Source organism: Vigna unguiculata, chromosome 11, assembly GCF_004118075.2.
Source record: "Vigna unguiculata cultivar IT97K-499-35 chromosome 11, ASM411807v1, whole genome shotgun sequence".
NCBI lineage: Eukaryota > Viridiplantae > Streptophyta > Magnoliopsida > Fabales > Fabaceae > Vigna > Vigna unguiculata.
In genome coordinates this window covers 2,184,139-2,245,086 of record NC_040289.1, presented here as the reverse complement: position 1 = coordinate 2,245,086, position 60,948 = coordinate 2,184,139, and the positions used below count along the sequence as shown (strand labels likewise).

The 60,948-nt window shown below is 32.4% G+C and overlaps 4 protein-coding genes, 1 long non-coding RNA gene and 1 pseudogene across 8 annotated transcripts; 3 read left to right on the top strand and 3 right to left on the bottom strand.

Moving 5' to 3' along the window:
* Positions 1 to 1,106: 1,106 nt before the first annotated feature.
* LOC114169533 lies at positions 1,107 to 5,326 on the top strand (annotated as a pseudogene).
* A 634-nt stretch (positions 5,327 to 5,960) lies between these two features.
* Positions 5,961 to 8,946, bottom strand: LOC114169534. 4 transcript variants are annotated; one of them, XR_003600949.1, is made up of 6 exons: positions 8,550 to 8,946; positions 7,305 to 8,340; positions 7,016 to 7,170; positions 6,739 to 6,815; positions 6,546 to 6,629; positions 5,961 to 6,094 (listed from the first exon to the last, which is right to left on the bottom strand). It is a non-coding gene; the product is annotated as an uncharacterized LOC114169534 (long non-coding RNA). The 4 variants fall into 4 exon arrangements; XR_003600950.1 differs by having other exon boundaries at positions 7,016 to 7,145; positions 8,507 to 8,944; XR_003600947.1 differs by having other exon boundaries at positions 7,016 to 7,145; positions 8,550 to 8,944.
* Positions 8,947 to 23,130: 14,184 nt separating this feature from the next.
* LOC114168546 (putative disease resistance protein At3g14460) lies at positions 23,131 to 26,961 on the top strand. The gene has a single exon (XM_028053419.1). It carries the CDS (start codon positions 23,218 to 23,220, stop codon positions 26,767 to 26,769), a length of 3,552 nt encoding a protein of 1,183 aa, XP_027909220.1. The 5' UTR covers positions 23,131 to 23,217; the 3' UTR covers positions 26,770 to 26,961.
* Positions 26,962 to 37,737: 10,776 nt separating this feature from the next.
* On the top strand, positions 37,738 to 38,181 carry LOC114169410 (early nodulin-75-like). The gene has a single exon (XM_028054552.1). The coding sequence runs from the start codon at positions 37,738 to 37,740 to the stop codon at positions 38,179 to 38,181; it is 444 nt and encodes a 147-aa protein (XP_027910353.1).
* A 4,759-nt stretch (positions 38,182 to 42,940) lies between these two features.
* On the bottom strand, positions 42,941 to 44,223 carry LOC114169168 (cytosolic sulfotransferase 15-like). The gene has a single exon (XM_028054209.1). It carries the CDS (start codon positions 44,159 to 44,161, stop codon positions 43,184 to 43,186), a length of 978 nt encoding a protein of 325 aa, XP_027910010.1. The 5' UTR covers positions 44,162 to 44,223; the 3' UTR covers positions 42,941 to 43,183.
* An 11,921-nt stretch (positions 44,224 to 56,144) lies between these two features.
* LOC114168976 (cytosolic sulfotransferase 15-like) lies at positions 56,145 to 57,496 on the bottom strand. Its single transcript, XM_028053981.1, has one exon. It carries the CDS (start codon positions 57,383 to 57,385, stop codon positions 56,408 to 56,410), a length of 978 nt encoding a protein of 325 aa, XP_027909782.1. The 5' UTR covers positions 57,386 to 57,496; the 3' UTR covers positions 56,145 to 56,407.
* Positions 57,497 to 60,948: the final 3,452 nt, after the last annotated feature.

Below are 60,948 nucleotides of genomic sequence, written 5' to 3'. Positions count from 1 at the left end.
GCATCTTTGTTTATTAAATCTCTTATATTCATAAAATTTTTGGGAAATCTTAAGCATCTTCGTTTATTAAATCTCTCTTATACTCACATAAAAAAGATAAAAAAGAGCTTCCCTCATATTTATATGAACTCCACAGATTATAGATTGTGTTGTTTAAAACTATTAAATATTGAAGTGAAAAATGTATATAGTTTGGAAAAGCCGAAGAATCTTCGACTATTAATAAATTTGTTTTTTTTATCAGCAACAAAAAATTAATATATTAGTGGAAGAAAACATGTTCCCTTCAAAAGGTTTGTTTGTACACACAAGAGTAGCTATAAAAAGCACAACAAAAACCTCAAATCGTTAAAAATTATCAAAACAAAAACAACATAAAAAAAACAATAACATGATTTTACAAATAAGTTTTTTTTTGCCAAACTTACTTATGCGAAAGTCCAAAACTCTCACAAAATGCATAATGAGGAAAGAAATATGTGCAAAACCAGAAATTAAGGAAGTTTTGGAAAAACCCTCCTAGAATCATTTTATTAATAGAGAAGTAAAATAAACACAAAAACACACAGATAATTCTCCCATTTGACTCTAAAACAATAATTTAACCTAATTCTCATAATGCTCTTATTACAAGAGTATAAGAAATAAAAATAAGAAGAGTCAAATATAAGTTTGAAGTGTCTTTGACTTAGGACAACGAATATCATCAACTTAGAACCCATTATATAGTCACTAATATCTACCCCTTGATTATTTTAGACGATATGAGACTTTTCAAGACATGTTATTTTCATCGATGCAACGGTAAGAAACTAACTATTGAGCAATTAACTTCCTACGAGGTTAATAATTGGTTAGGTAGAGAATATTGAGAATCATTCTTATACACTGTGAATTCATGAAGTTATAAATAAAATTAGAAACTAATTATAACTAGAAAAGAATTATTTATTTTTTATTTTTTCTTCTAGAATACAGAGAATTATGTCTAAACAAACCACTAAAGAAACAATTGTCAAAATTCGACACGCTTTGGAAAAATTACGTTTTTTTAGAAATTAGCAATAAATGAAGTTAACATATAGAAGTAGTCACACATTACATCATTACATCCAAGTTTAATAAAAATAAGAAAAAAGAACAGAGAGATTAGTATGACGTTAAACTATTTCATACCAACTTTATTTGTATATGCTTAACTTTTTCTCATTACATTCCTTATCACGACTTATATCACTGGCTTGTTATTTTTCACTAATTTACAACTATTTCCTCTATTATATCTTTTCTGTCTCGTTTCTTAGCATTCTTTATTATTTTATTATTATTATTATTATTATTATTATTATTATATCAGTATTCACTATAATCATCAATTATATTGTCTTTTTATTTATCCTTATCTTCTTCCTACCCAATAGACCCGCGACGGCGTGGAGGATGGTATGTCCTTCATTCTGCTACTGCTGTACGTAATAATTGACCAGTCTTGGAAAATATAAGAAAGTTTGTACCTTTGATTATATCTTAACCACTCATTCATTCATGGTGGTTGAGTTCAGCTTGTGAATGACGGAGCTGTCGGGAAGACTCAACACTTATTGGTTGTCGAGGACGAACCATCAAGAAAAATATGTCCTGCACCCAATCAAAGGCATAACTTTCTTCGAAATACTCAGTTTCATTCATCCACTCCTTTTCTATTCTTACCATGGAAACAGAAATGGTTACTGGTGCTCTTGTTTCTACCTTACTCGAGAGGACAATCGACACTTTGGCTTCACGTTTTGTGGACATATTCCGTGCAACAAAACCCAATAAGAAGCAACTCAGCGACTTGAGGATGAAGCTCCTAGCCATTGATGTTGTGGCTTTTGATGCAGAACAAAAGCAGTTCACAGATCCACGTGTCAGAGATTGGCTTCTCAGGGCCAAAGATGCTGTGTTTGTTGCAGAGGATCTGTTGGATGAAATAGATTATCAACTCCTCAAAACCCAAGTGGAAGCTGAGTCTCAGAGTGCTACTAACAAGGTTTGGAATTCCTTCAAATCTTCTTTTGTCAATTTCTTTAAAAATGAAATTGAATCCAGGATGGAACAAGTCATTGAGGACCTAGAACATCTCGCAACCCAAGGCGATTTACTAGGTTTGAAAAAGGGTAGTGGTGTTGGGGTTGGATCGGGATCCGCTAGTAGTAAATTAATATATACATCTTTGCCAAATGAAAGTGTTATCTATGGCAGAGATGATGACAAAGAATCCATCTTTAACTGGCTCACATCTGACACTCACAACCGCCTATCTATACTATCTATTGTGGGCATGGGTGGGTTGGGAAAAACTTCACTTGCACAACATGTATTCAGTGACCCAAGGATTGAAGGAAAATTTGATATTAAAGCTTGGGTCAGTGTTCCACAGGAATTTGATCTTCTCAATGTATCAAAAGCAATTCTTGAGGGAGTTACAAGATTAACTAATGATAGTACAAATCTGGAGATGGTTCACATAAGATTGAAAGAAAAATTGATGGGAAAGAAATTTCTTCTTGTTTTGGATGACAATTGGAACGAAAATCAATCCAAATGGGAGCAAGTGCAGAAAGCTCTTGGTTCTGGGGCTCAAGGAAGTAGGCTTCTTGTCACTACACGGAGTGAGAAGGTTGCTGTTACCATGCGATCAGAAAAGCACCTCCTGCAAGTATTAAAAAAAGATGATTGCTGGGAATTGTTCGCAAAACATGCATTCCAAAGTGTTCATTTTCAACCAGATCCAGATTTTATGGAGATTGGTAAGAAGATAGTTGAAAAATGCAATGGGCTTCCTTTAGCCTTGAAAACAATGGGAAGTCTATTACACAATAAATCATCCCTTTGGGAATGGGAAAGCATTATGAAAAGTGAGATATGGGACTTTTCAGAAAATGAAAGTGATATACTCCCAGCATTAAGACTCAGTTATCTCCACCTTCCTTCACATTTGAAGACATGTTTTGCATTTTGTGCCTTGTTTCCCAAAGGTTATGTGTTTGACAAGAAGTGTTTAATTCAACTATGGATGGCGGAAAATTTTCTAGAAAGCCCTCTACAGAAAAAGAGTCCTAAAGAAGTTGGTGAGCAATATTTTAATGATCTATTATCTTGGTCCTTCTTTCAACAATCAAACAAGGAAGAGAAAAATCGTTTTGTCATGCATGACCTTCTTATTGATTTGGCAAAATATGTTTGTGGAGACATTTGCATCAGGTTAGGAGTCGATGAACCACAAGGACTACCCAAAAGAACTCGTCATTTTTCATTTGCAACTGATCGTGTTCAAACTTTTGATGGGTTTGAAAATTTGATTGATACTCAAAAGTTGCATACATTTGTACAAACAAGTTGGAGAAAGTATCCTCGTTATTCGATGTCCTTAGATGACTTGTTTTCCAAATTTAAGTACATACGTGTCTTATCTTTGTATCACTTTCGTATCCTTAAGGTGCCTAAATCTATAGGAAATCTTAAGCATCTTCGTTCAATAGATCTCTCATATACTAATATAGAAAAACTACCGGACTCCATAGGTTTACTTTACAAGTTGCAAATACTGAAACTAAACAATTGTCAAACATTAAAGGAGCTTCCCTCATGTTTGCTTCTACTCCACAAATTGTGTTGCCTGGAACTTATAAATACTGAAGTAAAAAATGTGCATATTTTGGGAAAGTTGAAGAATCTCCAAGTATTGATGAATTCGTTTTGTGTTGACATACATAAGAAAACCAGTATTCAGCAATTGGGACAAATCAATCTTCATGGAAGTTTGAGAATTGGTGAACTGCAGAATATTGAGAATCCCTCTTATGCATTAGAAGCCGATTTGAAGAACAAACCACACCTTGTGGAGTTAATGTTAGAATGGAATATCATGGGCAGCTCCCCAGTTGATTCAACAAAAGCTAGGGATGTAATTGAGAATCTACAACCTTCAAAACACTTGAAGAAGTTGTCGATATGTGACTATGTTGGTAAACAATTTCCAATGGATACTCGATAATTCATTACCGAATCTGGTGTCCTTAGAGTTGGAAGGGTGTGAATCTTGCGAACGTTTACCTCCCCTTGGACTTTTGCCATCTCTCAAGGACTTGAGTATTGAAAGACTTGATGGGATAGTGAGTATTGATGCTGATTTTCATGGGAACAACTCTTCTTCATTTAAATCCCTTCAAACAAACGTTCTCCCACATGATGCAATGGGAAAAATGGGAATGTGAAGCTGTGACAGGTGCTTTTCCACGTCTACAACATCTTTATATATTTTTGTCCCAAGCTGAAAGGACAACTGCCAGAGCGACTTGTTCCTTTGGAAACACTACACATAACAAATTGCAAACAACTTGAAGGTGGTCGAAATGTGTTGTTTGATTGGGCTACAATGAAAAGCCTCACGTTGGTTGGAGACAACATGGAAGCATCATTCTTGGAAATGGTTAGGGATATCGTACCTGACAATTCTATTCAGTACTTAAAGATTGATTCAGACAATTATAGTGATTGTCCAAATATTGGTGACTCTGTCCCTCTGTGGACCTTTCCACTACATTTCTTCCCGAAACTCAGGGAGCTTGTTCTCATAGGGTTTGGTAATTTACAGATGATTTCAAATTTTCACGCCGATAATCATCTGGAGTGTCTAGAAATCATAAAGTGCCCTAAAATTGAATCATTGCCTGGAAACATGCATATGCTAAAGAGACTGTACTTAGAAGCCTGTCCAAGACTTGAGTCGTTCACTGGGAGAGGTTTGATATATAATCTAATCTAAAAGAGATGACACTCTATGATAACTCTAGACTTGTTGGCTCACTGAAAGGAGCTTTGGGATACAGTCCTTCTTTAGAAGTGTTATGTACTGGAGTAGAGACAGAATGTTTTCCTGATAAAGGTTTGCTTCCACATTCTCTCACTTCTCTAGACATTTGTTATGGTCCAAATCTAAAAGAACTGGACCACAAGGGTCTTAGTCAACTCTCATCTCTTCAAAAGTTGACTCTTTGGAACTGTCCGAAGCTCCAACGCTTACCAGAGGAGGGTCTTCCCAAATCAATTTCATATCTTTGTATAGAGAATTGTCCTTTGCTGAAACAACGTTGTGAGAAAGAAAGAGGCGAAGATTGGAAAAAGATTGCTCACATTGAAAAATTGTATGTAGGATGTGTGTGTTTTGAATGAATACTCATGCATTTGCTTGGGTACTCCATTTTTTTTATTTAGAATGTGTATCAACTCCTTTCCTCTGCTGGTCCTACAATTGCTTATAACAATTCACCCCTTCCATGAATTTTTTATTAACCCTAATAAACCTTAAAGATCACTTTTATTTTAATTACTCGACCAGGGAATATAAAATGCACTACTTATAAAGCTCAATTAAGTTTTAAATGCAACTAGATAGGATACCATCACTACAAAAATATATGATACTTGTAATGGTTAAAATTAGAAATTCTTAAAATTAGAAATTCTAACTGTTAAACACGGCTACAAATGAAATTTTTGACAATTAAAATAATCACCAAATCTACACATGTCAAAAATGGGTTGTTACAAAAATATTCTAAATGCTGGTAAATTTGCTAGAAAAGAAACAAAAATTATTAGCAGTTAAAAATCACCACAAATATATTTCTAATCTCATTTTCATTTAGTATTTTCATACTGTTTAAAATTGTAACAAAATTTACTTTCATTTTTGACAATCAGATGAAATACAAAATCATCCAAAACGAAGAAAAAAATGGCGAAAAAATTTAGATAAGAAAGCTAGTAAGTAGAAAAGTGTGGTCTGATTTGTAGATAACAAGAAAAGTGTAAAGAAAAACCAAAAAAAAAAAATTATTTTGTTGTTTCTAATGAGGAGAGTTTATAATCAATATTGAAGGACCTACTCTTAGAACTGCAATAAATGACTCTCCTTCAGACAAAGTCATGCTATCAAATTATAACTTCAGTAGTTTTTACATTGAGCAACTACCTGGACATTAAAATCTCTTGCAACCAAGGGAATGACCTTAGATCCGAAATCATTTGCATTAGGATAACAGCCCCTCTGCAAATTTGTCATAAAACAAGAATGAAAACCACAATAATAATAAATTACAAGTAATTGCAGGTACCACAGTACTAGCCTTTATATAATACTTTTGAAAGTTCTTTTTTTCTTTTTTATTTGCCCCTAGTTGCAAATTTATGTTTTCGAATCAACCAAGCGTATAATAAAGAAAGCCCCATTCATTGTCATACCAAAAGACAAGATTCACAAAGATGTTTTTAAATGAAATTCCAGCTTTTGCATAAAAAACTATTGACCTGCCATGTATATGGTGGATCACTTAATAAGCTTCATTATACAACACTAAAGCCTTCTTCATGAAAAAATGGCATACTATAGCTATATGAACTAGTAATTGTCAACCTTAATTATTGAATTCTACAGCTAAATCTAAAATCAAACATGGTTATCTTTGGCATACTAATTTATTAACTTGTGGAATCATCACCTATTGTCACCAACAAAATCAGTAGACACAACATCATCTTTTGCATATACAAGGATTCCCTTCATACTTCCCTTAGATGCTTCCCTGTGAAGAAAAATGGATACATGTGATGAGGATTCATTGAATGTGTTGCATCTCAAAATATAAACAAAAATTCAGGTTTTCCAATCTAGAAAATTTGGTTTATTCTCACTTCACAGCAGCTTTTATCTCATCACAACTAGCTCCTTTCTTACGTCTAACAATGAGGTCAACCAAATCAACTTTCTCCTGTTAAAATGCGCAATAACTAGAATCAAATAACGTGGTTATCATGTGCATTAATGACATTGTCGGTTTTACATTTACTCTTAATCTAACATGCTCATGCAAATCATGTTCTTAATCGTAATCATGGACTTGGAGCAATGTTGATAAACAAATATTATCGCTTGAAACAAACACTTGGACATCCTGATCTAGGCACTAACCTTGCTAATTTTGAGAACACTCAGAAGCTGATTTTTGTATTCCAGCCACCACTGTGTTCAATCTGGTTTATAACATGCAGCATTGTTGCAGTGGCCAAAATAGAAGGAAGGCGCCCAACAAATCCCGAATCTACCCATAAGAAAACATAGAAGACCTAATGATGAGAAAATCAATACAATAACATCTTCAGTCATTCTTTGCACTGATGGAAAAGTTAAAAGTCTTAAGTAAACTCAATAATGGTATCTGAAATAGTGAGGGTCATAGTCATTATTCTTAAATGCTTACCCAAAAGCACAGACAAAAGAAGATGCTCTCAGCGCCTGAGAAACTTCCAGTGAAGATGAGTTTTCAATCCGAGCCTTCTTATGATGTGATCTAGAAATGAGGGTGGACAGCACCAGCAGCTCCATTCTCTGAATAGTCTTTGCCTCAAACACATACTTAGTCTCCTGCACCTAACTATGTGAATCATAAGTCGTTTCCCCTCAAAACCATCTTGTGAAAGAAACCACAAAGCACATTGTTGGTTACTAAAAAAGCTTCCAAAATCATAATATCAATCAAGAAAGAGGGGAAACCATTTCGGTATCTTTCCCTGCAATCCAGTTCTACGCAATAACAGCACACCAAATTTGTTGTTAGACTAAAACCAAGATTTAAGAAATTTAACCAACCTTTAAAATACACTTGAATTACATAACAACCAAAAATGAAAATAAAAAAGTCGTATAACATTTCAAACAAATCTAAAAGAAAAAGAAAATTCCCCAATCACTGAGATGCAAGTATATTGTTTGGTTCCCAAAGTTTCCTTCTTCAAAAAGGCAATGCACATCTCTTATCAGAAATTTGGAGTTGGGTTAGTTACATTGTGAAAGACCAACTCCTTCTCCTAAACCCAATCCCTGTTGGGTTTAACACAATCACAAGGAAGCATAATTCCATGAATCTAAAATCCCACCACTTTAAAAACAAACTCAATTTAAACATCTACACTAATTAAGCAACAAAATCAATTCAATAAGCTAGAAATGCAGCAACCCAGATTCCAAAAAAACAAAAATTTCATGCGGAATCAATCAATGACATCCAAAGGTTCAATGTCCTCTAACCCCTTAAAAGCTCCTGAAACTTCAAAAATCCTATCAACAATAATGATTCAACCAAACCGCAGTTTTGGAGGCAAAGAGCAAACTAGCCCCGAGAACCTTCACGGTTGTTTTCTGCCACTCACTGTACTCTTGCCGATTAGTAAAATCCGAAGCCTTGGGTTGCTGCAGAACCCAAGCGGAACCACCACAAACTCATTCCTTCTTGCAACCTACAACGAACATACACTCAATTAAACTTCAATGAATATTGATTCATCTATCGAGCAATTCAACACACGCAACATTTAAGAACAAGTTAACTAGCCCTTCACGAATATGTTCAATCGAGCACGTGTTAGTTATACTTGGATTGAAGTAACAATCACACGAAAAAACCTGAGAGAATCCAATAGCAGATAAAAGGATTTTGAACTCTGACCAACCGCAATTACAGTCGCATCCCTCTGCAATTTCTCGCAACATCAAGCAGCGTGGCGAGTCTCCCACCTTGCGGCAATGTCTCTCCTTGTAGCAATTCATCTCCCTGCTCAACTGGCTGTCCAGCCTCGGCTCCTCGTAGAACATGTAGTCCGCCGTATGGACGGGGCACGTGTTCACGCCGCGCACAGCTGTGTCGACCGCCTCCGCTAGCTAGCGGCGATGTTGGGAGTTGGCACCGGAAAAGAGCAGCATTTGGCGATTGGAGGCAGTGAGCAAGTGGTCGAGTAGGGTGAAGAACATGACGACGAAGATCAACACAAGAAAGAGGAACACGCCATATTGAACCTGACTTGGGGCAATTTTGATTTTGAAGAAAGTCATGCATATACATACAGAAGACAATGGCAAAAAATATTTTGACAGTTAAAATAAAGGTTAAATCATTCCATAGGTCCCCATTTTTGTAGCGAAATCTCAAGTAGGTCCCCCATTTTTATTTGACTCAATTGAGTCTCTATTTTTGAAAATTCGTTGCAATTGGTTCCTTTCCGCCGTTACTGGTGCTAATTATGTGCCACGTGTCAGCACGTGGTTTTTTTGACTTTTTTTTAATTTTTTTTAATTTTTTTTTAATTTTTTTTTAATTTTTATTTTTTTTTTTAATTTTTTTAAAAAAAAAATAAAATTGCCACGTGTCAATCTGACATTGTGCCACGTGGCAGAGACAGTGTGATGTGGCAGTGGCAGTGCCACGTGTCAATATTGAATATGAAAAGTCTCAATATAGTCCCTGTATTTATTATTTTGTCTCAATTTGGTCCCAACTTTTTTAAAACTGAATCAATTTTATTCCTATATCAGATTTAATTTTTATATAAATTTACAATGGTATTTTTATTATAATTGATATTTTTAACAAAATTAAATTTATTTAAATGTGTATTTTGTACTAATATTTATTTAAATTTTATTTTAAATATTTATATATCCATAATTTATAGATAAATGTTAGAGTTGCTTTAAAAATAAAAACTTTATAAATTCAAATATAAAATTTAAAAAAAAAATTATAACAATTCTAACATTTGTCTATAAATTATGGATATATAAATATTTGAAACAATATTTAAATAAAGTTCAATACAAAATATACATTTAAATAAACTTAATTTTGTTAAAAATATCAATTATAATAAAAAGACCATTGTAAATTTATATAAAAATTAAATCTGATATAGGTATAAAATTGATTCAGTTTTTAAAAAATTGGGACCAAATTGAGACAAAATAATAAATACAGGGACTATATTGAGACTTTTCACATCCAATATTGACACGTGGCACTGCCACTGCCACATCACACTGTCTCTGCCACGTGGCACAATGTCAGATTGACACGTGGCAATTTTAAATTTTTTTAAAAAAATTATAAAAAAAAATTAAAAATTAAAAAAAAAATTAAAAAAAAAATTAAAAAAAGTCAAAAAAACCACGTGCTGACACGTGGCACATAAATTAACACCGTTACTGGTCAACTAACGAAAAGGAACCAATTGCATCGAATTTTCAAAAATAGGGACTCAATTGAGTCAAATAAAAATGGAGGGACCTACTTGAGATTTCGCTACAAAAATGGGGACCTATGGAATGATTTAACCTAAAATAAATTAACAGAAATAAAAAAAAATCAGCAATTTATTTAACAGCTACAAAATAATGGATACCTTTTTCTAGTTCATTCCTGTGATGCACGGGAAATAATTTTATCGAGTGGGTAAATCAATTTTGTTGAGTATTTATATTTTTAAATTAAAAGTGTAATGTGATAGGATTAGTTAAAAAAAAATTATTTAATTTCATGGGTTTAGTCAATACTTTTACGGAAAAAATTAAATACACTTATAAAGTTTAAACTAGATATGTTTTTTTAAGACCCAATATTTTCTGTCCTAAATTAAAAGGGTTGTCCCATGTAAGTTGGGCCTAAGGGTTGGCCCAAAGGGAAACTAATCCTAGTCTGCCCTAATGTGTACGCTTTCACTCTTTCAGAAATCAGCCGTCATCCCCCTTGATCTCACAGCATGCTCTGTTAGGGTTTCGTCCTAAGCCTTCTGAACTAGCTCTGAACCAGTTCCTACTTCACGTAAGTGCCCCTTTCTAGATCGTATGAGTTCCATTGCTTTTCCTTTGTATTTCACAGTTAGGGTTTCGTATTAATCCGCCCCTTTGTTCCGTGTACCTTCTATTTTCAGCTCATTAGTTTGTTCCTAGACCTGCAGTGCTTGCGGTCGTGTTGTTGAGGTTTTGTTAACCCTTTCTAGGTACGGGAAGTTAGGGATTTCGAGTGTATGTTGCTTGTAGCTTGTTCTTGAGTTTGCTTTATGTTTGTATGGATTGACCACTATTTGGTTGTGCGTGGGATGCTTGGTGTGAATGGTTGGTTTGGAAAACGCATCTGCTGCAGGTGAGACCAGGGCGAGAACTGGTAATCTCGCCCAGGCGATTCGGACTCTCCTAAGCGAGTCTGGCAGAGGCTCGCCCAAACCTTTTTTCGCCAAAGGACGCCCAGGCGGCCAACTCATGGTTTTGAGCGAGCGAACAACTCGCCCAGGCGAGCTCTCGCCTCAGCGAGATCCCGCGATGTTTCCTGTTCTGTTTTTTAGCCCTCGCCTAGGTGAAGGGGGACTCGCCTGAGCGAGATTTTCTCGCCTGAGCGAGACCCTCCAGCCTGAGCGAGGGGCTGGGCGAGGCAGTGCGTGGTTTGGTTGATTGGTTGCTCTTGGATGATTGGTATTGTTTGGGTATGATTGATATGATGAGAAATATATATAATGGATTGTTGTGTATGTGAGACATAATTCATGAACGGTGAACGATGGATATTGTGGGAACTTGGCATGCGAAATAAATGAGTGGGTTGGGATTAAATGGACATGGTATTGATATGAGATTAGGCCCTATATTCATGGGGTGGAAATGACCAGTGGTATGGATTCAACATGGGATATGAATGAGGAATTATGTTCAGAGGATTGGTATGAAATTGTAAGCATGATTAGTGTTCTCCCATTTCATGATTTATGATTTTTGGTCCGTGTCAGTGTGTAATTCCTTGGAGTCTCTAGGTGAGACCTCCGGGGTTGCGCTTCAGTGGTCTGGACGTAATTCCATGGCCCCTGTTAGTGGGTGCCTATGGTGGTGCTCCATCTGTATAATTAGGTAAGGATTCAAGGTAAGGTTGTATCCTGACGCTCTAAGGGGTCGGTTAGTCTCACCTAGAGCGGACTGACTCCTGTGGTGAGGGTAGCAGATGGCTTAAAATTCATTAAGGGCTAACCTTGTGGTGAGGGAAAACTGATTCATTGTAACATAGCTTGGGGGTGAGCAGAGGTATCCACCACAAGTGCAAGCATCCGCTGAATCCGACCAAGTTATACGTATCCAGATGAGTCGAGTTGTGTCGTAGTGTATTGCCTGAGGAGTCATAACATGCTTGTCTGAGGCGAATGTATGATTGTGTAAATATAATTGAATGTATGGATGAATTCTTTTGTGCTCTAGCTTACCCTACTTTTATTTGTTGTGTGTTCTGCTGTGTGGTACTCTCTTTTGCGATGATCATCAACTTGTTGGTGTGAGCAGAGGCGAGGAACACTCATGGACAACAGGGAGGTGATAATTCCGCTGCATAGTCCGCGTGGATTGGACTTTAGTTTCTTTTGGGCTTTTCTTTAGGGTTATGGCCCATGTATCTGTTGTTCTTGGATTTATATACATTTAGTAAAACTGTTATCCTGTTTATGTTGGCATCGTGGTGTTCCTAATTTTTTAGGGGTGGCGTTAAGGACCCCAGGACTGCGTTGTTATACTATTTATGTGTGGCGTTTCTTTTAATTATGCATATTAATTAAATGGGACGTTACATTTATGGTATCAGAGCAGTTCGTCCTGAGGATGACCTGAGGTTGTGGGTTTGTCATGCCTCGCAGGCGTAAGTTGTCAAGTCTAGTCGGGTTTGTCAGTGAAACCAAAAGTTGTAAGAACAGAAAACACCTTGATAGAGTAATGAGGGTGCACACTCATGACTATATTAAAGGTTGTTTTCCTTTCTTAATTCTAATGGTTTGGGGAAAGGAGGGTGACAGACAAAAAGGGTTCGTTGTCTGTAAGTGATAGACTGTTGCTTTGAATGATCTAGTTGTCTTGCCGGGCCTCTGTGCTTTGTGTCTAGTGTCTACGAAGATAAGGGAATCCAAATTCAATGTCAACTTGGTCTGCTCACCTTTACAAGTGTTAGATGGGGCCTTTGAGACAATGTCTTACCTCAGAGATAGGAAGTTGATGTATGATATATCTAATTGGACAAGGAAAGCTAAGTCTTGGATTAATAAACTGGAGAAGATGCTAGAGTTACAAACATAACGATTGGTCAGAGGGAGCTTTAGAGATAGACTCTTGGAAACAGATACTACAAGTTTTCTAAAAGGAGTTGAATCCAAAGGTTAAGAATACTAAGGGGTATTAGTGCATGCAAGTGCCACATCGGTTGAAGAAATCAAGCTGATTCTACATTCCGACAAGGTTGAAGTTCAGAGTCATGCAAATGCATACAGTGTTTGGAGAAATGTCATTGAATATAGTCATATGGCCACACCTAGTGCTTCTTGGAGTAGTGGAAGAGGGAAATCGGCAAATTCTAGGCTGCAGAAAGTGGAGAGATTGCTTAGCAACGAGCAAGCTAAGAAAAGAAGAGATCGTGAAGTGCAAAGAGATGACGAACCTCTAGTGAGAGGCTGAAATGGATAAGAGATTCATACTAGAATTAACAGTCAGCAGGTGGAGAGAGGTCTTTTCCACTTCGTTAGTGGGATGTTTCAAGGAAAAGTAGTTCCTATGAACAAGTCATTCGACCTTGGGTATAAAGTGGAAGGTTTCACGCACCAGAAGGAAGGGCACACCTTTAAAGGTTATTCTCGTATGGAAGGACAACCCAACTGAGGTCAGAGCACAATGATGGAGGGAATGAAAAGAAAAGTTTTAAGTAGTTGACATGGTGCCTGCGATGGTTGATGCTAAAGTTGTTAGCACGAATAAATCTCATCCAGAGATGCACCTTACGAAGAGATGCTTGGACTAAGGGCCGGTTTTCTTGGGATCGTGTACTCCTTGATGTCGCCAGTATGGTAAATGAGTCATGGTTGTCTTTAAGAAGGAACTGAGGTTGAGACGATGGTTTTTGCTACAATTACGACCAAGTGGAGACCCACTCGGGGGTGTGATGATCAAAGTATTTAAATTCAAAGCCAATTTGAATTATTTCCTTTACAAGGTTGGGACATGATCTCAAGAGTGAATTAGTTGTTTTCTTAATCTCATTCTTAGGAGATATGATCTCCAACGAAGTAGTATCCTTTGATTCGAAGAGATATGTTAGTGGTGGTGTAATAAGTGTGGATCATGTTGGAAGGTGGGGGCAGGGTGTCATGTGAATTAGAGTTATACGACAAAGGCAAGCGAAAAATAGACGCAAGGTATCTCAGTGGTAGAAGAGTTATAGAATCGTCCTGAAGTAAACATTAGAATTTTCGCTTTGGAGTGGTGAAACTCCCTTTTGCATTTGGGTCTGAAGTCGAACTTGTGCTGATAGTTTCTAATTGGAGGCTTTATGCTAAGATTGTGAAATAAGAGAAACAAGTGAAAGAGTTGTTGGAGACATAATGGTATAAACTTAGTATGATCACCAGGATGACTGCGAGTTTAGTGAAGTGGTGGTGTCAAACCGTTCAAGAAGAGTATTGACTAAGATTGGGGTGACTAATGAGGAATATGGTTTTAAAAGGGTAGATACGTTGTTGAGAAAATGGAGCGGTAAGGCTATCGAAAGAGGAGTTTAAGGGGTTCTGCAAGTTTGATAGGGGTCTCGAGGAAGATTTCTCAACAATGATTGCTTCCTTGTCATGACAGACATGAAAGGATCATTATTTGGAGTAAACAAGCAAGTGAGCTTGGGTATGGATCAAAGTAGCGCAGTGGGATGGTGACAGATGATGCTTATAAATGGTAAGAGGTGCGCGAGAAAAACTATCTTATTCAAGACCTAGAGACCACTACGAAGACCCGTTCTTTAAAACCATTAAACGTTTCGTCCTAGTGAGTATCGGGTAAAAGTGTGCAATGATCATTCAGAGTTGGAAGTGTAGGGTTGCACCGAGGGAGTTGGACCAAAGAAATGAGAGGTGGTTGAATTATGTTTTCAAGTTAGTGTACCAACCTTGAAGTAAGGAAGTAAGGGTAGGTGTTTATTTCTAGAAGAGAATTCAAGATATAGGCTCGATAGGGTAAGGGTTGGCGGAGAAGTAAGTGTCTACGCCGGGAGGAGGAGATGTGAAGAGATTTCCTTGGTCTAGTTATTCGACTAGGACAAGTAAGTTTCTTAAAGAGGTGAGGAAAAAGCCAAATCGGACAATCTTAATTCGAGGTGTATCGTAGGGTTGCTTGGTGCAAACCAGACTTGGGATTTGGAGTCAATGGAAGTTATGATACTGTGGGTTGGTGGAATGATGGTTACGAGTTGAGGGATAAAAAATGAGGATAGGAGACCAAAACAATATGGCGATGGAATCAGTTGAGAGTTTTAAATTGGAAATGGAATAACTCGGTAGGGGACTTTGTTGCCTTGGTTGAAGCCAACAAAGGAAGTAAGATGTTATGAGTATCGTTATGCGTAAAAGGGGTCAAGAGTGTTGATGGTGAAGCAGTAGGCTAGAACTAAAAAATGATCAAGTCAGTGGAGTGAGGCATAAAGGAGTAACCAAGGTGATGGGAAGTGATAACGAACATGCTTTAGTTTGAGACTTTGATAAAACCTACAAGAGGTAGTGGAGAGCATATGGTAGACGAGTCGGTCTATCAAATACAAGTTGGTTGGGTAGGTAAGGAGGAGCATCCCAGTTCTAAGGTTGCAGGTTGGAAGTTACTTCGAGAGTAATGACTAAACCAATCAACACGGTTGAACACATATCGCTTAGCATAGAGGCAAAGTTTCTAGTGACTATAGGTGTTGGAGTCGTTTCTTTCATCATGTCTAAGCGGTGGTTGTCAAACGAAATGGGGGAAAAACATAGTTTCCTTCCCATCTCATCGATGAATTTTCGAGGTCGAAAATTTTTGTTGTTGGGGAGAATGTAAGACCCAATATTTTCTGTCCTAAATTAAAAGGGCTGCCCCATGTGAGTTGGGCCTAAGGATTGGCCCAAAGGGAAACTGATCCTAGTCTGCCCTAATGTGTACGCTTTCACTCTTTCAGAAATCAGCCGTCATCCCCCTTGCTCTCACAGGACGCTCTGCTAGTGTTTCGTCCTAAGCCTTCACGAACTAGCTCTGAACCAGTTCCTACTCCACGTAAGTGCCCCTTTCTAGATCGTATGAGTTCCATTGCTTTTCCTTTGTATTTCACAGTTAGGGTTTCATATTAATCCGCCCCTTTGTTCCGTGTACATTTTGTTTTCAACTCATTAGTCCGTTCCTAGAGCTGCAGTGCTCGTGGTCGTGCTATCGAGGTTCTGTTAACCCTTTCCAGGTACGGGAAGTTAGGAATTTCGAGTGTATGTTGCTTGTAGCTTGTTCTTGAGTTTGCTTTATGTTTGTATGGATTGACCACTATTTGGTTGTGCGTGGGATGCTTAGTGTGAATGGTTGGTTTGGAAAACGCATCTGCTGCAGGTGAGACCAGGGCGAGAACTGGTAATCTCGCCCAGGCGAGTCGGACTCGTCTAAGCGAGTCTGGCAGAGGCTCGCCCAAACCTTTTTTCACCAAAGGTCGCCCAGGCGGCCAGCTCATGGTTTTGAGCGAGCGAACAACTCACCCAAGCGAGAGGGGTTTCGCCTAAGCGAGATCCCGCGATGTTTCCTGTTCTGTTTTTTAGCCCTCGCCTAGGCGAAGGGGGACTTGCCTGAGCGAGACCCTCAAGCCTGAGCGAGGGGCTGGGCGAGGCAGTGCGTGGTTTGGTTGATTGGTTGCTCTTGGATGATTGGTATTGTTTGGGTATGATTGATATGATGAGAAATATGTATAATGGATTGCTATGTATGCGAGACATAATTCATGAACGGTGAACGATGGATATTGTGGGAACTTGGCATGTGAAATAAATGAGTGGGTTGGAATTAAAGGGACATGGTATTGATATGAGATGAGGCCCTATATTCATGGGGTGGAAATGACCAGTGGTATGGATTCAACATGGGATATGAATGAGGAATTATGTTCAGAGGATTGGTATGAAATTGTAAGCATGATTAGTGTTCTCTCATTTCTTGATTTATGATTTTTGGTCCGTGTCAGTGTGTAATTCCTTGGAGTCTCTAGGTGAGACCTCCGGGATTGTGCTTCAGTGGTCTGGACGTAATTCCATGGCCCCTGTTAGTGGGTGCCTATGGTGGTGCCCCATCTGTATAATTAGGTAAGGATTCAAGGTAAGGTTGTATCCTGACGCTCTAAGGGGTCGGTTAGTCTTACCTAGAGCGGACTGACTCCTGTGGTGAGGGTAGCAAGAGGCCTGAAATTCATTAAGGGCTAACCTTGTGGTGAGGGAAAACTGATTCATTGTAACATAGCTCGGGGGTGAGCAGAGGTATCCACCACAAGTGCAAGTATCCGCTGAATCCGACCAAGTTATACGTATCCGGATGAGTCGAGTCGTGTCGTAGTGTATTGCCTGAGGAGTCATAACATGCTTGTCTGAGACGAATGTATGATTGTGTAAATATAACTGAATGTATGGATGAATTCTTTTGTGCTCTAGCTTACCCTACTTTTATTTGTTGTGTGTTCTTCTTTGTGGTACTCTCTTTTGCGATGATCATCAACTTGTTGGTGTGAGCAGAGGCGAGGAACACCCATGGACAACAGGGAGGTGATAATTCCGCTGCATAGTCCGTGTGGATTGGACTTTAGTTTCTTTTGGGCTTTTCTTTAGGGCTATGGCCCATGTATCTATTGTTCTTGGATTTACATACATTTAGTAAAATTGTTATCCTGTTTATGTTGGCATCGTGGTGTGCCTAATTTTGTAGGGGTGACATTAAGGATCCCAGGACTGCGTTGTTATACTATTTATGTGTGGCGTTTCTTTTAATTATGTATATTAATTAAATAGGACATTACATTTTTCTTAATATCTTCATTCTAATATTTAAACTTATGTCATCAATATTGGTTGTTAGGCTACTACGAAAAATATAATTTATTTTAGTTAAAAATAAGATAATTTAATTAAGAAAAGATTTAATTAAATTTTTGTAATAAATTTGTGTATTTTTAATTGAGTTCTCTTTGATCTATTGGGTCATCAAAATAGTTATATTTTTCAATTAAGCGTATTTTTATTTAATTTTTACACCAATCGGGTGACATAATATTTTTCTCTATCATGTTACTTATATACACATATAAAGAGATATAAGACTTTATAGTTAATATAAAATTAATATTATGTTATTGTAAAAGTACAATGACTTGTTATAATTCTCATTAGAATCGTGTTGAATAATGAGACAATTATATTTTATGTTTGTGTTACATACATGATAGTTTCACATTATTTAAAAATTGTCAGTTCCTTTTACTTTTTATTTATTAAAATACTTTTTAAAGATAAAACTATGACGTTTTTAAAACATACAATACTTCCGATATTATATTTTCAAGGACTACCACATAGCTTTAAGCTTATTTGGGCTAATTACAAACTACCCATTAGAAGTGTAGTGGCGAAATATTTGCAATAACTTATGTTCTAGATGCAATTTATGAAAGCTACACACACACAATGAACCATCTTTTCTAGACACGATTAGAAGCCATGCTTAGTCTAACACGATAAGTACTTTTATGGACAATGTTATCGATTTCATGCAAGTACAATGTACTTTCATGAAATTAATCTTAGTTTCTATTATCGTCATGTGTCTAATGAGAAAATAAATCAACTTGTCCTACCTTAATTTTTTTGAGCGGATCCCAAACTGCTGAGAGGATTAACTTCAAAGAGGAAATTAGGATATTTAACAAATAGTTCGTTGAAAATGGTGCAGGTAGAATATTAAACATATGGCGTAAAAACTAGTTTTGTTTTTGTGAGATCGAGTAGGTGTAAAGGATTCATAACCATCAAGGGTAAGTGGAGCGAGAAGAACCGCCCATTAATTGTAGTGAATATATATCCTCACGCGGATCTAACAAACGAAGAACAATGTGTCAAGAAATAACTATAGTATTGCTATCAAAAAAGAAAAAAAAAATACTAGCCATTAAAATTTACTTTTATTTTATGATATTTTATCATATTTTAACAATTACAAACCGTTACAAAAATATATCATATTTTGATGATTAAAAATTGTCACAAAATATATTATTTTTTACATTTGAAAACCATCAAAAAATATATTATACTTTGACGGTTAAAATCTATCACAAAATATATCATATTTTAATTAAGAATTACAAAAAAAAAATATTATTTAAACTGTAAACTGTCTACACAAGCTCTAATGGACTAAGAATGACAAAAAATTTACTCAAAAATTAACATCTAACAAGACTTCTAAAATTCAATACATAAAACTTAAAAACTCTACTAGAATGGTTAAGAAATTGCAATTGTACTAGACTAACTTAAGAAACTAAAAAGAAACTATCCTAACAAGTTTACAATGATAAATTCTAATTAAGAAACAACTCAATTTACAAAACTACCCAAAAACTCTTACAAGAAACAATCTTGTAAATACTTTGAAATTCTTTATTATTGTTATCATAGCAAGCAAGGAGGAAGGCACCATAAACTCTTACCAGACATGTCACTATTTCATTTTAATCCCACTATAAGAGAAGGGATTACAATAACGGTATATCTAAACCTCATGGACATAGTCTTCTTCATTCATGATGATACAAAAGAAGAATAACATAAGCCACATCACATTAAAAAGTACACTTCATTCATTCATACAGTTACAAAGAGTATAAGAAAAAGAAATAATAAAAAATTAATACTTGCTTGACCTGCTCATAAGACATAATGCTCATAAAACATAATGTTGATCTCTTGGCAAGCGTACAAATAATCTACTGTAGTATAATAATTTTTAAGTAAGAGAGTCGATCCCACGAGGAACAAATTCAATTAAAATAGATAATTATCTCAATCAACATATATACAAAAATATTCATTTGAATTATCATTGATTATAATACTAAGTTTGCATATAAATAATACAATAAATGCAAAAAATTTAGAAAAACTTCAGTAAGAGAAATTAGAATTGAATTTCATATATCTTACTTGTCTGTAATCAGGATAAATATAAATATACAACATCTGAATTTACCAATATTGATGCAACACCCAAAAATCATTTATATTGATTCCTCACGTATAAAATTCATAAGATTAGTCCCCTAAATATTGATTCCTTACATATTCAACAAATTAATTCAACATTATGTTCAAGGGTTATAAGCAATTGATATATTGAAATCTATTCCTAGCATCACAATACATCAAGTATCATTATTGATATCAAATTTTTAGAAACACTTTCGAGTCAGATCTAAAAATCACAATCAAGAATTTATTGATCAGATAGAATCAAGAATTAAGAGCAGAACAATAATACCAATATTGAGTAGAAACAAAAATGCTATATATAAATATCACAATATTACATTCAAGTTTGAATCGATTACATTCATTCCCAAGAGAAGAGATTAGCCATGCATGATAGCTATTAAAATCCTAAGAGCTAAGAAGAAAATCCCAGAAACTATGGATCATGTGTTGTTCGTCCTTCTCGAGCTTGATTCCCTGTTTCGTTCCAACCTTTTTGTTCCTTATGAACTTAGGGAATATATATACTGCACGAGCTCTCGCTTAAGCTAGTTGAGTCTCGCTTGGGTGAGAATGTACTTCATGTTGAAAAAAGGTACTCGCTTAACCAAAAATATTCTCGCTTAAGCGAGAATGATGCAAGCTTTACTATCCTGTGCTCGAACTCTCGCTTGAGCGAGAGTGCTTCTCGCTTAGGCGAGAATGATAGCAATTGTCTCGCTTGGGGGGATTATTTTGTTTTGAACGAGATTACTCTGGTTTGAGCGAGATTAATTTGATTTGAGCGAACTGTGGCACAAGTTCTTCCCCTTTTGTATCTGTTTCTTGATTTCTCCTTTACTTTTCTTAAGTTCTTTCCTCATCTACTTTAGTTTACCTGAATAATACACAAAAATAAGGATCAAATGATTTCTTTCAAGTAGAAACTTGGAAACATATGATTGAAACTCATTGTTCCTAGATAAGAGAAAATCAAATATCATATAAACAAAAATTACAAATAGAAATGCCAGAACTCCTTATGAAAATTACTGTTTTTTGACACTTATCACATAATAGTTGATGTTTCAACAACAATAAGATCTTCGACAACAAATAAGTCATCTAGCAAGACTCCTGAAGCATAAACATAAAAACATAGCACATTACGGTCAGTCCAACTTTTGAAGTTATAAAGTAATAAGATGATTAAATTATCATATATTAAAACTAAAAGTATATACATATATATTTACTATAAACAATTACAACAAATATAAATCTAGTAAATACTTCAGATGAAACCTTAAAGTTAAAGTTAAAGTATATAGATTAAAGTTAAAATTCCAACGTTGTTTCCTAGGGTTTCAAGGGAAAGAAAAAGTGAACCGAAAATAAAAAACCTAAGGGCGCAAAATCTTGATAGAGGTACTTACTTGTTGCGACCATCTAGAAAACGGCGTTGACGTAATTGATAGAGTGGTCATACTAAAGCGCTTCAGTGGCAATGAAGCCAGTAACGACGAAGCCACATGGCACGGTTCTGGAGGACATGAAATTCGTCGTCATTGTCGTTGAGACTAAAGGAAGTAGCATCCTCATCGTCGCTGAAATCAGAATCGTTGCCCTCTCCATTGAATGAAAGCAGAATTGGAATTGTGGGTTTACGTCATCTTAAAACCAAATGTAATTGGTTAACATCTCACAAAATTTAGAAAAATTTTGTGACGGTTAAAAAAATTAATCCAAAATAAAATTATTTATAGTAGTTTTCTTAACCGCTAAAAAAAGACCGTTAGTAAAAAATATTTTTTGTAGTGTTGTCGCAGCAAGACATTAACTCAATAAGAGAATATGAGACAATTTTTATCCTCCAACTTATATAAAATAATTTAGGTTATTTTCTTGTTTAGTTTATTTTTAGGTTATACTTTATTTAAAATTTTCTACATTTCAGGTTTTGGTTTGAACCAAAATCAAATATATTTAAAAAATGGTTAAATATGTCTTTGACCACTTAACTTTCAATGAAATTGAAAGTACTCATTCTTCGAAATTTTACCACAATTTAGTTTCTCACTTTTAGAGATGTGTGGATTTAGTTATTTTAACCAAATTGGTTATTAAGTTTATTTAACATTTTAAATGTGTTTTATGATAGCAATTGAATTGTTTACGCATTTAACTTATTTCCATTTTAATGTTAGCTGAAAAACGTATTTGAAACGTCAGGTATATTTAATAAAATTTACGCACTTTTAAAAATGAAGGATTAAATTGATTTAAAATTTTGAAAAAGAGCTAATTCTAAATTTTAATTAAACTTAAGGACAAAAAAATATTTAATACCTAAAGATATAAAATATATCATACCGTGCGTTGATCGACATAAATTTTACATTTTATTCTTTAAAAACAATGCAATTATTTAGTAGGATGCATTTAAGTCTGACAAAAATATGAAATTTCTACGTTGAACTTTCGATCAAACATAAATTTATGTCTCTTGGAAGTATTATCTGACAAATAAAAAAAACGATAAAAATGAATATTACGTGATAGTGTTTTTTCTTTTTTTTTTTTTTTTTTGCCTATTATGAAATTAGTTGCATTGCATCAGTTTGTTATAATCTAATTATACATGGGAAGTGTTGCAGTTATATTATATTTTAAGTCCAAGTCAATTTCTCCTTTGTCCAATACTATATGGTGTTTTCGAATATACATTCACACAACGTTAGAATATTTGGATGTATTTATCTGTTAGTTTGTGATTGAAATTGACCATTATTATTTGTTTAGGCCTTCAAAGAAAATTTATGCTCAGCAACCTTAAAATAAAGCAATCATTCATATATAAAATAGCTCATTCCCCTCATTTAATCAGAATATACTACTGCCACTATCTGCATTTTCAGAATCATCTTTAAGCAATTATGTTTTATTTTACTGCAAATCAATTTCCTTTTGTCCTATACAATATGGTGTTTTCAATTATACGGGATGTTACATTATTTTGGTTTGTTTATTTGATTAGTTAGCCACCGAAATTGACCATTATTATTGATTCATTGTTATCTTCTTCTTTTTTTCTTTATGGACAAAGTATATATATATATATATATATATATATATATATATATATATATATATATATATATATATATATATATATATATTCATCAACCTTAAAACCTATTACTGTTATTTACATATCACTGCACCGAGTCAAAGACACAAGCTACCTTTCAAATTTGTTAGTTCCATTCATCCACTTCGTTTCCTATTCTCACCATGACAGCAGAAATGGTTACCGGTGCTCTTGTTTCTGCTTTCCTCGAAAGGACTATTGACACTTTGGCTTCCCGTTTTATGGACATATTTCGTGCAAGAAAACACAAGAAGAAACAACTCAGCGACTTGAAGATGAAGCTCTTTACCATTGATGTTGTGGCTTATGATGCAGAACAAAAGCAATTCACGGATCCACGTGTGAGAGATTGGCTTCTCAGGGCCAAAGATGTTGTGTTTGATGCAGAAGATCTCTTGGATGAAATAGATTATGAACTGCTCACAAACCAAGTGGTGGAAGCTGAGTCTCAAAGTGCTACTAAGAAGGTATGGAATTCCCTCAAATCTTCTTTTGTCAGTTTCTTTGAAAACGAAATAGAATCCAAGATGGATCAAGTCATTGAGGACCTAGAAGATCTTGCAACCCAAAGCGATTTTCTAGGTTTGAAAAAGGCCAGTGGTGCTGGCATTGGATCAGGATCGGGTAGTAAATTAACTTATACATCTTTGCCAAATGAAACTGTTATCTATGGTAGAGATGATGACAAAGAATTTGTTTTCAATTGGCTCACATCTGACACGGATAACAAGTTATCTATACTTTCTATTGTGGGCATGGGTGGGTTGGGTAAGACCTCACTTGCCCAACATGTATTCAATGACCCAAGGCTTGAAGCTAAATTTGATATTAAAGCTTGGATCAGTGTTCCACAGGAATTTGATGTTCTCAATGTATCTAGAGCAATTCTTGACACAATTACTGGTTCAACTGAACATAGCATGCAACAGGAAGTGATTCAGAGAAAATTGAAAGAAAAAATTATGGGGAAGAAATTTCTTCTCATTTTAGATGACGTTTGGAACGAAAAACGATCTAAATGGGAAGATGTGCAGAAGCCCCTAACTTTCGGAGGCCAAGGCAGTAGGATCCTTGTCACTACACGGAGTGAGAAGGTTGTTGCTACCATGCGATCAGAAAAGCACCTCCTGCAGGTATTAAAAGAAGATTATTGCTGGGACTTGTTCGCAAAACATGCATTCCAAAGTTATAATCCACAAACAGATCCAGACTTCGTGGAGATTGGTAAGAACATAGTTAAAAAATGTAATGCGCTTCCTTTGGCCCTGAAAACAACGGGGAGTCTATTACACAACAAGTCATCTCTTTGGGAATGGGAAAGCATTATGAAAAGTGAGATATGGGATTTTTCAGAAAATGAAAGTGATATACTCCCAGCATTAAGATTGAGTTGTCTCCACCTTCCTTCACATTTGAAGAAATGCTTCGCTTTTTGCGCCATGTTTCCCAAAGGTTATAGGTTTGACAAGGATCTTTTAATTCAACTATGGATGGCTGAAATGTTTCTAGAAAGCCCTCTAAAGGAAAAGAGCCCAGAAGAAGTTGGCGAACAATATTTCAATGATCTGGTATCTTGGTCTTTTTTTCAACTATCCGGCGACGACGAAGAAAACTATTTTATCATGCATGACCTTCTAAATGATTTGGCAAAGTACGTCAGTGAGGACATCTGCATCAGGTTAGGATTTGATGAACCAAAAGGGATATCCAATATTACTCGTCATTGTTCATTTTCAACTGCTAAATTCTTTTTTGATGGGTTTGGGAGTTCGATTAATACTCAAAAGTTGCGTACATTTATACAAACAGATTGGAGAACAAACTTTCCTTTTCCTCTTCGCTCTTGGCATTGCACGACGTCAATAGATGACTTGTTTTCCAAATTCAAGTCGATACGTGTCCTGTATTTGTCTCATTGTACAAACCTTAGAGAGGTGCCTAAATCTGTAGGAAATCTTAAGCATTTTCGCTCATTAGATCTCTCCCATACTGACATAGAAAAACTACCTGACTCAATGAGTTTACTCTATAAGTTGCAAATACTGAAGTTGAATAAGTGTGAAAAACTAAAGGAGCTTCCCTCATATTTGCATGAACTTGATAATTTGCGTTGTCTTGAATTGGTAAACACTGGAGTGAAAAATGTGCCAGCGCATTTGGGAAAGATGAAGAATGTCCAAGTATTAATGAGTCCGTTTTACGTTGAGAAAAGTAAGGAATTCAGTATTCAACAATTAGGAGACCTCAATCTTCATGGGAGTCTAACAATTGATGAATTGCAGAATATCGAGAATCCTTCGTATGCATTAGAAGCAAATTTGAAGAGCAAAGCACACCTTGTTGAATTGGTGTTAAATTGGAATTTTATTGAAAACTCCTCTGTTGATTCAGCAAAAGCTGGGGATGTAATTGAGAACCTACGACCTTCAAAATACTTGAAGAAGTTGGCTATAAAGAACTATGTCGGTAACCAACTTCCAAATTGGTTACTCAATAATTCATTACTAAACATGGTGTCCTTAGTGTTGCGCAGATGTAAATCTTGCCAACGTTTTCCTCCTCTTGGTCTTTTGCCATTTCTGAAGAACCTAGAGATTTCAGGGTTTGAAGAGATAGTGAATATTGATGCCGATTTTCATGGTAACAACTCTTCTTCATTCAAATCCCTTGAAAGATTAGAGTTTTCATCTATGAGTCAATGGGAAAAGTGGGACTGCCAAGATGTTACAGGTGCTTTTCCACGTTTGCATTATTTTTCTATAAGTTCTTGTCCCAAGCTGAAAGGACACCTTCCAGAGTTTGTTGCTTTAAAAACTCTAAGAGTGATTCGTTGCGAACATGTAGAAGCTTTGATTGTTTTTGCTATAGAATTACGACTACAAGACTGTGGGAAGCTGCAGTTGGAGTTGTCTACAACGAATAAACTCAGAATGGGTGGGCACACCATGGAAGCATCAATGGTGAAAACTGTTGGGCACATCATATTCAACACTTCTCTTGAATACTTGAGCATTTATTCACCCTTGAAGTCAATCAGTGATGATTGTGTCTCTCTAAGGACCTTTCCACTACATTTCTTCCCAAAACTCAAGAACCTTTACCTCGGAGGGTTTTGTAATCTGCAGAGGATTTCACAGCATGAACCTCATAATCATCTCAAGGATCTGAAAATCAAAAATTGCCCTAAATTTGAATCATTTCCCGAAAACATGCATAGGATGTCTCTATGGGAGCTATGGATAGAAGAGTGTCCAAAACTTGAGTCGTTTCCTAACGGAGGTTTGCCATCAAATCTAAGTTTCATGGATCTCAAGGATTGCTCCAAACTTATTGGCTCACTCAGAGGAGCTTTCAGAGACAATCCTTCTCTGAGATGCTTGTGGATTGAAAAAGTGGATGCAAAATCTTTTCCTGATGAAGGTTTGCTGCCATGCTCTCTTGTTTCTCTAACCATCTTGGATTTTCCAAATCTAGAAAAATTGGACCACAAGGGCCTCTATCAACTCTCATCTCTTGAAAAACTCGGTCTTTGGAACTGCCCCAACCTCCAACACTTACCAGAGGAGGGTCTTCCCATATCAATTTCACGTCTTCAAATACGCAATTGTCCATTGTTAAAAGAGCGGTGCCAGGAAGAAGGAGGCGAAGACTGGCAAAAAATTGCTCACATTCAAGACCTGGAGATACAAGAGTGATGTTGTTTGTTTTGAATAATGATGCATTTGCTCTACTACTTGAATCTTGTTTTTCTTTAGAATGTGTATCAACTACCTTAGCCCTGAGATAGCTTCTAACGATTCACCCCACTCATCAATTTTTAGATGTTTAAAGTAAAGATCAATCCTCTCTTTGGGACTAAAATTGATTTATACGTAACTTTATAATAACCAATTTTCTTTTATTTTATTGTGGAATATTATATAACTATTTTTGATAAAATAATATTACAATACAATAAAATGTAAATTTAACTTTCAGATAATATCGTTGGTCACATCTTAAAATTATTAAAGTGAGTTTAGGCATTTTTAACACAATGCAAAAGATTATTAAAGCACAGACATACATTAACGTCGGCTTGGAGCAGCACAAATGTCACTTAATGTTAACCTGTCACCCTCCGACATCAAAATCTGCATAATACTACACTAAACGAGAATATTTTATATATATATATATATATAATATATATATATATATATATATATATATATATATATATATTTCACATATTATAAATCATATCAAATATTAAAAAATGACATTCATACATAATGAAGTTGTATTACTTTTTTAATGATTAAAGAATTCATCACCTCTACCAGAATACATTATCTAGACCCTAAGACTGTATTTTTTTGGATGGATGTACTATTTACAAGGAATAAGAAGAGATTATTAGAAGGTAAGTAGTGTGTTGTTTGGGAGGTGATACAAGGTGATGGGAAGAGATGAATAAAGGAATGGACTGAGAATTCAATCTTACCATCTATAGTGACATTAGAGGGTGACACAGTTGGATGTACCAAATTACTCTTCGTTATTTAATTTTTGTTACATGTGATTTAGCGGTTAAAATAAATACATGTGGTGGTTTTAGTTCACTTTCTTAATTTTATGTTAACGGAAATAATAATTTATTATGGTTATAATAAAAAATTATTACTTCTAAAATTACTATTAAAAAGAAAAAAAGGTTTCCATATAAATTAATTATGTTTCATCTTATATATTAAATTTATTTTTATACAAAATATATTGTATTATTCATTTTTTATAAATATTTTTTTATAAAATAATTTTAAATTATTTATATATAATTTTATATTACCTATAACGATAAGGACATTTTGATAATCTAACTTTTTTTTTCTATTAAAAGTTTTTTTTAATATATCACATAAGTCAATTCAGTTACAAACTTTCACAGACTTCACTCTCTAATCCACTATAAAATCACCTCTGAATCACTTAAAAGAAACAACACAAACTTCACTTTCTAATCCTTTCGATCACTTTTCTCCCTCTCCCTCTAATCATTCCTCTCAAAAGAACACAACCTAAGACAAGAGTGGACAACATATCTATTGGAAAGATGGAGTTGATACCACTAGTATTAAAACTTTTGTCAAAAACTTTGTTGGATAAAAATTTCATGATGAAACTTTTTATTTTGTGTTATTTGTATTAGTTTAGAATACTTTAGTGTTATTAGATATAACTGTAAGTTCATATATGTGTTGGAAATATTTAGAAACTATTTTGAAATTTTGTTGATTTTCAGGTATAGGAATGTTGTAAATACAAAATTTAGAAAAGAAAAACAACAACAAATTGTTTGATATCTGGTAGTACCTTAACAGTCGGGTAAAGTAAACCTCGATGTCATTTGAGGTCTGGCAAGGCACTACCAGACGTCAAACAACGATGTTTTCTCACACCATTTAACATGAAAATTGACCTGTGCAGCCTCTAGCGTTGATGTTGGATAACGTAGACTCTCCTGACTTTGACCCCGATATTAATTAACATTTGCATTGTTTTTTAATTATAATTTTGACGTTACCCAATAAGATATCAATGTTTGAAGAGACGTCATAGACTAAAAATAGCATCATTAAAAACTTTTTTGTGTTATTGATGAACAAACAAATTATATGAAAGAACAATAATAGTAATAATAGGGTTTAAGAGAAACGGAAAGAAAAATCAGAAATGTTACCCTCATCACTAATGCCACAGCAACACATAAGTAAAGGAAAAGTGAAAGATGAAGCAGATATGTAAATGAATTTTAATTTAGTAAAAAAATCCTTATCTCGATGCCACGAACATACCGCCATCACAATAAAAAAGTTACGCAAACCATTAACATCAACAAAATAGGTACAGAACCATGGTTTTAAATTTTCTTTTGGGGATTTATCGACATTTATTGATGATGCAGAAAATTGCAGTCAAATTTGGTCTATTTGAACGCAATTGCAGTCACAATCACAGTAAGTAAATAAAAAAACTCGCAGACAAATAAGACCACATCACATAAAACATTTAGAATATCAGAAGTTAGTTTCTCTAAAAAATAACAATAAACATGAATGAATCGAGAGCTTTATATGAAAGAAGGATACGTGAAAACTTTGTATCTACAAAAAAAATACAGTAGCACTTTTCGAAGAATGAGAAAGCTCAGATCAGTCAGTTTAAACGAAATAGAGAAGAATCGATCAGACTTAGGGTATTGTCAAAAATGATAGAAAAAAAATGAAACAAAGAAAAAATTGAGAGAAAAAAAGTTACCCGGAAACTTCATTGGTGAGTCCATTTGCAGGAACGGTGTCGTAAGGGTTTTTGAAGTTCTATGCGCCTCTTCTTCCTTTCTAATTTTTTTCTCCTGGAAAAAAGTTATCTTATTAGTTTTGCTTTGAATATACTTGATATATTTTTATTTTCATTATTTTTATTTTTATTTGTTTGAATATATATTTATTAGTTGTCCTTTTTTATTTCTTGATCGCTCTATAAGACTTATGTAAAAACGGATAATATAAAACTAATAAAATAATAACTAAGATTTTGTCATATATATATATATATATATATATATATATATATATATATATATATATATATATATATATATATATATATATATATATAATGCTAATATATAAATACTCGGCCGTGGATATTAAAGAAAATTATAGATTTTTAAAATGAAATTTAAATAAAGTTAAAAAAATATAAAATATATATAATGTTGATATATAAATATTCGTACGTGGATATTTAAAAAATTATAGATTTTTAAAATAAAATTTAAATAAAGTTAAACAAATATAAAATATAATGTAAACTAAATTAAATATAAATAAAATTTTAATTTTAATTAAATATAAATAAAATTTTAATTAAATAAACCTAAAAAATTATAAATTAAATTTTAATTTTAATTTTATACTGGTAGTATAATATTGCACTTGGATATTCAAATATTCATGACCCATTATTTGCAGATATTTATTTATCCACTAACTACCTGTAACAGATTCACAGATACTAGTCTTTTTGTCATTTCAAAACAAAACCCAATATTTTCGTGGATTTGGATGATCAATATATGAGTTTTTAGTTTAGTCGGAGAGGATTAATTTTTTATTAATTTTTAAAATTTAAAATTTTTTTATTTTTCGTTTTAACTTTCTAATACATTCGATTTATATTTTATGTTTGTTATTTTCTCATATATATCCATGTAACGAGTCTGTATTAAACATGATGTGAACTGAATCTATATAATTGAAACATGTAATATAACAGGCTTTTTTAATTGGGGTCCATTGAAACTTGAATTTGTAAAATGGGGTCCCTCAATTTTATTATTTTTTTTGCGAAAAAGGGTCAAGTCGCTAGAGGGGAGAACGACATTAAAGATGAAGTCGTCCTCCCTTTGATTGGTTTCATTTTTTTTTTGAAAAACGATGTCGTCACAGATTAGTATGGTTTTTGTCATCTCCACAGTGAAGTCGTCTTCATAATTTTGACGACTTCACTTTTATGTTGTTTTTTTTTTAACTTTTTTTTAAATAATTAGTGGTATAAAAATGGAACTTCAATCCTTATTGACAACAACAGTACTACATTTTCCTTATCCAACGCCAAATTCGGTTCATCTTTTCGGGTTTCGGAATCGATCAATCAATGGATACCTTGTTTTTGCACTCCTGCTTTTACTGCCCTAGTGCAACCTTTTTTGCAGACTTCCAACTCAATTAGCACCTCTCTCAGATTTTTATTTGATTTCCTTTGTTATTACTCTTTCTTCCACTATAATATTCACAAACAAGAAAAGTCACATTTTATGCCTTGGTTCTTTTATAACCGAGGCAGTAGGGACCTTATGCTTCGATCCTCCTGCCAACCGAAGCATATAAGAAGCAATATGCCTCGGTTTCAAATTAACCGAGGCAGTATCGCATTGTAGGGTTAACAAAAACCCCAAATTTTTTCACTGCAGCAGCAACACTCGAGATTTTCTTCTTCTTCGAGCAACCCGCACACAGCTTCCACTCTTCTTCTCCGAGCAGCGCTCCAGCCGTTCGTTTCGGCTTCACCACCGCTGCACCGTCGCTGCACCGCCGCTACACTGCCGTTGCACCGCCACTGCACCGTCGAGAAGGTTGTTTCGGGGCCGCCGCTGCATCTTCTTCTTCGAGCAACCATCACCACTCTTCAAGTGCGCCGTTCGTTCCGCCTGCACCGCCACTGCACTGCCACTTCACCGTCGACGAGATTGTTCCGGTGCCGCTACATCTTCGTCTTCTCCGAGCATGAAGTTCGTCGTCACCGGATCTGGTGTTTTATGGGTTGCTTTACAAGGATCAACTACTGGTTGGGTCTTTTAATTACTTTTATTTATTGATGGAAGTAAATGAAATTGTCATTGCTATGGTTTGTGATATTGATTGATGTTGATAATTTGAGGTCAGATCTAAGAAAGAATGTTTATGCCATTTTGTCATTGTTTATGCCATTCCATGTTCTGGGCTTATGTTTGTGTTAAAAATTATGCTATTGGCAGTGATTGAATCACACAGATGCCATTTTTTCTTTTCATTCCAGCAATAGAATTATTGTTTTACCTCCATCAGAATCCATGGTATTTTTTCTAAGTTTAATGTTACAATGCTTCGCAACTGTTTCTTTTTTTCTCAGTGTGATTGAAGCACCCACAGGTAACGACGAAAATGAAAACCCGAGTTTTTTTTTTTTTTTTGATACACAATTAGGCCTCGGTTAGTGGAAACCGAGGCAGTAACTATGCAATATGCCTCGGGTTGATAACCGAGGCATAAAGAAGTGTCTTTTTACCTCGGCAGTATATGTCTCGGGTGTGAACCCGAAGCCAAAAGTTAAAAATAACCGCTGTCGTTTTCCTTCCCTGTACTAGTGCTCTAGCGCCGACGTTGGATAATGTCAAACTCTTCTGAGTCCGATGTTAATTAACGTTTGCACTGTTTTTCAATGATAATTTTGACATCACCCAATACGATATCAATGTTTGGACAGACGTCATAGACTAAAAGTAGCATCATTAAAAACTTTTATGTGTTAATGGTGAACAAACAAATTATATGAAAGAACAATAATAGTAATAATAGGGTTTAAGAGAAACGGTCAGAAAAATCAGAAATGTTACCCTCATCACTAATGCCACAGCAACACATAAGTAAAGGAAAAGTGAAAGATGAAGCAGATTATGTAAATGAATTTTAATTTAGTAAAAAAATCCTTATCTCAATGCCACGAACATGCCGCCACCACAATAAAAAAATTAAGCAAACCATTAACATAAACAAAATAGGTACAGAACCAAGGTTTTAAATTTTCTTTTGGGGATTTCTTGACATTTATTGATGATGCAGAAAATTGCAGTCAAATTAGGTCTATTTGAACGCAATCGCAATCACAATCACAGTAAGTAAATAAAAAAACTCGCAGTTACAAACAAATAAGACCACTTCACATAAAACATTTAGAATATCAGACGTTAGTTTCTCTAAAAAATAACAATATACATTAATGAATCGAGAGCTTTATATGAAAGAAGGATACGTGAAAACTTTGTATCCACAAAAAAAATACACGAAGAATGAGAAAGCTCAGATCAGAGTCAGTTTAAACGAAATAGAGAAGAATCGATCAGACTTATGGTATTGTCAAAAATGATAGAAAAAAAAAATGAAGCAAAGAAAAAATTGATAAAAAAAGTTACCCAAAAACTCCATTGGTGAGTCCATTTGCAGGAACGGTGTCGTAAGGTTTTTTGAAGTTCTCTGCGCCTCTTCTTCCTTTTTCATTTTTTTTCTCTTGGAAAAAAGTTATCTTACTAGTTTTACTTTGAATATACTTGATATACTTTTATTTTCATTATTTTTATTTTTATTAGTTTGAATATATATTTATTAGTTGTCCTTTTTTTTATTTCTTGATCGCTCTATAAGACTTATGTAAAAACGGACAATATAAAAAAATAATAAAATAATAACTAAGATTTTGTCATATATATATATATATATATATATATATATATATATATATATATATATATATATATATATATATATAATATGCTAATATATAAATATTCGACCGTGGATATTAAAAAAAATTATAGATTTTTAAAATGAAATTTAAATAAAGTTAAAAAAATATAAAATATATATAATGTTGATATATAAATATTCGTACATGGATATTTAGAAAAATTATAGATTTTTAAAATTAAATTTAAATAAAGTTAAACAAATATAAAATATAATGTAAACTAAATTAAATATAAATAAAATTTTAATTTTAATTAAATATAATCCAATAAAATATAAATAAAATTTTAATTAAATAAATCTAAAAAATTATAAATTAAATTTTAATTTTAATTTTTACAGGTAATAAATATTAACTAATATAGGTAGTATGATATTGCACTTGAATAATTGACCAATTTATAAATGGATATTCAAATATTCATCACCCATTACTTGCAGATATTTATTTATCCACTAACTATCTGTGACAGATTCGCAGATACTAGTCTTTTTGCATTTCAAAACACAACCCAATATTTTCATGGATTTGGATGATCAATATATGAGTTTTTAGTTCAGTCGGAGTGGATTAATTTTTTATTGATTTTTAAAATTTAAAATATTTTTATTTTTCGTTTTAACTTTCTAATACATTCGATTTATATTTTATGTTTGTTATTTTCTCATATATATATATATATATATATATATATATATATATATATATATATATATATATATATATATATATATATATTCACTTTTATGTTGTCTTTTTTTAATTTCTCTTAAACAATTAGTGGTAAAAAGAAAATGGAACTTCAACCCTTATTGACAACAACAGTACTACCTTTTTCCTATCCAACGTCAAATTCGGTTCATCTTTTCGAGTTTCGGAATCGATCAATTGTTTTTGCAGTCCTGCTTTTCCTGCTCTAGTGCAACTTTTTTTGCAGACTTCCAACTCAATTAGCACCTCTCTCAGATTTTTATTTTATTTCATTTGTTATCACTCTTTCTTCCACTTTAATATTCACAAACAAGAAAGCAATTTCATTATGAATTATACTATTAATTACCATTTGAAATAACTGGTGACAGCTCAAAAAATAATGTTAAAAAAAATTAAAAGTGAAACCGTTATGCACTCTGACGACTTTAATAAAAAAAAATGAAACCGGTTAAAGGGAGGACGACTTCACCTTTAATGTTGTCCTCCCCACGACGACTTAACCCATTTTTTAAAAAAAAAAAATTTAACGGACCCTAATTTACAAATTCATAGTTAAAACGACCCAGAAATACAAATTTTTTAATTCTTATCAAATCTTTATTTGTATTAATCAAAATAATTTTTAAGTTGGTCAAATAACAAGTAACTATAGCTTAATACTCTTAAAAATTATATTTTTAATCTGTCGTAATTAAGATAATTCTTATGTCATTTTTAATAGTTTGTATTAAATATATTATACCGCTATGAAAAATAAAAAACTTGTATGTGCTGAAATTAGTAATTACACAATTTGACAGTGTCACTGGAAAAAACTAATGGTCCAAAAAAGTGAGTGAGTGAGTACAAGACTTTGATTTCAGAAAAAGAAAAGAAAACAAAAAGACTGAATAGAGAGGTCAACTTGAGGTGTAAGGAGTCCGTTGTGTAAAAAAAGGAAAGAAGGAAGATTGGTGAACATCTTTTGGACGGACTTGAAGAAAGTTGCTTTAAGAAATGTGAGTGAAACAATTGTGATGCAATGTCATGAGAAGAGATAAATTTAAATAATGTAAGATGTGAAAAGGAGAAATTACTATTTGGGTTGTTACGAAACCAATACTCAGAAATAAAATACATTTTTAAGACAAGAAAGATTTTTTTTTTTCTTCACTCAGTTTTCCGTCTTTTCCCCAAAACAATAATTAAAAAACGAAAACATTTTTAAGTAATATAAGAAAAAGATATCTATACACGTAGACTTCTTTTAAAATATATAAACTTAATTAATGTAAAAAGGATTTTATTTTTTAAATTACCAAATAGGTTATCCAGTTAAAATAAATTCAAGAAATTAACTTTTGAAATAGCTTCTTATTTAAATATTTTCTTATATTCAAATATAAATTTAATTTTGAAAAAAAAATAATATATAAAAACATATTTGTTTTAAAAATCCTTTATTTGGTAGGCTCACTCCATTCAATAATGATATAAGCCAACTCGATTTAACAAGTATTTTATTCAATTCAACTAGACTTGAGCCTAAATCATTTTGGCTTGATGTAGTATTTCATGACTTGAATTAACTTTGTCTCATAGTTACTTATGCTTATGTGAGTTCATACTAATTTTGTTTTATGTTGACTTTGTCACTAAGGTTTCTACCTAGATTCAAGCCCACTCAGTCCAATGTTGATTAGGGTCGATTTTGTCTAACTTCAACCCAACCCAACTCATCCCATGTGCATTGGGTCCATGTGAACTACTCAACCTGATGGACCTGAGTTGACTAAGTCTATATTGGGTTTGAGTTGACTCCACCCCACTTAAGCTTGGCATGTTTCATCTTAATAGACCTTCGTCGATTCTATCTTAAGGAGACTTGGGATGGCTCAGTCTAACCTAAGTGTAAGCTTACTCCTCTTTACATGGACTTAAGCTGACTTAGGTTAATGTGAATCTCTCTCAACACAAGATGAGCATAAGCTTACTCCTTTTGAAATGGACTTAAGTTGACATGAGCCAATGTGAACCTATCCCAATAGAACCCAATTTGTCTCTTGGCCTGAATTGACCGACCTGACTCAAACTAGTGCAAGTCAATCCAAATTCAACCTTAGACCTAACCTGACTCAATTTGACTTGGTCCCAAGCTGACTTAGCTTGACCTAGATTTGACTTGACCAACATAACATGCTTATGACACAACTTAACTTGACTTGGCCTGATATAACATGAGGCTAAACCACCTAACATAAGTAATGTAACATTGCTTGACTTTGACATGACCTAACTGACTTGTCTATGGGTTGGCCTACCCTAACCTTGCATGAGTTGGACCCAATCTGATATGGTTCTTTCTTACTTAGATTGAGACTAAAGATTTCATAACTCGAATTAGGGGTGCAAATGTGGGTTTGGCTCGGCGGACTGGCCCATAGGCTTGCAAAAAGAACACGGGGCAGGCTAGGAAATGAGCCCACTGGCTCGTTAGCTATAGAAGCCCGACCCACGAAAGCCCACAGCCTGTGCAGCTCAGCTCGTTGGCACGCAAAAAAAAAAATCTTGCACTTTTGTATATCGGTTACTTTCCTTCTAGACTTCTGAATGAGCGTTTCAAATTCTTATATGACTACAAAAGACAAGTATTATGTATTTTTGAATGTGCAAAAATTTGAAGAATAATTTGTGTATGTCAAAGTATGAATATGAATGTGATGAAAATGTTGAATTATCAATTTATCATCTAACTCTCCAAAATCTTTGCTTAATTTTGTGAATTTGTTAAAGTTTTTCAATTTGTTAAACATTGAAAGCTTTATTATAAAAAATTAAAAAAAAGCGAGCTAACCCGTGGACCCACACTTATGCGAGACGGACCAGACTTTAGCCTGTGTTGAAAATGTGGGCGAGGCTCACCAACCCGCATTTTCACCCTTAACTTGAATCATACTCTCATCGATTTTGATTGAAAATTCAAAAAATTATATATATATATATATATATATATATATATATATATATATATATATATAATATATATATATATATATATATATATATATATAATATATATATATATATATATATATATAATCTTAATCTAAAATTGTATAGACTTAACTTAAAATTTAAAAACTACGAACATAAATTTAAGATAAAATCATTAAAATAAATTTCACTTAATATAATTTAAATAATTATAATTAAATTTGAAGATTGGATATTTTTGTCCACTCTTAATTACCTTATAAAATGTTAAAGAAGCAAATGGTAGTACTGTTTCGCGGGAGTGCACCGGTAAAACAGAATTAAAATTGTGGTTCTCGGTGGATAATTTAAAATATTATAGTAAATAAAGACATAAGAATTCTAATGTGAAAGAAATAAAGTAAAGATATTATTAAAAATAAAAAAGCTCTCGAAGCCCATCGTACACGTAAAGAGGTCATCAAACTTGTTATTCTAACATCTCATCATAGACTTTGTACAGAGATATAAAGGAAAAAAATAAAAGGAAACATCTTCACGAATGGAAAAAAGATAAAGTGTTTATACTTGAGACTTTTTACTAACGCAAACAAACATCTTTTATTTATTTCTCTGTCTTTCTTTATTTTTTATTTTTTAATTTCTACGGGTCTTTCATGGGCTCCATAAACATCAGAAAATACATAGGCACTGAGTAAAAGTGATTGAAACAAATATTTCTGCAATAATGTGGTGAATAGGATTCAAGCTTACGTAGGAGGCAACAGTGTTTGATGACACTGAACAATGGAATATAGCTATTATAAAAGGCCACTTGCTATGCCCTAGTTTCTTCACCGCTATCCAAATTCGTGAGACCATAATTAAAAATGTCTCCCAAAAACATGTTAGTGTTACTGCTACCATTTCTTGTGGTTGCAAGCTCCCTTGCCATTCTCCCAACCTCTTCACCATCAAAAAATGATGGTACACATAATCCCAAACCACCACATCGTAATAAACCACCACCACATATCGAAAACGGCCATCTCAAACCACCACATCATGGTAAACCACCACCGCACATGGAAGATGCATTATATCACGATAAACCACCAAATCATTTTGGTGATAAACCACAACACATCGAAGATGGATCGTATGACGGTAAACCACCACATCATGGTGGTAAACCACCATCTTTGAAAACCACAAAGGATTTGCCCCCGAAGGAGCAACAAGGCACAGGTAATCAACATCCCAGGCCTGGACACGGTGGTCATAAGGTGGAATCAACCAACTTTCGACCAATTGATCCACCAGGTTCCGATTGAGTGAGTGCGCTTAGCCAAAAGTTTCGAAACGCATCAAAGGTTTGTGATGCTACTTTAATGTATAAAGTATTAGTGTCGATGCTGTGAGTCATTAAATAAAAATTGGGAGTTTGTACTAATGTAATATAACCATGTGAGATATGACTCTCCCATGTGTGCTTTTAAAATTTCACCTTATGTATAAAGCGTATAGCTTGATGGATGAACCGTGTTTGCCTCTATTTTTGTTTAAAATCAATTGGTTGTTATATTTCCAAAACAAAACTAGTTATTATGAGGGTAATTTAAAGATATTTCTACTTTTAGTAAAATTTTAATGAAGGTAATTTAAAATTTATAGATATTATGAGGGTGCAGGAAGAAAAGGTGCATGAATAAACTGCTTTAAATGAAAAAAAAAAAAGTAAAATTAATGGGCCGACTTTAAAGCCCAGATCCAAAATAGAGTTTTGTACCTTTGTACTATCAATTTTACTGCTATAGTATTTACCTGACTATCTATCTTCACACCAGAGTAAATTCATATTCTCACTTTATAATTGATTTTATTTACTTTTTATTCAATAAGTTGTTTATGAATCCTCCTCACACAACCTACACCTTCTTGAAATAACCTATAAGAAGATAGCCTATAAATCAAGAAAATTCTATTGCAAATCATTTCGCCATCAGAAAATTCGAAATACACACAATACCTTTTAAAATAAAATTATTATAGAGTTCTACGTTCTAAAACAGATAATATTTCATAAAACACACAATCTTTACTTTTTCTTATCCTTCCTTAAAATACCAAGTCGGATAATAAAGGATATTATTACAAATATATAAAGAGAAAATTCTTGTGAAATTGAGGGAGAGAAGAGAAGAAAGTTGTTTCTGTAAAATGGAAAATTACATACACAACTAAAGAACTTGAATTTAAATATGGGGATTTTGGAAAATGGAAATCAAATTTTGAAAAAATACATTGTCAAAAGGAGTCTATTCATAAATAGACCATACTATATAATAAATGTATTTACAAAGAGATTATTCTATTAGAGTTGGAGTAATGAAACAAAAATACTTGAGAATGGAGATTAGGATAAATAAGAAATTATGTAGAGATATCACAACTATCACACTACTAAAAAAACTCATATTTCCTACTAATTTTGTTTTGAAATTTCTTTTGTAGGAAATACTTATAAATTTTGTTATGAAAAAAATATTTGCAGGAAATTGCTGTCATTTTTTTTTTGCAAAATATTTTGTATAAAATACTTTTCGTAACAAATTTTGTAAGAAATACTTGCGAATTTTATAATTTTGTAAGAAATAATTATCTACGAAGGAATTACCTGTCAATTAAAATTCTTAGAAAAAATAGCAGGAAAAAGCCTTTTCTTGCAAATTTTTTTAACAAATTTGCAAGAAAAATTCCATGTGATGTGAGAATTTGTAGTAGTGTCACCTAAAAAGAAGGTGAAGATAATGACACTACAAGAAAATCTTTTATTAGTGATGAATTTTAGTGACAAAAAATAATTAGTCACTACAGTGTCCACTTTAAATATCAATTTATACTAAAAATTATTGATAACTAAAATAATTTTTAAAACAATCTTTAAGTTAGTCACTATAGTGAATTGATCTTTAAATTAATGACTAATATTAACTATCAAGATTTTAGTTTCTAAAAAAATTGGTCTCTCTAAATTTGTATCCAAATTGGTCACCAGTGGTACAAATTTAGAAACTAATTTTTTAGTAAGTAATGTTAATAACCAATTTAAAAATCAAAGTGATTAATTTAGAAACTATTGTAATTATTAATAATTTTTAGTTTATAAATTGATATTTAATTAGTCAGTATAAAGATTAATTATTTTTTATTTTTAAAATTGTTTAATAATATGAAAATTTTCTTGTAGTACGAGAAAATGATGAAATAGAAAGAATAGATGATGAATATATTAATACAATGCAGTATCATTTACATACAATGGCGGAGTTTTAGTGTGGCAGGGAGAGGCCATGGCCCCTCCTTAATTTTTAATTTTTTTTATATTATATATATATATATATATATATATATATATATATATATATATATATATATTAATTTTTTTAATTTTTTAAATTATATGTAACATATATTGAAAATTGATAGAAGTTAAATTAGGTATCTTTCTATTTATTTTATAAGACATAATATTTAATGTTAATAAATTATAAAATATAAAATTAAATGGAATGAAGAATAAAAATATTTATTAAGATATTTTTTATTTTCTTTCTCATTTTAGTTTTAAGTTTTTCATAATTTATTATGATTTTACACTCTCACATGTTTTTTATTTGTTTGAAAAAAAAAATTAAATACAAATTTATTATTTTTGCTTTCATTTATCATTTGTTTTTTTTTTCATTCATGAAGAAAAAAGGTAATTCTCCTGTATCACTTAATACTGAAATATTTGTTCAATAGTATTATTATTTACCACATGAGCTTTATATTCATTTTTTTTTATGATTATGGGAGAAAAAAGATTGTACTATGTGTTTTTTCATAACTATGTTTTAATTGAAACTTGATTGTCATTGATTTCTTTTCTTTTAGTGACTCTTAATTTTTTATTTGTTAATTAAACTATGATAAATCATTTTTTAATCTTAAACTTAAAAAAGAAATAGATATATTGATGAAGAATAGAAGGATATATTTATTTTTAAAGTGATAAAAAGAAGGTTTTTCGTGATGATGAAAACAATTCAAATTCAATATCTTATCTTTACGTATCCTGAATCATGGTACAAATGATCATAGTGTTCAATTAGAGGAACATGCTTTATATTAATTCTTTGAAACATGTTTATATTTACATTGAAAAATAAATAGTTGAAAATTTTAGTTTTGATTCAATTATTGATGAGTTTAAAAATCTGAAAGAACGAAGGATAATCCTTTATATATGTGTGATTTCTTGTGTAGGTACGGTTATACTAAATTATTTATTTACTTTTATTTTTATTTTTATTGTATTAATAATAATAATTAAAATATATAAATTTTAAATTTTAAGTATATTATTTTGGTTTTCCAAAATTATTGGTCAAGGTTTGCCACTGTTTACATAATTGTTGTACAGTGATAGTTAATCCGAAAATAAAATACTATTTTACGGTGATGTTGTCATCTTCATAGTTTGAATTCAAACTTTTGTTTTGAAATGAAACATTAGAAGATGCAAAATTGTACTTGGCTTCCATCTAGAATTAATTGACTCACATTTCAGCCATGAACTAGTTACGTGCTATTCAACAATATGTGATATAATTTGTATCGGTGCTTCAAGAAATTTATGAATTATTATGAAAAACCTATAGTACATCCGAGGTGGATAACTTATCATAGTTTAAGATAACATAACTTCTTATTAAAAATGATGTAGTTATATACAACAAAATTTGATTGTGTATTATATATTACTGTATTGTTAGGAAAAGAATTTCAAAATTTGAAAACTGATGACATAAACATAAAAGAAAATGTGTAAACTATGTTCTAACAATTTTGCAGTGAGGACCATTTGGTTTATGGTTACTGTTCTGAAAAAGGTCCACATGATTGATGGTGAGGAATTGATTATTATATTATTTTTCCTTATTATGAGTGATTTTATCATTACTGACATATCTGCATTTTTTCATTTCTTCTCTTGTCCACCTCTTTATTATTGTGCTTCCCAACATTTTCCTTTTAGTTATGTGGAATTGTGCAGGAGAAGGGGATTGTAAAGAATCTGTGGGCACGGATGTCAATCAGGATGGTTATGGTATTTGTAATAGTTGTTTGTATTTGATACGTGGGATAAATATTTATCTTATATCTATTTTTATATATATACTAGGGTGGTATTTATATATTTTTTTAATATTTATAAATATTTATAAAAATAATTTAAAATATTTAACAAGATATTTTAATTATAAATTAAAAAAAAATATAATATATAATATTTAAAAATTAAAAAAAAATGAAAATAATCTATTTAAATAAAATTGAATGATAATATATAAAAAATTGATATTTTTTTAAAATTAATTGATAAAAAATAACTCTTTCAAAATCAATATATTAATTTTTAATCATTGTTTTATTTTTATTTTAATTTAAATTAGAGCATAGCGGGTATAAGTATCTGCAAGTATGGATACTATGGTATCTGTACCAGTCATGTTTACATGAGATATAAAAGATATTCATATCCTTTATTCGCAGATATCTATTCACAATATCTATTTTTTACTCATAACGGATTTTATCTACAAATACCCACGAATAAGGATATTTTTTGTATCCTATGAGATCATTTTATCATAACTTAATTATATATTTATTTGTATTTGAAGTGTTACATCTAAATTATCATTTGAATTCAATTTAACTCTTACTTTACTTTTTGAGATTATAACCATGCATATATTTCTTGGCACGAGGGTAAATTCATATTTTCACTTCACCACTGATTTTATTATTTTTTATTCAATAACTTAGTTTATATATTCTTACTTCTCAGTTGATTTTATTAACTTTTTGTTCAAAAATTTATTTTATATTTTAATTAAATATCTCAATTTAATATGTTATTATTAGAACTTAAGATTGTAGGGAAAAAAAAACCTTAAAAGAAACTTTTTCTTTTATTTTTCTTTCCAAACTTATAAAAGAGAATGATTAGCTAAAAAGAAAGCGAAATACAATAGAGATTCCTTAAAAAGCAAATTGATCATTTAATTCAGCAAAAGCTACATGAATCATCACAGAACTCATCCTAGAAGGAAACAAATTAAGGTAGTTAACTTTGTCTTTACAACATAGGACATCTTATTCAACGAAAGGAAAAAGTGACACGAACATTCACCACACATTACAACTACACTATTGACCCTAGTGTAGCCACTTATTACACATCAACAAAACCAGACACTAGAACAACAACATGAGATGATGAAGTTAAGAACACATCTTAAACGACAAACCCGATCCACTTAATTTCTCTTCAACGATTTTGGATAATTTTTCTGTCATGGAAGGAGAAAAGTAATTCACCCAATCTCCATTCTCTCCCTTACGGAAGAAGTTCTTCTTCTCGATGCCTCCCCTGCCATACATTCCAGACTTATTCACTTCCAAATCTTTCATCTTCTCAAAGCTACACAGTTTGATTATGCTTTCAACAACTCCATTGTTCTCCTCTTCCTCAGTAAAAGGACAACCCAAGAACTTTGCAACACTTTTGACATGAAAGTTGATATCTTCTTTAAGATCATCATACTTCAAGAACAAAACTTTGTCTGGTTTTGCTATGCTCTCTTCCCAGTAACCTAACATGTGACTCCACCATGGACCATATTCCATTACCCCATTACAGTACAATTCAAAAGCTTCCTCCAATGTTAATTCAGACACAATCGTTGGCTTGATTTTATTAAAGTAATTCCATGCAGAAACAAAGTTGTCAAAAGGGTTTCTGCAAATGTAGACTATCTTGCAGTTAGACTCTTTGATTGATTCGGGTAACGAGGGAAATGGGGTGTGAGTACCAAAAATCCTGGGCTCGGCCATGTTGGAAAGATGAAGAATTTGGCCATGAATATCATCAGCACCAAAGATAAACTCAAAAAAAGGCACAAGTTCATGAGGGTTGGAACTCAGTAATGGATGGTCTTCCAAGGAAGAGAACCTTTGGCGATTGACAATAGCAAAAGTAAGGGCTTTTAACCAAATGGTACCTGATTTGGGAAAGCTAGCAACAACAATGTCACTGTCTTTTGCTTGAAACTCTTTCTTAAAACTGTTTACTGCTTGAAAATGAATTGATGGACACCAAAAATTTTCAAACAGGTAGAACTGATAAGTGTCTGCCCAAGCATTCTCTATGCGAAGGGAGAGACTTAGGTTGTCTTCATCATGCGCACCTTTTGAAGCCATTAGAGCAGCTAGTTTGGATATGAATGATATTTCTCAAGTAGAAGTTTGATGAAATTAGCTCACTGTGGGGTGGTTTTTATAGCATGAACTAGGGTTCATGTTGAATGAAGAAAAGGTTAATACACTTTACGAGGTAAATCAGAGTAATGACAAATGCCAACAATGACAGACATGCATGATTCTATGTGGGTGAGCAATCCTAGAACCATGGTCCGACTTGAAACTACATTTATAACTAATTATGGAAATTTATTAATTAAAAGAAAATAATTTAAAAATTTAATACATATTTTGATCATGTCTAAATCTATCAAAACAAGTCTCAATATGATGTATATGGTAAGATGTGACTGTTATAAATAACTATCAAATATAAGTTTAACGTGTAATAAAATAGAGTTCGGTTATTAAGGTTGTGTATCTTTCTTAATATTAAGCATCTTTTGATTATAAAATTTTGCTGTATGGAACTCTTGTTACGATAGATTTGTTTAATACATGTAAATTTGATAGGAAATTGTGAGACCTTATTTTATTTTATGAGTTGGGTCAAGTCAAGTGGTAAGGTCTAAATACCTTTTTCTTCCTCCTTCAACAGAGAGTTATGTTAGGACATAAGCTCATCCTCGTCGAGCTAGTTGAGTTGATTTTTCTTTAAGTAAATTGAGTTCAAACTTCTGGATGTCTCCTTTCCAGCTCTGTTGCCTTGGTTCTGTCTAGGTTCATTTTCGTAACCCTATTTTTGTTCTGGTGTCCATATTTTTAGCTCATTAATATGTTCCTGGAGTTGTGGTGCTCATCTGTTGGGTGTCTGTGTTGTTTGCTAGCATCTGTCTAGGTAAGGGAAGTTAGGGTTTTCATGTTTTCTTAATATATGTCTGTTTTTAGTTCTGTTTCGTGTTTATAATGCTTGTGTGCAGCTATGGTTGCTTGGAAAACATTGAAATGTTGTTTTGTTTCGAATGTCTGGTTGTTGCATGCATGAACAATGGCAAAAATTGGTATTTTCGGCCAAGCGAGCATGTATCGCCTAGGTGAGAATAGCAGAAGCTCACCCTGGTTTCTGCTCGAACTCTCGCTCAGGCGACGAGCTTCCGTTTTGAGCGACGAGTCATCTCGCTTAAGCGAGAAGGTCTTGCTTAAGCGAGAACACGTAGAAACTTGCAGTGTTCACTGTTCGAACTCTCGCCTAGGCGAGATGGGCTCGCTTGAGCAAGAAAATCTCTCTCGCTTGAGCGAGGACCTTTAGCTTGGCGAGACTCATGCAAAAAACATTGTACTGGCTAAAATTTATCCATGATTGTTTTATTTACATTTCAAGCTCGGAGTATATGACTATGCCTGTTTTGTATGCTTTAATGAGACTGAAATGTATGTGTTGGTATGAAATGAGACATGACTTGGTTGGTTGGTTGTGCATTGACATGAGAATATAATGCTTGAGATGACATGTGGAATGTTGTTGGTAAAAGAGTTTCATGGGAAACTCTTGGTGTTGGTGTGGTTAGTGTATACCTTATAAGAGATGTCTAGATAAAGGAAGGTATCTTAAACTTTAATAATCGTTGACGCTCATATAGAATAGAATGATTTATGTAGTGAGAGTGGCATGAGGTTCTAGTCTTTGGCAGGATAATGACCTTAGATGATCATGGGATTAACCCTGGGGTGTGGTTAGGTGATAACCCTTTGTGTCTAGACTCTGCAGAGTTTAGAAATCAGAACACTTCCTTTAGAATTCTATATCAAGAGTATAATCCGATAATTGAGTCAGAAGGTCTTGCATTTGTTTACTATCACATGGTTTGCGTGCCTACTGCTTTATATGTTTATAACCTGATTTAATATTTACTTGCTCCATAACATCATAAAAAATATTTTACTTTAACTTACTCTTTCTGTTTGGTGTCTGTTTTTCTATTTGGATTTTCCACTTTGCAATGATCACCAAGTTATTGGTGTGAGCAGATGTGGAAAACCCTATTAGTCATCAGGATGATGGGAACACTGCAGTTTAGTATTCAAGGGTTGGCTCCTGCTCTATGGAGCATCTTTTGGGGCATTGTCGCCCATGTAATTTCTTATTCTATGAGCAGTCTTTTGTAAAATAGTTGCACTCTTATGTTATGTTTCATGGTATCATGATGTGCTTTAGTTTTCTTTCTTGGTGTATTTATGGATGACTATACAATTACCTATACAATGATCTAAGAAAAGAAAAATACTCCTAACTAAACAGAACACAAAATACTAATAAACTACCTAAGAAATAAACATAATACACATGAAATAAAAACAAATAAGAGAGGTTAATAAGCTTAAATACCAAATATTTATCAAGCTTATCACTACATGAGTGGGTCATATTTGGATGTACGAAGAGAAAGAAAATTTGTAGTGTTTTGTTTATGTAAACGGGTTGAAGGATTTCTAATGTCTTTTATATAATATATAATTTTTTTCTTGTATAAAAAAAAATTAATAATGTGTTAAGGGATCTTTTAGTCCAGAACATAATTAACAACTCCTTCAATTTTAATAACACTTTTCACGTTAAAATGGAGTTGGATAGGTCTAAGCTTTCTTTTTTTTGCTAGCTTTGGTATTAAATATTAAAGTTATTTTTAGGCTATATATAAGTTCATGACACTTGTTACATGAAATTTTTCTGTGATCTTAAAGGTTGTGCCGAACGTCTGAATTCACTGCTTTAAAAGGTATTTTAGGAAAATATGCGTTGACATATATTATAATAAATTAAGTTATTTAATCAAAATATAAATTAAAAATTATTGAATATAAAATGAGTTGCTAGATGAAAATAAAAATTTAGATAATGATATTTTGACTTATTTTTATCTACACTTTTGATTTATCATTCTAATTACTCTAACATTATCACATTACATCAGTAAAAAAATAAAATAAAAATAGATAATGGAAGAGTGAGAGTGAAGGGGTGAAATGAATAAAAAAAGTGAGTCAAAATATTATTATTCTAAAAATTTCTTATATGTCAATTAATCCTTTTCCCAGATTCTTTTTTCTGTAAAAGAGACTTACTCCTGCCGATTTTTAGCAGATTGGCATTTACCGTTATTTAAAATTGAAATATTGATTGTGCTTTATTTATATTTTACTAATATTGTTTTACAAAATTTCAATATATTGTGAAAAATATTATATGAAAAGAAAGATATCTTAATATCCCTAAAATTTATAAGATGTTTAATGCTTAATATACAAGGTAGAAAGTCACATAATGTTTTTTGTGGAGAGATATTATAACAAAAGTATTTAGGCTAAAGGGTCTAATGCATTATTTATTCAAGAAATAACAATTTCCCATTGTTGAATTCAATGAACATTAGTGTCTAAAATAATAAAATAGGCTGATAAGGTTATAGATAAAACTCAATTAGCTTTTGAGGGGAGAAACTTTTGGACAGTGTAATAGTTGTAATTAAAGAATTTAGAATTAGGAAGAAAATGATGTCTAGATTTTGAGAAAATATATAATTTAGCAAGATGAAATTTTCTCTTTAAAATGTAGAAATTAAGCCATAAACTCATTGCTTTAAATATATATATATATATATATATATATATATATATATATATATATATATATTCCTGATTATATAAAAAAAATTCTATTATTTTGTTTAACCTTTGGTGGTTAAGTACTAAAATTTTAATGTAAATGATTTTGTTATTATGATTATTTTGGCTCACAAATATATTTCTGTTAGTCATGCAAAAGTACCTAGCTTCCATACTTACGGATGTTAAGAGGGTGGGGTAGGTGATGACTTTTTGTTAACAATTAGTTCCACCAAGTGTATCGGTGAATTAAAGTAGTATTCAAGAGTCGTATCACGTATATTTGTCTAAAGCATTACCAATATTTATACTATAATGACACTTGGTTATATTCTACAATTTTTGTTTTAGAAAAGGTGTTGAAAGAAATGATAGAAACAAGTGACAAGGTTGAACATTTTCTCCCTATCCTAAATTCTGTTTTTAATTTCTCCTCTTTCACCTAAAATCTATCAAGAATCTTTGTTATGGAAGTACTCTTTTAGATAGATCTAAATGCATCCCTGCTAAAACCTAGGAAATTTATACCCAAGATGATTCCTCAACTCTTGGTAGAATAAATCTCCACCTTAATGCTTAAGACTGTTCTACCCTTCGTCCCTTTTAACTACCAAATAGACACTAGTACAAGTATGACATTGTTTGGACCACAAGTCAAACTAGTTTCTCAACTCAATTTGAACCAGTTAAAATGACAAAGAGAAATAAAAAATTCACAATATAAAGACTCAAAGCAACAATAGATGCACACAAAATTAAATTGCAAACAGAAAAAGGGAGAGTTCAATTACATCCAACCTTGCACTTTGGGTTTTAGCCACACACGATGGAAATTAGCCCCATTAATACACACGAATCCACTCAATCTCCTCTTTATCTATCCTAAACAATTTTCAACAGATATGATGCTTTAGCTTGAGGGGAAGGCCATGTTTTATAAACTAATGTGAGTGGTGCTTAGTCAGGTTTTCTTGGCTTAGCCACATGAACTTCTTTTCTAAGTTTTTCTTTTGTTGTGCTCAACCACATGAGTTTCTTCTATTATTTTGATGATTGAGGTGTCACTTCATTGTCAGCTCCATGCAATGCATCTTACCATTGATTCCGACTCAAGTGTGTGGCTCAATAGCACTTTTCAAGCTCAACCAAATATTTATGTGATTGTGTTGTATTCTCAACTGTCATGGCTGAGCTTCGTCCATAATGGCTCAACTCAGTGCCTGATTTCTCCCACTTTTTTCCTACAAAATAGTTATTTCATTATTTTCCTTATTTTTCATTCAACTAAGTAGGATGTTCAAAGATGTCACTAAACATGGGTCTTTTTCATTGATAAAAACAATTTAGGCCTTGAATAAGTGTCTAAATTACTATACTTTTTGATGTCATGGAGACACTTATCAACAGGTACGAGTAATAGCTCTCCACTACCCCCGTTGGATAAATATATGCTTCGCATTCGTCTCTATATCTGTGCAGGTACCCGTATATTGTTTTAATATATGCGGATATTCGTGAGTACCCACATTTACAAAAAAAAAAATCTAAAAATATTTTAATCATAAAAATCTATAAAAAAATTGTATGAAAATGTACAAAAACAATCTAAAATTATAAAAAATTGTATAGATTTTAAAATCTAAAAAAAGATATATATATATATATATATATATATATATATATATATATATATATATATATATATATATATATATATATATATACAAATCTAAAAAAATCTATATATAAAACTGAATTTTAAACAACGTTAAAATAAATTCAAATAAAATACAATACATCATTATCATAAGTTTTAAACAAAATCTAAATAAACTCAAACTTATACAAGTTCAAATAAAATTATAAAAATAAAGTTAAATTACTTTTTTGGTCCCTCTATTTATTATGAAATTTCAGTTTGGTCCTCAAGTTTTTCATTGTCACAATTTGGTCGTCATTTTCTTAAAAATGACTTAATTTGGTCATCACCGTTAACTTTGACCAAACGGTATTAAAGTCAACGCCACATGTCAATTTCTGGTTTTTTTGAATTTTTTAATATTTTTTTAATATTTTTATTTCTTACATGTGTCATTTCACAGTTGCGCCACGTGCAAAAAATTGACACGTGGCACAACTATGAAGTGACACGTGTAAAAAATAAAAAAAAATAGAAATTGACATGTGACGTTGACTTTAACACCATCTTGTCAAAGTTAATGAAAACCAAATTAAGTCATTTTTAAGAAAATGAGGACCAAATTAAGACAACGAAAAACTTGAGGACCAAACTGAAATTTCATAACAAATGGAGGGATAAAAAAGTAATTTAACTTAAAAATAAATATTAAATCAAGTAAATTACAAAAAGTATATATATATATATATATATATATATATATATATATATATATATATATATATATATATATATCACTACAAAAAAATATCTTATTAGTAACCAATTTTAGTGACTAAAAGTTGTTGGTCACTATAGTGACCAATTTAGATACCAATTTACAAAATTAAAATTTATTGGTTAGTAAAATAGTCACTAATATAAATAAAAAAATTATAATTGGTCACTAAATTTTTCACTAATTAATTAGAGACCACTTTTGTAACTAAGTTATTTTGATAACCAAAACTATGGTAGCTAATTTTAGAGACCAATTATAATTTTTTATTCATTATAGTAACTATTTTAGTAACTAATAATTTTTTTACTTTGTAAACTTGTATCTAAATTAATAATTGTAATAATTAACCGTTTTTGATCACTAAAATTGGTTACTAATAAAACATTTTCTTGTAATATATATATATATATATATATATATAAATGTTTTAATAAATTAAATTAAATATTAATAAGTATAAACATTTATGGATACGAATACTATAATATTATTTGTGATGTTAATACGTAAATATAAAAAATATTTATAATTATTATTCAAGAATATCTATTTATAATATTATTTTTTATTTTTTGTGAATTTTATTATTAACGAATGGAGATTTTCTCTATATCTATATTTTTCGGTCATGAACTATATTACATGATATGCAACCATATGTAATGATATAATTTGTATTGGTGTTTCCTGAAATTTATATGAACAACCTTGTTTCCTAGATGGACTATTATTGTAGTTTAAGATAACATAACTTCAATCAACTCTTATAAAATTTAAAAATAATTTTTAATTTTGAAATGATTAGTGGAAACTATAATCACAAAAATGATAGAGTTATATACAATAATTTTGATTGTATAATAGTCCGTTGGTGTTAGGAAAAGAAAAATTTTAAATTTGGAAACTGATCACATAAACATAAAATCAAATCTCTACATCATGTCCTAACTATTTTAAAGAGAGGACCATTGAAGTATGTGCAGTTTGGGAAAGATATATCTGAATATTTTGGATAATCTTTAGCTGAAATTTTGAGTTATTTATATTTATTTATGACAATTTTAAATATTTTATTAAAACACAGTATCTCCTTTACTTTTCTGAAAAAGGTCCACAATCATTGATGGTGAGGAATTCTTTATTATAATATTTTTCTTGTTACAAGTGATTTCATCATTATTGATATGTCTGCATCAGCTTGTCCCTTTCGTTATTTTTTTTTCTCTTGCCTTGTGTTTTCCAACCTTTAAGATATTTTCTTTAAGTTGATAAATGAAAAATTATGTTTTGAAAAAAAAGGAAGACAAAATTTATAAAGTTTTTATAAATAGAATTATGATAAATTCAATTTGATCGTTTTTTTAAGTTGATGTCACGTGGTGTTCGCATATGTCATATGTTATTTTGTGAAAATTTCAATTTTTTTATTTTATTTTCATTTTTTTAAAATTATTTTTTACTTTTTTTTGTAATTTTTAAAAAAATTTTAAACTACCATGTGTCTTGTCATGGTTGTGTTAGGTGTCATTTGTGAAATTTTTAATTTGTTTTTTAAATTTGCATATAAATTCTTTTGATTTGAAAAAAATAACTATCACATGTCTAGTCATGGCCATGCAATATATCATGGGTTGTTTTCAGTTTAGTTCCTCTGTTTAAAATTTTTATTTAATTTAGTCTCTCTATTTTTTAATTTAATCCAATTTTGTCATTTTTAATTTGAGACCAAATTAGTAATTAAGCTTAATTACAACTTATATATTCATGTTAAAATAAACTTTTATCATTTATACATCAAATCACTCCCTAAATACTCATTATTTTATTTCTTACATTTTTTTCACTTGTATAAAATCAAATCATTTGAATATTTAGGTGAAATAATTTGATGTATAAAGTCTAAAAAGTTATTAGAGGATGTGTCTCTTTAACACCTTAGTAGGAAAAACTCTTTGGAATAAAAATCTAATGAAGGAAAAATAGTACATCATTCATTATTCTTCAATAAAAAATTGTTCATCACATATTTTATTTTTCCCCTCATATAAACTCACATCATTAAGATGACAAATTCCAATCTTGTAAATCAATTGCTCTAAAGTTCTTATTGGCAAAGATTTTATAAATAGATCTGTCATATTTTCACATAGATGAATATTTTTGGATCTCTATATCACTTTTTCAATTGAGCAAATTTTTAATATATGGTTGTTGATTCCATTTTTCTCGAGGATAGACCACAAGATTATCGCACATGTTGAATTATAAACCTTAATCAAACACATTCATGACTTACCTCATGTAGTGCTAAAATTCTACATGATTTGACTATGTTGTTATGGTTTGTTTCACAGACAAACATGAAATCGTTCTGCCACCACATGTGAACAAATATCCTTTTGTGTCAACCATCATGAAGATCTGATAAATAACCTGCACATGCATAACCCATTAGATATGATTTTGAATCATTTGGATAAAATAGGCTCATAATTATAGTACCCTTAAGGTAACAAAGTATATGTTTTACTCCAATTGAATATCTTGTAGGTATAAAACTATATCTTGCTTACAAATCTATAGCAAATTCTATATCAGGTCAAGTATAATTATCAAAATACATGAGTGCTCCTATAGCACTAAAATATGATACTTCTGAACCAAGAAGTTCTTCATCATTGAGGTCTAAAACAACCTTTATCAACATCTAACAACCTCATAACCATTGGAGTGCATAAGGGATGTAACTTGTCCATATAAAACCTTTTAAGCACCTTCATTATATAAGTCTCTTGATGTACGAAAACACCTTTATTTAAATACATAATTTATAATTCCAAACAAAACTTTATCCTTCCAAAATCCTTCATCTCTAATTCTTTTTTATGTAATCTATTGCCTTTGTGAGCTCATTAGGAGTTCCAACGATATTTATGTCATCTACATAAACAAGAATTATGGCAAATTCATTTTTTAATATTTTCATTTAAATACAAGTACATATCATCATTTTTATACTATTATTTTAACTAATATTTACTAAGATGGTTATACCAATACGTCCTGATTGTTTTAATCCATAAAGGGACTTGTTCAATTTTATTAAATAGTCATCTTTAAAATGTTTTTTGTTAAGCAAATTAAATCCTTTAGGGAGTTTCATATAAATATAATTCTCAAGAGAACTGTACAGATGAGCTATAACATCATCCATTAGATATAAATGTAAACATTCTTGTGCAATTAGTCTAATCAAGTATTGAAGTGTTGTTGCATTTAATACTAGTGTTATGTCTCTTCAAAAATCAATACCAGGTTTTAGAGAAAAACCTTGAGTAGCTAATCGTGTTTTTTATCTAACAATTTCACCATTCTCATTTTGTTTTGCGTAGAAATCCATTTGTACACAATGGGATTTACACCTTCAAGTGTGCGAACTACAGGTTCAACAACATTTCGTTTAGAAAGTGAATCTAAAACCGATTTTATTATATCTTTCCATTTTGTTCAATCATTTATTTGTTGATAATCTTTAATGGTCATTCACTAGTGCAAAAAGAGCTTATTATGACAGGTAAAAAGGACTTATTATGACATGTATGTTGGCATCATAGTTGCAGGAGTCATAAAAAGTACGCTTTTTTTATGACATCATGAAAATCTGTCATAATAAGTGAGTATTTTTTTTTTAATTTTTTTCAATTTTTCTCCATTCATAATAGTATTACCTGAATATAACAATATACAATTTTCAAATAAAAGAATTTCATTGACTTACTTTATCCAAATAATATTATCCAAAAAAGACTTACTCTATCAAATTATATATACATAAAGATGTTTTGCCTAATAAAATTCTTAAACAAAAGGAATAAAAAAGTAGAGAAGAAACCCTAACATTGATCCTGTTCGTCGAGAGAAGCTTCATCATCATCGTTATTGGCATCTTCGATTTCAAAACCAACATTGTCATTCTCCGGAGCATCCAAGCACGCAAGTGCCGCCTGAATTAAATTGTAACAAAAACGCACTTTTATCAGATTCCTCATTCAATTTTATGTTCATACATATTTTTTTGAAAAATTTAAAAATAGAAACAAAATTGATAGGAGACAGTTGCCTGAATGCGGTTGTCGGCATTGGTAAGTGCGGTGACCATTTTGGACATAAATGAAGGCGAAGAGGGTCACGGCACCACAGCGTTGGAGTCACGTTGCAAACACGGCGAGTAGATGGCTCGCGGACAGTGCACGAACGACGAGCGGATGGTTCGCGGACGGTGTGTGGACGGCGCGCGAACGGTGTGCGAACGACGCGCGTACAGAGCACGAACGGTGCACGAATGGTGCGCAAACAGAGCATGAACGGTGCGCGAACGGCGCAACGAACAGAGTGGTGAACGGAGCAGCAAACGGAACGACGAAGACAACGTGAAACAAGAAGGTAACATGACTGTTTGAGAAAGAAAGTATACTTCTAGAGGAAGAATGGAGACGAGAAAGAGAAAGAGAAAAGAGGGAAGGAAAAAATTAGGGATTTGAAGATATTATGACAGGTTTCTCTAAATCTGTCATAATATATTTTTAACATAATTTTAATTTTGCCACCGCGTCCATCTATTATGATAGGTCCTCTGCACCTGTCATAATAAATTTTCCCTTTTCACTTTTTATGATAGATCCCTTTTTACCAGTCATAATAACTATTACTTTTATTACAAAAATGTCACCGGTCAACTTATTATGATAGGTGGCTTATACCTGTCATAATAAGTCGTCATAGATTCTCCTTTTTCCACTAGTGATTATTTCTTGATCCTCATTGTCGCCCGTAACATTCATCGCTATATTATATGAAAAAGTCTTGTTAATGTTGACTTCATTTCGGTTTCATATTATCTTATTCATAATATAATTTATTGAGATCTCATCATTTTCAGGTACTTGAGGTTCTTACGAAACTGAATCATAAATTATGTTAAATGAATCTTTTGGGATTTCCTCCTCCTCGATTAGGTCATCTTGCCTTTTAGCTATTTCTCTCATTCAAGATTTTTATCTTTGGAACCAATAGACTTACCACACTTCAAGCGTGTCTTTGGAACCAACAAGCCTACCACGCTTCAAGTGTGTTATAAATTAATATCAATTATACTTGGAGCATTAAAAACTAGTATATGTGATTTAGTTACCATTTTTTTGTCAATAAAAGCATATGATAATTGATTAACTAATTTGCAAATGAATTATCATTTGAACTTCCAGTTCACATTCTTTTGTATGAGGATTAAGACGAGATAATGATAATTCATTCCAACCAATATTTTTTTCCAATTGTTTTTTTTTTCATTCCCTTAATGTTGAAAAAACTTATTCAACAAAATGAGAGTCGACAAATCAAACTATAAATAAGTCTCTCGTTGATGGTTCAAGATATTTGATTATTGATGGAGGATCATATCCAATATATATTCTCAATTTCTGTGAGGACCCATCATAGTCGTTTTTTGTGGGAAAATTGGAACATATACACCACACCTAAAAATTCTTCAATGAGAAATATTAAGTTACTAACCAAAAACCAATTGCATAATAGAGTATTTTTGATAACTTGTTGGCTTGATGCGAATTAATGTAGTAGGGATGACAACAGGTTGGTTCGGACACAAATAGTGCCTACTCGGTATCCAACCCACAAAAAAAAACATCCACCAACTACCCGCATGTTTATCCGTCTGGTCCCCGTTCAAAAAATACCCGCAGTTGACATATAATAATCATGAAAAACATGAGATGTAAATTCACCAGCATTATCGAGATAAATTTTTTTAATTGGATAATCTAGGAGGTTACCTCTTAACTTGATTAATTGTTCTAAAAACTTTGGAATTGGAAAATTAATACTACCTAAATTACAATTGGAAAATTTTTATAGCTACACAATAACATAATAATATTAGAAAAAACTTGTTTGTTTAGTGAACATTAGCTTCACAACCGAGAATCAAATTTACATAATAGGAACGTGGAGTTATCTTAGATATTCACAAAATGAGTAAATGACTCGTTCAAACCACCCAACATAGAGAGACCCAAAAAAAAAAAAAAAAACCTTTACTTTAAAACACATGCTCAATCCAATCTACAACTCATAACACGTCTTCACAAAGCAAAAGCATAAGGGAGAATGAAATGCATCCTGTGCCACACAATAGCTACCAAATTTATGGACACGTTTTAAAGGAAAGACCAGATCCACCTAATTTTTCTTCCATTGTTTTCGATAATTTGTCTATCATAGCTGGGGAAAAGTAGTTTACCCAATCTCCTACTTCACCCTTCCGAAATAAGTACTTCTTTACAAGGTTCTTGCCAATTGTTCCAGATTTATTGACTTCTAGATTCTTCATTTTCTCGAAACTGCATAAGTTGATTATGTTTTCAATCACTCCGTTACTTTCCTCTTCTTCTGTGAAAGGGCAATCCAAGAATTCTGCAACTCTTTTCACGTAAAAATTGGCATTTTCTTTGAGTTCTTCATACTTCAAGAACAGAACCTTGTTTGGTGTTGCTATGCTCTCTTTCCAGTAACCTAACATATGCTCCCAAATCGGACCAAACCCAATTATTCCCTTGCAGTAATTTTCTAAAGCTTCCTCTATGGTTACTTCATTCAGAGAATCTGACATTATTTTATTGAAGAAGACCCATGCGGAAACAAAAGTGTCAAATGGGTTTCTGCAGATATAAACTATCTTACAGTTGGAGTCCTTAATTGAGTTGGAGAGGGAAGGGAATGGAACGTGAGTACTAAAAAGTCTTGGTTCAGTGGTGTTGGAGAGGTGAGAAAGTTTGTGTTGGATGTTATCACCATGAAAGATGAAGTCAAGGAAAGGAACAAGTTCATGAGAATTGGAAGTGAGTAGTGGATGATTATCTGAAGATGAAAAACGGTGTCGGTTGAGAATAGAAAAAGTAAGGGCTTTCAACCAAGTAGTACCTGATTTGGGAAAGCTGGCAACAATAACATCACTGTCTTTTGCCTGAAAATGCTTTTGAAAATTGATTACACCTTCAATAAAAATTGATGGACACCAAAAGTCTTGAAATAGATAGAAATAGCCAGCAGCCCAACCCTTCTGTTTGGGAAGGGACAGAAGGTTGTCTTCCTCGTATGCTTTCATCCCTTCTGTTGAAGCCATTGGAAGCTCTATAGCTATGGAGTCTGAATGATAACTTACTTTCCTCAATAATGGATATCTTTTATAGCGGCTTCTAGTGGTTCAAGTTCAAGATTTCATTTTATAAATATCCCTAATTCCTGTTTATTTTCCTATTTTAAGTATTTCCAACTTTTTGTTTGTTCTGTTTATTTCTACCCAAGACTTTTTTTTTTCCCATCTAATCTTCTTTTTTAGTGTTGTGGGTGACATTTGTTGCGAAATGAATTCAGTAGGTTTCAGTATACCCTTTCGACACGAATGTCTAAAGTTTAAGCGTGGTGCATACCTTTATATTTTTCATGTCAGTCCATGCTTTCAAAAATTAAAAATTCTTTGTTCTCTTCTATTCCGGATTGGAAAATCCTAAACTTAAAGCAACAAATTGTTTACTTTAGACAAAACTTTTTGACTATTGTCTAAACTAAAAAATTGTGTAGCGACAATTTGTCATCCTAAATATATATTAGAACTACATATTTATATTTTTCCCCTTTTTCTATTGCTTAACAAAAAAAAAATAAAAGAAAAAAATAAATAAATGAAATAATTGCCTTGTATGTTCTGAAAATTATTTCCACGTTTCAATTTTATCTTGAAATTAGTAATTACACAATTTGACAGTGTCACTGGAAACTAATGGTCCAAAAAAGCCTGAATAGAGAGGTCAACTTGAGCTATAACAGTCAATTGTGTAAAAAACAGAAAGAAAAAAAGAAAAAAAGAATGGTGGACATCTTTTGGACGGACTTGAAGAAAGTTGCAGAAAGAAAAGAAATTTGATTTCTCGGTTGGATTTTGTTGTTCTATTTATGCATCGTATCTTTATAATATATTAATTATTATTAATTTTGATATTTTAAAATTTATTAAAAAATATTTAAAATATTAACAAATATAATATGATAATAAAAAGATAATATGACTGAACCAATTGAACTTAAAAAAAATGTGAGATGTGGAAAGAAGAAACTACTATTTGGTAGTTACGAAATCACTACTACAAAATAAAATACATTGTTAAGACAATAGAAAGATCATTTTTTTCCAAAACAATAATTTAAAACGAAAACTTTTTAAGTAATATAAGAAAAAATTATCTATATACGTAGACTTCTTTCAAAATATATAAACTTAATTAATGTAAAAAGATTTTTCTTTCAATTTACCAAATAGGTTCTAACTTTATTTATTTAAAACTAATTATAGCAATACATAAATAAGATTACGTTCATTTAGCGGATTTAACTTAATTTATTTTTAATATTTATATTTATTTAAATTAGTATTAGCTTAACCATGATTAAGTTATATAATCTACATTATGGGTTGTTATTCATATTAAATATGGATCGTAAATTATTTTTAATCTAAAGATTTAAATTTAAAGATATATTTTCTCGTTCAGTTTTTTCCTTTTACCTTCTATATAAATCTCATCATACTTAGTTTGTTATTTTATATTTATAAATGTCTTCACACTTATATCTTTCATCACACTCATATCTTTCATTCATCCTCATCTTTTTCATCCATACATATCTCTCTCATCAACATTTTTTCTTATTTTCTTCATCCACATTTTTTCTTCATCCTCATCTTTTTCATCTACATTCATTTTCTTTATTTATGCTCATCTCCTTAATTTATTATAATTATTTATTTATTTTAATTTTCATACTATTTGAGCATGGAGATGTTGTACACCAGTGCAGGAAGGGCCTTTGGCAGCGGTTGTTTATCATATTCTGCACCGGTTCGCGAACCGAAGCATATTGGGGCGAGGCCAAAAGAGCACAGCTTTTGGCCTCGGTTAAGGCCCGAAGCCATAGAGTGCCCTTCTGCCTCGGTTCAGACGAACCCGAGGCCATAGAGCCCACCTTTTGGCCTCGGTTTTCTGTGCCACCCGAGGCCATATGAGCTGCTTTTTTTTTTTTTTAATTCGAAACCCTTTTGGTGGTTTCGGCAGTGTTTTTCGAAACCCTTTTCGGCAGTGTTTTGCAGGTCTACGGTGGCCATGGTGGTGCGCGGAACAAGCTTCGCGGAGGCGTGAAGGGTGAACACTGCTGGAGGATGGCCGCGCCGCTGCTGGTTCGTGAAGTTGCTGCCATGGCTACTGCAGTTGCGTTCGTGAATGGCGCAGGCATGGAGGTTCTGCTCACGGTGGCTTCCGGCGAGAAAAAGATGGTGCGTTGCAGTTCGTGGTGCAGATCTCGCTGATGGTGGCGTGGTGGTGCGGTGGCTGCCGGCTCGCGTAGAAGTGGAAGGAGGCTCGAACAGTGGTGCGGCGCAGATGCGACTGTGAATGGAGATGGTGTTGCGAACAGGTGCAGGGACGTTGGTTGAAGATGATGGAAGCTTGCAGGTTGCAGGTGCGTGGTTCGAACTGCTGGAGGTTGTTCTATGGTAGCAATGGAAGGCTGTTCTGGTTGTTGCTGCCGCTGGTTTTGCTCCTGCAGAGAGAAATGGAGGAGAGAAATGGAGGAGCTGCGCGCGCGAGGAAGAAAGGGGCTGCAGTTTTGACCTAATTAAACACTATGGCCTCGGTTCAATTTAGAACCGAGGCATATACCACCTTTTGCCTCGGGTCCCCACCACCCGAGGCCTAAAACCACTTTTGGCACCGGCTATTCTCACAACCGAGGCCTATAAGTCAAAACGAGAATGGCATTTTTGAAATTTTGGGCATCCTTTTTGGCTTCGGGCCTTCTTAACCGAGGCCTAACAGGGCTTTTGGCTTCGGGTTTTTTACAACCGAGGCCTATCACTGGTTTTGGCTTCGGGTTGTAGGGGAACCGAGGCATAAAAGTTGCCAATAATTGCAAAATTGCCACCGCGTCATTATAGGCTTCGGTTCCTGGCCAACCGAGACCTATAAGGCGAGGTAGAAATCCAATTCTGCACTAGTGTGTACAATATTTTAAGTTATTGTTATTATTGGTCAAACCAACACAAATTAAATTAAAAAATAAAAATGCCTTGCATTGGCTAGTCATGCTAAACTGCTTTAGTCAAAAAAATAATTTAAAAAGTAGAGATAAATTAGTGTCAACTAAGTTAATGTTAATTAGAGTCAATGTTTAGAAATTAAGATCAGTGATTTTGGAGTCGCATAACAAAAATAATATTCATAATTATTTAGAGTCAATTTTTACTTGTTAGATATGAATATCCAAATTTTCGTAATTAATGATTCGAACACTCGTTTTGAATATCCAAATTTTCGTAATTAATGATTTCAACACTCGTTTAAAATTTTAATATTCTAACTTCAAATATGTTGGCAAGCCTGTAAATTAATTTTTACTTTGAAATTCAATAACTTTATCGTAATTTTATCTTGAAAATATGTCTTACTTGATAGGTTAGTGTAGTAACTAAATATTATATATGATCATTCATTATGACAATGAATTATATAATAAAAATTCATTTTTAATTTTTTAACATTTAAAAAAATTCAAAAATTAACTATACTCATAGTATGCGAGGTGAAACAAGCTCATCGTTGACATATTTTTTACTTTTTTTAAAGGAAAATATAC

What these genes read in the sequence shown, in the direction of transcription:
- LOC114168546 (XM_028053419.1), top strand. Translation starts at nt 23,218, where the DNA reads ATGACAGCAGAAATGGTTACCGGTGCTCTTGTTTCTGCTTTCCTCGAA.
- LOC114169410 (XM_028054552.1), top strand. Translation starts at nt 37,738, where the DNA reads ATGTCTCCCAAAAACATGTTAGTGTTACTGCTACCATTTCTTGTGGTT.
- LOC114169168 (XM_028054209.1), bottom strand. Translation starts at nt 44,161, where the DNA reads ATGGCTTCAAAAGGTGCGCATGATGAAGACAACCTAAGTCTCTCCCTT.
- LOC114168976 (XM_028053981.1), bottom strand. Translation starts at nt 57,385, where the DNA reads ATGGCTTCAACAGAAGGGATGAAAGCATACGAGGAAGACAACCTTCTG.